At 46.7% G+C, this 72,089-nt stretch overlaps 4 protein-coding genes across 4 annotated transcripts; 3 read left to right on the top strand and 1 right to left on the bottom strand.

Annotated features, from left to right (window-relative positions):
- Positions 1-1,228: 1,228 nt before the first annotated feature.
- LOC122625583 (fatty acid synthase) lies at positions 1,229-12,686 on the bottom strand. Its single transcript, XM_043805669.1, has 10 exons — positions 12,442-12,686; positions 8,554-9,071; positions 6,684-8,501; positions 6,200-6,623; positions 4,861-6,138; positions 4,185-4,797; positions 3,629-3,903; positions 3,218-3,567; positions 2,061-3,156; positions 1,229-2,000 (listed from the first exon to the last, which is right to left on the bottom strand). Exons 1-10 carry the CDS (start codon positions 12,577-12,579, stop codon positions 1,326-1,328), a joined length of 7,185 nt encoding a protein of 2,394 aa, XP_043661604.1. The 5' UTR covers positions 12,580-12,686; the 3' UTR covers positions 1,229-1,325.
- A 16,351-nt stretch (positions 12,687-29,037) lies between these two features.
- LOC122625576 lies at positions 29,038-31,097 on the top strand. Its single transcript, XM_043805664.1, has 3 exons — positions 29,038-29,449; positions 29,551-29,737; positions 30,356-31,097. The coding sequence occupies exons 1-3, from the start codon at positions 29,038-29,040 to the stop codon at positions 31,095-31,097; spliced, it is 1,341 nt and encodes a 446-aa protein (XP_043661599.1).
- Positions 31,098-33,754: 2,657 nt separating this feature from the next.
- Positions 33,755-35,286, top strand: LOC122625577 (translation initiation factor IF-2-like). Its single transcript, XM_043805665.1, has 2 exons — positions 33,755-34,503; positions 34,680-35,286. Exons 1-2 carry the CDS (start codon positions 33,755-33,757, stop codon positions 35,284-35,286), a joined length of 1,356 nt encoding a protein of 451 aa, XP_043661600.1.
- Positions 35,287-57,520: 22,234 nt separating this feature from the next.
- On the top strand, positions 57,521-59,583 carry LOC122625579. Its single transcript, XM_043805667.1, has 2 exons — positions 57,521-57,570; positions 57,747-59,583. The coding sequence occupies exons 1-2, from the start codon at positions 57,521-57,523 to the stop codon at positions 59,581-59,583; spliced, it is 1,887 nt and encodes a 628-aa protein (XP_043661602.1).
- Positions 59,584-72,089: the final 12,506 nt, after the last annotated feature.

Consider the following 72,089-nt stretch of genomic DNA (forward strand, 5'->3'; position numbering starts at 1 on the left):
GGGGGAGGAAACCCGTCAACGGGGCAGTAAACAAGTGCGTCAGGTGTTTTCGAACGAAACCTTGCCTAATTGAGCACATAATGGCGGATCTGACAAAGGAGCGTCTCGATGGATCTCGTGCCTTTGAAGTCACTGACATTGAGTTCTGGGGAACATTGTTTTACAAGTCTGAGGCTCCTGTAAAATGCTACGTCGTGTGTGTTTTTATTTGCTTTGAAACCAAGGCGATACATTTGGATCTCATTAAAGGTATCTCTATAGTTTATTTCTTGCACGGCCTAAAACGGTTCTTATGCACAAGAAGGAGGCCACGACAAACTTGGTCCGACAATGCAACTAACTTTGTTGGCACAGAGAACGAGTTGCTTGAACTGAGGCGGCTATTCCTCAGCGACGACCCCATTAAAGCAGTGTTGGATTTTTGCCTGGCGGAAGAAATCGAGTGGCATTCCATTCCTCCTCAATTACCTCACCTTGGTGGTATTTGGGAAACTGCAGTCAAGACAGCAAAGCTGTGGGCTCTTCCATTTTGACCTTCGATGAGCTGAGAACCCTTCTTGGCCACATATCTGCGGTAGTTAATTCTCGACCCTTAATATTAATTTCAGAAAGCCCTGCCGCTCCTAATGTTTTAATCCAGCGCATTATTTGAATGGTGGCCCGCCTTCATCGTTTATCGAGCCAGATGTGACCAGCTAAACTTCAATCACTTGGATAGCTGGCAGATTTTCTGGTCCCGATAAAAGGAAGAGTATTTAACCTTACTGCAGTAGCGATCGAAGTTGCGCTCTCGAAGAGATGTAGTCGCCGAGTTGCTGTGCTCGGCAGGATTGACGTAACGGGCAGTGAATAAGCTGTATCTGCTACCCCTTAAAGATGCTGTTGAAAGCCACGCTTCCAACGCGGGGAGTATTTCGGGTTTCGCAGGCGCCAGCATCTCCTTAATCTATTTCTTCATTTATTGCTAACATTGGAGACACAACCTTTGGCTTGGCGTTCTGCTGTTCGTTATGCAATCAATCCAATTTTCGCTTTTGCAACCTATGCATGCACGCATCGCTACCAAACTTCGCAAAGTTCATTTTACTACCTGTGTAACGGGTATCTGATAGGCGGGGATTAAAATTAACAAAATATAAAAATAAAAACGTCCAACCGTGATACTTTCCATCTTGACTTACGGAAGTATATCTGTAGGTGATCTTGACAGAAATAAAATAATGTGAACTAGTTTATCAATGTAATTTATTTGTTACATAATAAGAAAATTACATAAATAATTATTTTTAAATAAGTGGAACAACTGAAAGTTTTATAATAATTTTTTATACTACTGAAACCGGTTTGTCATTTCGTATATATTCTTCGAAATGTTTATCTTCCAGAAGTACTGGATCAAAATCATCAATTATCTGACATAGCGCTGGATTATCTAACATAGTTGTATGATTTCCTTCAATTACTTTCAGTGTTACTGCCCCAGATGTCAGTAACGAAATGCAATAGTCTTCATCAATATCTTGCAGTGAAGCCTCGGCCGGCCGAACTAAAGTAATTGGAGATTTAATTTTGGTTATACCATCTAAATCAAAGGAAGCCGCCATTTTTACTCTGTTGAACATGGCTTTTACCATTGTCGAAGAGTATTTCTTGCTGTATATATTTTGCTTTTCAACATATTCCATAAACAGCGACATTTTTTCTGAGAGGCAGTCCACTTGGTGAAAGACTGCGGATATAGATTCCATAGATTCTTCTGGAAATATTTGATTAACAATACTAGAAAAAAGTAGATCATAAAGCTCGTTATCCGAAAATTGTTCGCCCAAGTGCAAATTAGTAAGACGTTTCAAAAAATGTGGTGCTCCATCTAATAACATAATATGTCCACGGAACCCGGAATTTTCGAGCAACTCAGCAAGCTGTAAAGCTATAAACGTTCCAAATGAGTATCCAATAATATAAAAGGGTTCTGTTTGCTTTAAAATGGGTTTAACTTGCTGTAAAATATAAGACAATAATTAATAAGGTGTACATTATATATATAACATCTTATTTACATCAAAGCTTTGCTGTGCCATATCTTTAAGATTTTCCAAATGTGCAAACTGATGGAGCTGTAAAACACTAGCCCGGCTTTGCAGACTTGATCCTAATTGGTACCATGCACCTCCAGCTGTACCCTCCAATCCAGGTATAATAATATTTGGTTGAAGGTTCTGTTTTGAGGGAGCTGCAGATGTCTTAAGCGGGATAATTACTTGGTCACAGTTCGCTTCATCGCCTAAGTTTCGAATTAATAGCTCCATTCCCAATAGCTTATTTTCGGAGGCAAATATCATTTTCTTGTCATCTGTATTCTCTTTTTCTTTAGCGTCAATAAACTCTTGGAGTTTTTGAAAAGTCAGTAGTCGTAAATCTTGTGGAGTCAAAATTAACTCGAAGTCGCGTTCTAAAGTTTGCTTAATCTCAACAGCCATTAAAGAGTCCATACCCATTTCTGAAAGTGTTGTACCTAAAGAAACTGATTTTAAGTCTCGTATTCCCATTATATTCATTACGGCGTCAATAACGCTTTCATGTCCAGACCGCATAGTGCGTTTTTCAGCGACCACCATGCTTGAAACAATTGATGCATCAGCGCTAAGTAAGTGGTCCAGTTCCTGAATACATGATGAAATTCGTTGTTGTAGGGTACCGCCTATTTCCATGTCGATTTTGTCCTCTGCCATATCTGCCACTAAGCCCACTTCACCGATTGCACCCCATTGAATAGCTTTACCTGGAAAACCGTCTCTGGTGCGATGCTCAATTATACGTTCCATAACTGAATTAGCCATTCCATAATTTGATTGGCCTGCATTTCCCCGACCACAAGACACGCTGGAAAAAACTACGAAATGTTCCAGCTCGGGACAATAAATTCGGGATAGGTCGTCTAGGTATTTTGTTGCGATAGCTTTTGGTGCAAAGCATTCTAAAAACTGGTTTACATTTTGGTTTGGAAAAGTGTTATCTTTTAACGCAACTGCGAGATTGAAAATTCCTCCCACTGGGCCCATACCAGTAGCCTCAGAAAGTAGTTGAGCGCATCCCTTCTTTGATGCTATATCTGCGGTACTTATAGCGACTTCGCAGCCATAAGTTTTCCAAAGCCTAATATGAAAATATCACTAAATATATATTAAAATACAAATTAAATTATGAATTGACTTACGCAATTCTAAATAACTGATAATCTTTTGTAATTCCACGGCTAGAGCTCAGCAAAAGTTTTCGAGCTCCACGTAGAGCCATCCAATCAGACAATTCCATTCCAAAACCTCCTAGGCCACCAGGAATAACATAAGTAAGATTATGCTTAAAATAAACTTGGCTAAGAACGCGGACAGGTAATGTTGATGGATCGTGGGGCTCTTCACGAACTTGAATAACAACTTTTCCTATGTGTTTGCCACCAATCAAATGTCTGAAGGCCTGTTCAATTTCATGAGCCGGGAACACTTTAACGGGTAACGGTTGAATGATTCCTTTAGAAATGTCCAAGTCAATAAGGGCTTTTAAATGCTATTAAACAAGAGATAAATTAGAGGGAGTATATTTCTAAGTTTTTTAATTAACCTATTACCCAAATATCTTCATCAGGAGCCACAAGAAGGCTATCAGCCAGGACCGCATGAAAAGTAATTTCTTTTAAAAAGCAACCCAATCCAATCTTGTTATCGTTGGCCATATCAAATTTTCCAATTTCCAAGAAATGTCCAGACTTTCCAAGACATCGCAATGAGGCCAGAAGCTTTTCTTCGGATAATGAATTCAAAACAAAGTCTACCCCTTTTCCATTCGTCTCACGCTGCACCATAAGCTCGAATGATGTATCACGAGAGTTTCCAATATGGGAACCTAATATTTGAAAAAAATTTCTATTATATATTACAATTAACCTAGCCCGGAGTCTAGTATCGGCTTAGAATTTGCTTGATTAAAAAAGCAATGAAAGTGAGTAAACATGAAACAACACTTGAAACCTGAGTTCCTAGTTCCTAATAAGATCAGTTGTGGTTTTGTGGTTTTGGCTGGTTGGTTTTTTAAGTCTAAGCCAAAACTTATCTTCGAGCTAGAAAAGTCTCAAACATATGCTAATATTTATTAAAATGTAATTTTAAAACATTTTTTAATATTACCTTTTAGTTTCGGAAAGGTGTTTAATAGGAATTCCTTTTTTTGAGCAGTACTACATGTTGTGAATACTTCCAAGTTATAAGCCAATGCTACTCGGATAGCGGCTAAACCAATGCCTCCAGTACCAGCATGTATAAGAATGCTTTTTCCTTTTCGGATATCGGTTGCCATAAAGAATGCATAGTATACAGTTATATACACCACTGGCACTGTAGCTGCCTCTTGTAATGACCAGTGATCGGGAATATCCCAAATAAGTTTTGATGGTTTTTCTACATAGGAAGCTACACCACCTTTAACGACCATGCTCATTATTCGACGTCCAGTTAACATATTGATGCCAGAGTATTCAAACCCCAATACACAGTTTTGATCTATTCGGCTTGAACCATATAATTCAACTGCTAACCGACCAGTTGCTAGCATTACATCTCGAAAATTTAAGGAAGAGAAAGCTATTTTAATCTGGCAATTTTTTGAATCAAAAGGTCCTTTTAGCCATTGCAGGCTCGACAAATCTCCACGTTGAATGACGTTTCCGTAAATGTGATCTAGTCTCTTCGATGGTTTATCATTTTTGAGTAATTGCAAATGCCTATAGCTTCCCCAAGAACCCTTATTAAAAATATATTTGTTAACTGAAAAAATATATATGACAAATATAAAAATCAGACTTACATTGCGATAGATGTTAAATGCCAAACCCAATGAATACTGAGTCGAATAAAAAGGGTGAGACAAGTCAAAATCTGGAGCACAGTCATCATCAATAAAAAAGCATCTTATCAAATTACCATCAGGTTCTTTTCGCAAACAGTTTACCAGACCAATCAGTCCGTTCAATACTTCGTTAAACGAATACACAACCACTGGGGCTTTTGTTGTAATTGCAGACTGCAACTCTGAAATCCAGTCAAATGCTTTATCGTATTGAGATACTTTCACTAAAACTGGCTGCACTGCTATTTTTTTTGAAATTTTTTGTAACAGGACAACATTTTCTTCAGTTTTATCAATCGGAATTCTTGTAATTATACGAAAATGTTCCGATATTTTACAAGACACATTTTTTATAGACTTTTGTCGGAGCACAATATATCCATTGTCGACTAGTACATTGTGAGCAGACGTAATTTTATTTTGTAATTCGTCTTCTTCATAGCCTCCCAATAAAACAATATGACAATTAGTTTGAGTAGACAAACTATTATTTTCAATATGAACTCCAGCAATATCTTCCAGATTTTGAGATGTTAAGAGGATATAATCGCCAGTAATAACAGGTAAATCTTGAATTGCTTCAATAAATTCAGTTAGCATGAGATTTATCCCATCAGTACCAACCTCTACCAATTTTAATTTTAGGGTGGGATTATTCTCAATAGCGATTTGAACGCAAACACGGGCAGCATTTCTTAAGGAAAGAATAGATGAAGAAGAAAACGGGAGAAATACATATTCCTCAAGAACTGGAATTCCGGGGGGTCTTCGTCGTTGCACTAGACTGGCATGTAACCCGACAATTTCTATTCCGCCCGCTATGATCCGATCGTACATGGGGTCCACATAAACATCAAAAACTCGATTTTCAGGATCCATTTTGGTCATTAAATTGAAATGATGCACTCCATTTATCTTAAGTTTCCGAATTTTGGTGGGTAATAAAAGATTTCGTGAATCCGTTCCCAATATTTGAATTTGAAGCATTGCATCCATGAAGGTAACCCAATTATAATTCCATTGGACCTGTCCAAACAAACCATCTGAACGGGCCAAATGAACGGCTTGAAATGCGCCATTGTAATGATAGCCACGCAGTTTTAGCTCCTTATAAAAGTCTTTCTTGGCAATCATGGGAAACTTCGAATTACTTTGGTAATTATACACCTCTGGAATAGATGGTTTTTCAGTCTCACGAATAATACCGGTAACTACTGAGCTGCCCATTTCCGTTATCTAAAAAATTTTCTTAATGTATAATAAATAAAATGTTAATATTTAATAAAATTGTAAATACCTCAAAATGGCCAGTGCCATAGTGAATCATAACGGTTAACTCCACTTTACCATTAACTGGCATACTTGTAGCTCTCATGAAACGTATATCCTCGAATTCAACAGGTACATCCATATAGCTCGGCCCATGATACATAAGTGAAAATGTTTCCCAAACATATTGAAGATAGCATGTAGCTGGAACAAGGATTTTACCATCTATTATATGTCCACTTAAAAACTCTTCGTTGTCACTCGCTAAATTAACTGAAAACACACGTTCTCCGCTGGACTTCGTTTTCATATTCTCGTATTTTGTTACGAACCAGTCCTCACTATGATCCCAGCGAATAAGCGAGCTAATACTGGGCGTTGTGCGTGAAACAGGAAACTGTATTCTTTCATATAAGTTTGCAACCGGTAGTAAAACTCCACTTAAATATATTCTACAAGATAAACAAAATGAATTATACTGAGTTACAATATTCAATATAACTTATACATACTTTCCCAGAGCCGACAAAAAAAATGCCGCATTATTTTGGTTACCCCTGTTTGTTAGAGGAATATGTACACCACTAGGCATTGACCTTTTAAGAATAGCTCCTAAGAGTCCATGAGGCGCTACTTCTATAGTTAATGAATTTTTAGGTAACAACGAAAACGTTTCCTCAAAAAGTACACTATTTAACAGGTTATTCGTATGATATTCAGCAGAGCAAAACTTTGCTTGATCCTTATTCCAGTCGTTTTTAGGGACACTAGTACTCAACCATTTCTTAGTTCTAGGTTTAGGATGTGGGATTATTTTATTCATATATTGAAGTAATGGCGGCCCCATATGTGAAATATATTTTGAGTGATAAGCTATATTTGAGCAAGGCACTTCCTTTGCAAAGATTCCCTTCGTTTTTAAATCAGCTACAAATTGGGAAACATCATCAAGTGGGCCAGATATTGTGCACGAATCCGGGCCATTATGGCAAGCCGTTTCGATGGACTTAGGCAGCATATTTAGAACAGTTTTAAAGCCTAGACCTACTGCTGCCATTGAACCTCTTATTTTTTCGAGGTCCACGCTAACTCTTCCTCGATAATAGGCGGCCAACATCATTTGTTGAGCAGTCAGGCCACCATCCGCATATGCGCACCCTAATTCACCTACAGAGTGACCAATAATGTAGTCTGGCTGGAAGTTTAAAGAACGTAAGACATCTGTTAGCCCGATCTGGACAGCGGCAATTCCCACGAACGAATTTAAAATATTAAGGTAAATTTCCGGATCACTGGATGTTAATATATGTATAAGATCAAGGCCTTTGGGCAATAATGTTTGGTGACAAATTTCAATTGATTCCCGGAAGCGTGGTATTATCATTAACGAAGCTCCCATTTCGTTCCATTGTGATCCCATTCCGCTATAAACCCATACTATGGGGCGCTGAAGGCCAGTGTAATGCTGAACATCTGCTGCCAATGACTTGCATGGTCGAGTGCCTTGCTTTGCGAAAATTGCATACCCACGGAATACCATACCAGACACATCTTCCTCTTGTATATTTTGAAGCAATCCAACGAACTCAGCATCCAGCGGATGTTTTTCTACTGCATTAAAAATCTCTTGAACAGCTTCCTCTGTCCTTCCTGCCCATGTGAGTAGCCGCGGCACATCATCTGAAGGTATTCCAAAATTATTTTTCGACTTTGGATAACCTTTTAATAGTGCATGTGCATTAGCTCCGCCAAACCCGAAGGAGTTTATCCCAATATAGGGTTTTGGTAGAGGTGTTACGTCTTTTACTACAGTCAACCTACCCTCTGCTAAGGGTGCAATAACTTGTTTTACCTCCGTAAAGTTTATATTTGGAGCAATTAAGCCAGTTTCAAAAGCAAAGCAAGCTTTTACCAAGGAGCAGATTCCAGAAGCGGCTTCGGAATGACCAACATTTGACTTCACAGAGCCAACTAATAATGGCTCTTCCCGTTGACTACATAAAACATTATCAATTGCTTTGCATTCTTCTGGATCACCGACTACTGTGCCTGTACTGTGAGCTTCCAAGTAGCCCAAGTCACACGGTTTATGGTCTATATCCTTGTAAAACTGTTCTAGCAGCTTCTCTTGCACAATACCTGACGGATATGTGATACCCTCTGGCTTGTATCCATCACAGTTGGTTTTAGAATAAACAACGCTTGCATAAACTCGCTTAGCATCTTTTTTTTTTTGTAAGAATAAGCAATTAATGGTCTCCGATCGAGTGTAACCACTGGCATTCTTATCAAAGGGACGACAAAACCCATCTGGCGCCAGAACGCCAAGCCTAAATTATTAATAAAGAAATATAATATTTTAAACCATATTTTCTGGCTTACCGTGCAAACTGAAGAGTTACAAATGGGTGAAGTAGTAAATTAGATCCACCTATAATTGCAGCGTCAATTTCACCATTTCGAATAGCGCTGAATGCATTGTCTAAAGCGTACATCGAACTAGAACAAGCTGTATCAAGTAAAAATGAAGGACCTTCTAGTCCTAAGCAATACGAAATTCTATTAGCCATCATAGCTCGACTACAGCCAGTTATTCCGAACCCGCCAGAAGAAACCTTTTCATAAAACCACGTTTTTTCAGATTCAGATATACAAGAGCCTATGTACACTCCAGTTTTTGATCCACGTAGACTTTTAGGATTAACTCCAGAATCGATAACAGCCTCATAAGCTGTCTCAATAAGAATACGTGTTTGCGGATCCATTGTGTGTGCTTGCTTAAAATGAACTCCAAAAAAGGTTGCATCAAACTTTTCAAGATTACTAATTTTCCCAGATCTTTTTGGTATCTCCGGATTAAAATGACGCCATCGGCGTTCATCATCGTCAACCATGTCAATCTAGAATATTAAACAATTTTTTTATTAATATTTAAATATTCAAATTTATTTTCTTGGGCTTAATATGAGTTATTAGCTTGAACTTGCCGAACTGCTCGGCAGCCGCATTGCTACCTTAAATATTTTCCTTAAAGTCACTGAACTGGGCTTAAAAGTAGTCTTATCTTATAGGACTACATTAGAAAAGGGCAGCCTTTGTAATAAGGCGGACAAACGAACCCAAAAAAAAACAACGCTGAAACCAGTCGAACCTTCGGTTTTGCAGCAAACAAGTGGAATTATTAAGTGGAGGTACCCAGCAAAATTCATAAAATAATAATAAAATATATGGGTTCTTGGTGGGTGCTCTCAGCAATTGGCGAGCGTGAATTAGATTCGATGACGAGACGATTTAAGGGCAAGAATGCGAATGCTAAACACCATTATGAAAACTTGGAGCGCCTAGGAGTCGAGACTTGCAATCTTCTAGGAACAATTAAATATCGTCTTTACAATAAGGATCCCAAAAGCTTCGAGCTGGAGGTAAATTCGAAAAAAAACAGAACTTAACAGTATAGTTACTCGACTATCAGATAATTTAGGAAATAACAAGAGAGAACGCTATAGTCGAGTTCCCCGACTATCTCATACCCGTTACTCAGCTATTTGAAGTGCGAAGGAGAGTTTTTAACACTGAATGTTTTTGGCGATTTGTGGGCGTTAGAGTGGGCGTGGCAAAAAGGTTTTTTGCAAATCGATAGAAATAATACAAAAATGAAAAAATATCAAAACATTTTTCAAAAGTGTGGGCGTGGCAGTTTTGGGCGTTAGAGTGGGCGTGGCAACATGAATCGTCAAACTTGCGCTGATTCTATGTCTCTGGAGTCCTCATGCTGAATCTAAACTTTCTAGCTTTTATAGTTCCTGAGATCACGACGTTCATACGCAAGTTTGTCGATTCGTTGCCACGCCCACTCTAACGCCCACAAACCGCCTAAAACTGCCTCGCCCACACTTTTGAAAAATGTTTTGATATTTTTTCATTTTTGTGTTAGTCTCGTAAATTTCTATCGATTTGCCAAAAAACTTTTCGCCACGCCCACTCTAACGCCCACAAACCGCCCAAAGCTGCCACGCCCACACTTTTGAAAAATATTTTTATATTTTTTCATTTTTATATTAGTCTTGTAATGTTCTATCGATTTGCCAAAAAACTTTTTGCCACGCCCACTTTAACGCCCACAAACCGCCAAAACTGTCAGTGTTGAAGACTCTCCCGCGCACTTCCACTAGCTGAGTCGACTATAGCGTTCTCTCTTGTTTTTAAATTTCTTTAGAACAATTACATAATTATAAGGTTATTTATGTTAGAATAATAGCATGTTATGACTAAAGTTTAGCTTCTTTACGCTTAAATCGTTGATGTGGGACCAGCTTCGAAGATAAATTGGATGTGTTTGCATGGTTAAAATAGTGGTTAAGGTCCGCTTCCGTGTTTTATCAAAATCATTGAGCGCTGATATAAAAGCTCTGATTACATAATTGTAAATCACACGTGCCTTTGTAGGATATGATTTCCCACCATTACATCTTTCTTCGCTGCAAATAGTATTATATGCAAATGCCACCTGGTTCTTACAAGTAAAACTCCATCCTCCCCGAACAATAAAATAAAACTTTTAGATAATTGTCATGTATAAAACGCTATACTTGATTTCCTTTACTTTCAGATATCCGTTACACAGCTTACTCCAGGGGGGAAATTTAAGTTTGTTTTCATATCAACAAAAATTGTCAAGCCAAATAATATAATCAAAACGCCCTGACTCCTGATACCCGTTACTCAGCTAGTGGAAGTACAAAGGAGAAATTTCCATACTGACAGTTTTTGGTGGTTTGTGGGCGTTAGAGTGGGCGTGGCAAAAAGTTTTTTGGCAAATCGATAGAAATTTACAAGACTAATACAAAAATATGCAACTCGATAGAAATTTACAAAACTAATACATACTTTTCAACGAATCTAGTATATTCTTTTACTCTACGAGTAACGGGTATAATACAATTTAAAAAAAAATTTTTTAAGGATTTGAGATATGGGCTATTATTTAAATCATTATTGGTTTATATTTTCTAACATAAAAGCGGGCTAACAATGTTATTGCGAATAAAAAATAAACAACAACATCAAAATAGTAAAGTTTTTGACTTTCGAAAATATTTCAAAATTCATCTTTAAAAGTGGACGTGGGAACAAAAACTAATTGGTGGGCAAAAATGAACGATTCCAGCTTTCAAATTTCAATAATTTGATTTTACTGAACACAGCCTTTTTAGCTAACACCCGAAAGATTTTTAATATTTGATGCACGTACAAACGTATATCATCATAAGTTTTTCTTTTACTTAATATACATTTGCGTTTTAGTTTTATAAAAATCGGAACCTTAGGAACAGTCGGAGACTAATTAAAGCAAAAAAGCACCCTATATCCGTTACTATGCTAGTAAGAGTGCGATGTAGTATCACCATTTGTTTTGTATATCGATAAACATTGTCAAAAAACTAAAAAAAAAAGGTAGAAATCACAAAATTTAAAAAAATGTGGTCTTGATGTGTTGCGTTGCGAAAATTTTGACAAAAACAAATAGAAAGTAAGAAAAAAATAAAACAAAATAGCACGCTAGCTTTGGTAAGAAGAAGTTTATATACATATGTATACCCTTACAAAAATAACATATTTAAGGAAGAACTGTTTTATACCGAATAAGAAAAGTTGATGATCAACGAAATTATCTTCCATTAACTAGGTTTATTTTCAAAAAACATCAAATACAGCTAATTAAATACAATGGTCTTAACATATTTATAGAAATATGCCAGACAAAATCAAAACATATTTAAAATTGGAGATTCAGCGCAAGTTTGCTGCCACGCCCAATCAAACGTCCACAAAATTCAAGAAAATTTTACGCCCACCCTTTTGAAAAATGTTTTAATTTATTTTATCATTTGAAAATTTCTATCGATATGCCAAAATGTATATGTATATGTATCTTCATAATTTTTATATTATTATTTGTTGGCCAGGACCACAGTAACGCCAACATCAGTAGCGGATATAGAAATAATACTTTATTATCGATCTATCATATTCGACTATCTGTCCGACTGTTTGTCTGTCTTATTGTAAGCAAGTTATTTGCAAAAAAACACATCCTACTACATGGACCCATACCTAAGTAGTCAAGAAACAAACATGGTTTTTCACACAAATGTACTTATATAACTATCTTAATTATTAGGTCATAGTCGATAATTTGGTTTACTTTCGTTTTTTAAATGCAGTTTTGTGCAAATCCTTATGTACGTTTTTTACATTTTTGATATTTACCTTGTTATAAAGTTTATATTGGTATTCTGTTATGTTGCGGCAGTTGGGAAATTTTCCTGCCATTCCAGATATTACTATATCGTCACCGTCACTATCAGGAAACGATCTAGAATATTTCTTATTTTTTGATGACTCCATTTTTATTAACAATTTTTGATTTATTCTTTTAAATCAATAGTATTTTTTATATTTTAACTTGGTTGGTAAAATCTTTAGCTCTCTCTGAATAAAATAAATAAAAACGTATAGACGAATTGCGAAACAATTTGCAACTAGGCTTCTAAAATTAATGGGCGCTCTTTTATACATACTACATGAACTTCTGTTCTATTATCAATTCCACAAAAATGGTAAGTACTTTGACCACAAACACTTTAAGGTAATTAAAGGCGCTGAATTGTATAAATAGGGTGCTCATGTAAATGAAGGCAACGTTAATCTACAAAGCATGTATACTGGCATACTTAATATAGTAGGACTATACAGTTGAGGTAAATATAATAGTCCAGCCGCTCTGTTTTATTTATGACAAGACAAAATGCTATAGTTGGGTCCTCGACTATCAGATACCCGTTACTCAGCTAGTGGCATTGCGAACGAGAAATGTAAACACTTTATGGAATATCGTTAGAAATGCGTGGAGTTTTGGGCCGTGTTTGGGCGTTAAAATGGGCGTGACAGAAAGATTTACAAGACTAATACAAGAATGAATAACTGCCACGTCCCCACTTTTGAAAAATGTTTTGATATTTTTTCATTTTTTTATTAGTGTGTTTTCTATTTCTATTGATATGTAGAACAACTTTTTGCTACGCCCACTCAATAGCCGAGTCGATCTGGCCATGTCCGTCTGTCCGTCCGTATGAACGTCGACATCACAGGAACTATAAAAGCTAAAAAGTTGAGATTCAGCATGCAGACTCCAGAGACATAGAAGCAGCGGAAGTTTGTCGATTCATGTTGCCACGCCCACTCTAACGCCCACAAACCGCCTAAAACAGCCACGCCCACAGTTTTGAAAAATGTTTTGATATTTTTTTTATTTTTGTATTAGTCTCGTAAATTTCTTTCCTTTTGCCAAAAAACTTTTTGCCACGCCCTTTTACTCTACGAGTAACGGGTATACAAATTTTAAGACGACAAATAGTTTCTGTTTTATATTCATATAAAGGTAAAATATGGAAATTATAACTACTACAAAAAAGAGGATTATTAAAATATTTCTATATGTGGCATTGGATCAGCTTTTGTTACGTTATGCTCGGTAAATATTGGGTTTGATAATTGTTAAATATTATTTATTAATAATGATATTATAAGTTCTGTTTACGATACTTGTGTAAAGTTGAAGTTGGTGTTTCGTGATTACACTAGCTATGCAATAGTCTGATAATATTATTTGTTTCTTAATTTAAATAACTTTAAATTTAAATAATTGTATTAAAACAAATTTGTTTTTTATGTTTTCATTAATAATTTGTCCATTATTGTCGGCGTAAAGCCTGATAAGAAAGTGGACTGTTCAATTGTGTTTGTGGGAATGTGAGACATAAAGAGATTTCGTAAGTCGCGGTGTTATACCAGGCAACAGTTCTTACATATGTCCACTAAATTTTTTTAGTTAACGTTACCAAGGTTGCCGTTTTGGATTAAATATTCCTAATTTTATTAGTTGTGAATCCATTTCAACGTTATACATATATATTATATACTTAGTAAAATGTTCAATGTTAATCATTAAAAGGGAGATTTTTCTACCCTAGATTCGAAAAAAGAAAAAACAAGCCGCCAATACAGGAAAAATGTATGCCCGCCATACAATTTCGTACTGCGCAGCGACTGCGCTTGCTGCAGAATTCGCACTAAGCCGCGCGTTTTTTACGCTGAGTTGAAAGTATCTTTTGCCTGGGAAACTCGGGGTCGGAGTGGGGGGACCCGGTCTCTTTTGAATATGAACATAGAACATATTCAAGAACAACACCTTCTACTCCAAACCCAGGGAATGGTAGGGAATCGATTTATTTTCTCCATCAAAGTTGAAAAATATGTGAAAATTAGTGCAAAGAAAATTATAAATTTATTCTACCTTGGTTTTACAGAGATTTGATGACCCTTTCCATAGAGACCAACCCCTTTGAACTATTACCTGTCGAATGCGATATCCCATGCCCCATCCGTTGTCATCAAAAATTTGATTTTTGTATCGTATCTGTATCTTTTGCGCCATTGTGCGGTGGGAGGTAACGATGTGTATCTATATACATATCTATGTACATATGAATTTTCTTATATTTATATGTACAGATGATTTTCTATGCGGATAATTAAAACGATAGAATAAGTAGGTGGTACAACTCAGAATGATCAAGCTTTAATGAAAATAGTTGTGTAAGTTAACAACACGCTTTTCCAAAAGCGTATAAAGTAAAGCTTAGGTCAGCGTCTGCATTATTTCCTGCACGCGCCAACAAAAAGTAAACCAAATCATAACACAAGCAATATTAACAGAGCATTGAACTGCAGTTGCAAAACAGTTCACACGGGCACCTGCAATTCCTAATAAATATCAGCCACAACAGGAAATGAATAAGCAGGTCACACGGGCACATGCAATTCATGCGAAATATTGACGACAATAGGAAAAAGCCAAATTTATTAAGAATTCATCAGCAGAACTGCAATTAACCAATTACAGCCGACTGCACAACTGACACACTGTTATCAAACTTTGATTCGTCGCTGCCACCGTCGCTGCACCAGCGCTGCCACCATCGCTGCCACCGCTCCTGCAAATTCTGATTTACAAAAGGCCAGATTAGGGAGCTAGAGTAGAACTTTAATTTAGTCTAATTTTTGCATTCGATCAATAAAGGTGAAAAAAATAAAATTGTAAATTTATTTTTTATCTCATTCATAAACAAATAAATTAACTGGCGCCCGAACAGGGACCGGTTTATAACATAACAGAGCAAAAAGCCTATAAGTGTTCGCGAATAAAAGAGCAAAAAGCCTCTACGCTCGCGTCGTGACGAAAAACAAAAAGTGTAAGTCGCGAATAACCGTGTTCCGTTAAATAAAAGGGAAGACTCCCATCCACAGTGGTGGCCCTAAAAGCAACGTAAAGGCAACTCATCGCCTACAAAGACCAACGCCGTGCAAGGCCCGTCCCCACGGAACCTTCCGAAGGAAGTATCGCACCTGGATCCTCAGTAGATACAGCAAACCGGACCAAATAAAGACGATCGGGAAGGATGGCAACAATAACCTACTTGTAAGATAGTTTTAAGGAATATTTAAAGAAAACTCACAATCAAAAACGTAAAAGAAAATTAGAAAGTTAACAATTCAAATCAAACAAAACTTAAAAGAAAAACTAGAAAATTAACAATACAAGTTAAGCAAATTTAAAAAAGATAAAACATATTGGCATAAGAAAGTGCAAGTGAAGTGATCAACCAAAGTAAATAACACACTGTAAAAATATACACGATTAATTGACTACAGAATACTGTAGTATAACAATTTCCAACTTTGCGATTCCCTACGAGGACCCTCCAAAGTAGGAGTAAGAAACCAGCTACTGGTTTTCAAACATATAAAAACTTTCCTCTTCGTCCAAAATATTTCAAAATTTCGTTGAATCACTTTCACTGGTGAAAGTTATTCTAAAATTTTTAAATTTCCTTGACCGTTAATGGCAAATCCTAATAACTTACTTAGACCCCCAATTCTTCCAGCAAACCAGATAGAACAAAACAGAGTCAATATGAACCAATAAGAACATAACGCTCACATTGACAGAATAGTTTCAGAAGCCATCGCTTCTCAGGTTCCCCAATTAATCAGACAACAAAATAACCCGAATAGTAATTTCTTAGATGTACCAAACCAAATAATTTAGCCTCAACATCGGGGAAATCTTAAGGATTTAGATAAAATACCGGATGTAGTTAAAAGCATCCGAGAGTTCTCAGGCGACCGCGGAGAATTTAGTTCATGGAAAAAGGGCGTAGATAGAATCATAGAGAACTACGCGGCACTACAAGGCACTGCTAAATATTTCGGTATAATACATACCATAAGAAACTAAATTGTTGGATTGCCGACACAGACTTAGAATCCTATAAAGTGCCACTAGACTGGAATGCTATTGCAAAGTGCTTAACAATGCATTACGCAGATAAGCGCGATTTGAGTACATTAGAGTACCAATTGACAACCATTACTCAGGGTGTCAATCAAACAGTAGAGGAATTCCTTCAAGTAGTTTATCGTCACCTGTCCTTACTACTGAATAAAGTTGGTTGTATGGAATTATGTCGCTAGTCAGAACAAATGATGACTAAGCTTTACAGAGATAAAGCTCTAGACACTTTCATTCGTGGATTGAGAGGAAACCTTTCTCGCCTTCTGGGAATGAAAGAGCCTGAAGATCTACCCCAAGCTTTGCATCTATGTTTGAAAATCGAAAACCAAACAAATCGATCAAACTATGCTACAGGCGAAATTCAATCTACGGTCTTCCGACCAAACCAAAAACCAATACCAATGCCTAGAACTCAATACTTAAATAATACGACTCCCCGAGCATTTCAAAACATGCCTCAAAGAGCACCAATTGCTCGACAATATGTCAGACCAATGCACAACATGACATTCTTTAGCAACCAGGCACCAATACAACAACCGTACTTACAACAACCATACGCATAGCAACTATACGCAAGACAGCCATTCACATTAAACCCAACTTTCTCACCGAATCGCCCCACGGCAATAAAACCGCTGCCCCGTCCTGAGCCTATGGACGTGGACCCCAGCATCCGCACAAGAACTATATGAACAGACCACGGAACTTCGAAATGGGTAAATGACCAGGAAACCCCATTCCCCCTGTTCCACAGGAGGACAAACGACAACGTACTGTGAGGAATCTTAAAACTCCCCACAAATCCGGGTGCAGGAGATCGGCGTAGCAACAGCGAAGACGGCTGGAATGCGAGAGGAGCCAAGGGCGGTCAGGTCGAACGGTGAATAATGGACCTTGGACCCCGGCAAAGCGGAGAGACCGTGAATTAACGGTACCGCGCTGGACCTTGGACTCGAACCCGCCAAGGGCGTAGAGGTCATACGGTAACGGTGCGGACTTTGGACAGGCACAAAGAGGACGCACCGTGAACTAACGGGACATGTTTGGACCTTGGACCCGAGCGAGCCGTGTGCAAAAGGGGAAATAACGGGATTCCCGCAGCCGATATAAGGGACGGCGCCGGCGCAGCTCGGGACAGTCAAGAAGAAGTACGCGAGGGCCTTACAGCCAGACAGTCAAGAAGAAGTACGCGAGGGCCATACAGCCATACAGTCGAGAAGAAGTACGCGAAGGGCCATACAGCCATACGGAAAGCTAAGGATTACGCGAAGAGTCGATACCGAGTGACAGTGAAACGACGGGAACACAAGTGCGTCAAGCGGGCATCCAGAGTGGATCGCCGCACGTGAAGATCAGCGAAGGACGAGCAAACACAAGGACCTAGCGTGGTCAGAAAGGGACGGTGGAGTCAGTGGTCGCAACGGTGGTTCGGAGGGAAGCGCTAGCTTAACTCGCGGACGATACACCCTGCCCCATAACATCCTAAGCCCCGGTCGAGCCCGCAGGTTATCCTTCGGCGAGGGCAACAAGTGCCTGGCACACGCAGGAAGGGACGGTGGAGTCAGTGGTCGCACGGTGGTTCGGAGTGGAGCGCTAGCTTAACTCGCGGATGATACACCCTGCCCCATAACATCCTAAGCCCCAGGCGAGCCGGTACGGATCCCCGTCGGCAGCGACGCAGGCGTACGACGGAAGGACGACGAGGGAGCAACGACGTGCATCCAGCGGCGAGAATCACCGAATCCTGTTCAGCAAGTGACGCTAAATAAAAGGGGTTTAAATCTGAGAATCTGTCTTCTTCTTGGTCGGGCAATCACACAAATCATAAATTTGGTGGGACGAACAAACAAAATCTCTGAGCTAGCCGTTGCATTTCGTAGCGAGCCGAAATAAGAAAAACAGATCGTTACATCTGGCGCCCAACCGTGATTGTCCTGATCAAAAAGAACGGAGGAGAAGATGGGGAAATCGTGGCTATACAGCCTGAAGAGGGATGACTTTCCCGCAATAGCGAGCGCCCTAGGCATTAAGCTCGAAGGGTTGGTCGAGGATATGCGGAGGACGCTGTCCGAATTTATCCAGCAGACCACAGACGAGCCCGAAACAGTCGCCATACTGGAGGCGTTGGAAAGGGAGTACGCAAGAAGACCGGCCCCGGAAATCAAAGTCACCGGTGTGGAAGGCCTGGTGGGGAGCCTCGATGTCCACAGCATGATGGAGGCCAGCGGGAGCAGACCCGAAAGGCAGGAAACCGGGAGTGAACGGCGGGAAAGCAGCCGCGAGAGAAGGGAGAGGAGGGAGCCCAGCCGCGATCGGCGAGACATCGCAAGGGTAGCCCCTCCGGATTACGCAAAGGTGGCGAAACAGGTGCGGAAGTGGAGCTTCCGGTACGACGGTCACGACAAGCCATTGGAGTTCCTGGAACAGGTGGAGTGGTCAGCAATGACGTACGGCCTGGATATCAACCAAATCCCACGAGCGATGCCGGAACTGCTGAAGGGCAGGGCCCTAAAGTGGTTCATCGCCAACAACAGATTCTGGGAGACATGGGCAGAGTTCATCCATAGCTTCCAGGAATTCTTCCTGCCCAGAGGCTTCATGACGAAGCAGGTCAGGCAGAGGAAGCAGCGGCATGGCGAATGCTTCAAAGATTACATGGTGGACATGCAGACCCTAATGCGGCCCTTGGGGATGTCCCAAAGAGAGATCCTGGAGAGGATAAGGGAGAACAGCACTCCGGCTCTACGGATGTTTGTCCGCCCGTACGAGTGCCGAAACCTGGATGCTCTGGTGGTCCTGGCCGACGAATTCGAGGAACTGGACTCCCAGAGGGAGCGGTTCGACTCAGAGCGGACCCAAAGAGCCCGCCACCAGCGGGATTTCCAAAGAGGGGAACAGCACACGGTGTGCAGAAGGTGCCAAGAGGAGCCCACAGGACCGTCGAGGCACGAGACGAACGGGCGAGGACCAGACCCGGCGCGGCGGGGGTTTGTGCTAAACCCAGCGCAAGCCTGCCATAGGTGCGGAAGCCAGGAGCACTGGATGCGGGAATGTCGGAACCAACCGATCACATTTTGCTGGTCGTGCGGGCGAATCGGCCGGAAGACCGCAGAATGCTGCCCAAGATCGGGAAACGCCACGCGAACCCAGCCTCAGAGGGGCAACCAGGGTGCGCAAGGTGCTGCCCCTCAAAATTAATGGGCAAGCTGAAGGCGGAAGAAAGGCAACTGTCCGCCACAGTGCTCATAGACGGAATGGAAGTTAAGGCCACGATGGACACCGGAGCCACAGCAAGCTTTATTAGCGAAGAGTTGGCGGACAGGTTGCGGGCAGTGGGAGAGGTCGTAGCCACGAGAAGAGAGGTGCGGATGGCTGATGAACGGTTCGAGGAGGTCACATCGCTGCTCGAAGTAGACGTAGGACTGGGAGAGAGGACCGTAAGAATGCAACTGCTAATCCTCCACAACATCATCGACGCTCTAGTACTGGGATGGGATTACCTAACGAAAGTTGGAGCCAGGATAGCATGCGCGGGTCTGAGCGCAACGATACCGGCGGGACAGCTGGTGCGAAGCAATGCACGCGAGAAGCTGTCAGTGGCTGTCGTGGAAAGGACGACCGACTTTGCGGAGGAAGATATAGACGGTTTCCTGAAGGCAGAGCTAGCAGAATTGGGAAGAGTCCAAGGGACGTCAACGGTGGCGGTGCACAGAATCACGATGAAAGACGATCAACCGGTCAAACAGCGCTACTACCCGAAGAACCCGAAGATGCAGGTGGAGATCAACGCCAAGGTCGACGAGTTGCTACAAAAGGGGTGCATCGAGCCGTCTAGGAGCCCGTACAGCTCTCCCATAGTGATGGTGAAAAAGAAGACGGGTCAGTGGCGTTTGTGTGTGGATTTCCGCCAAATAAACGCAAAGTCCGTGAAGGATGCGTACCCGATGCCAATGATCAACTACATTCTGGATCAACTAAGGGAGGCGAAATACATAAGCAGTCTGGATTTGAAGGACGGGTACTGGCAGATTCCGTTGGCAGCAGCAAGTCGGCAATATACGGCATTTACGGTGCCGGGAAAGGGCCTGTTCCAATGGAAAGTAATGCCGTTCGGACTGCACTCCGCATCGGCAACGTTCCAACGTTGGACCAGGTGATAGGACCAGAGATGATGCCACACGCATTTGCGTACCAGGACGACATAATTGTGATCGGACGGACACTACAAGAGCACAAGCGTAACCTGAAAGAGGTGTTCCGGAGGCTGAGGGCGGCAAACCTGAAAGTTAACGCAGATAAGTGCAAGTTCTTTCGAAAGGAGCTACAATACCTGGGCCACCGGGTGACGGATCAGGGCATCGGAACGGATCCGAAGAAGGTAGCGGCAATAGCTCAGCTAAATCCCCCGGGAAACGTTAAGGAGCTGCGACAGTATCTAGGAGTGGCGTCGTGGTACAGACGTTTTGTACCGGATTTTGCAACGTTGGTACAACCACTGAACGCACTCCTAAAGAAACAAGCAAAATGGGAATGGACTGACGCCCACCAAGAAGCATTCGAGGCCGTCAGAACTAGGTTGGTCGCCGACCCGATCCTGGCATGCCCCGACTTCACACGGACGTTCGTGCTACAGACGGACGCCAGCGACTACGGGCTGGGCGCTATCCTCACACAGCACTCCGAGCAAGGCGAGCGGGTGATATCCTACTCCAGCAGAGCGCTGAACGGAGCGGAGGAAAATTATTCTGCAACAGAGAAGGAGTGTTTAGCAATAGTGTGGGCTGTCAGGAAATTAAGACCATACCTGGAGGGCTACCATTTCAAAGTGATAACGGATCACATGGCCCTGAAGTGGCTGAACAGCATCGAGAGCCCGTCCGGAAGGATCGCGAGATGGGCATTGGAGCTCCAACAATACGACTTCGAGATTTCGTACAGAAAGGGCCAGCTGAACATCGTCGCGGACGCCCTATCGAGGCAGCCGCTGCAGGAAACGAGCCGCAGGATAACGGCGAAGGAAGAAGGGCAACCGGACGAACAGCAGGAGTGCAAGTGGATAGATGGGATGCGGAGGAAAATGAAGCAGGAGCCCTAAAAGTACCCGGACTACCTGGAGGAGGCCGGCCAATTGTATAGGCACATTCCGCACCGGGCAGGACACGAGGATGTGGTGTCATGGAAGCTGTGTGTACCAACCAAGGAGAGACAGCGCGTCATGACCACGACATGCCGACGGCGGGACACCTGGGAAGTCGGAAGACTATGGCGAGGGTGGCAGCCAGGTACCACTGGCCAGGAATGCACCGAGACGTCAGGAAATACGTGAGGAACTGCGAGAGCTGCATGAGATACAAGCCCAACCAACTGCAAGCAGCCGGGAAAATGCTGACACAGGTGCCGGAAGAACCGTGGGCCACCGTATGTGCGGACTTTGTGGGCCCCTTGCCGAGGTCAAAGCACGGCAATTCGATGCTGCTGGTCCTGGTGGACAGGTTCTCCAAGTGGAGCGAGATCGTTCCGATGCGTAGGGCGACCACCGAGACGCTACGAAAGGCCGTGCGAGAGCGGATAGTGGCCAGGTACGGAGTGCCAAAGGTCATAATCACGGACAACGTGTGACGCGGCCGCGCACAATAATAAATAATAATAATAATAATAAATAACAAACAATAAATAAAACATAATAAATACTTCATAATACATACTAAATAATTCAATACAATAACATAATTCATAATAAATAATTCATAATAAACAAGTCATAATAAATAATACATAATAAATAATAAATAATACCGAATACATGAGACATAATAAATAAAACATAATAAATAAGGCATAATACATAAAAGATAAAACCATAACATAATCATAAACAAGGCCAGATTCAAACAAGGCGCGCAAGCGCGCCCAAATAACTAGAGGGGCACACTAATCCCGAAACCCGGCCACACTAAGTCGGGCAATTCGAGCATACGGACATACGGGCACACTAAGCCACGGGCTATATAAAGCGGGCGGCTGGCCTCAGAATAGGCAGTCAGTGGTCGGAGTCGACCAAGGTGGAAGTCACCAGCGAGCGGGAAAGCAGCAGGATCAGGACAGGATCGACGAGTGGTAACTATTGGAGAGTAAGATCAACCCCCTACGTATAATTCTCTGTGCTGACTTAAGGGTCCGAATTACGTATCTACGCTGACTTAAGGGTCCGTATAATTCTCTGTGCTGACTTAAGGGTCCGAATTACGTATCTACGCTGACTTAAGGGTCCGTATAATTCTCTGTGCTGACTTAAGGGTCCGAATTACGTATCTACGCTGACTTAAGGGTCCGTATAATTCTCTGTGCTGACTTAAGGGTCCGAATTACGTATCTACGCTGACTTAAGGGTCCGTATAATTCTCTGTGCTGACTTAAGGGTCCAAATTACGTATCTACGCTGACTTAAGGGTCCGAATTACGTATCTACGCTGACTTAAGGGTCCGTATAATTCTCTGTGCTGACTTAAGGGTCCGAATTACGTATCTACGCTGACTTAAGGGTCCGTATAATTCTCTGTGCTGACTTAAGGGTCCAAATTACGTATCTACGCTGACTTAAGGGTCCGAATTACGTATCTACGCTGACTTAAGGGTCCGTATAATTCTCTGTGCTGACTTAAGGGTCCGAATTACGTATCTACGCTGACTTAAGGGTCCGTATAATTCTCTGTGCTGACTTAAGGGTCCAAATTACGTATCTACGCTGACTTAAGGGTCCGAATTACGTATCTACGCTGACTTAAGGGTCCGTATAATTCTCTGTGCTGACTTAAGGGTCCTACATATAATTCTCTATGCTGACTTAAGGGTCCTACATATAATTCTCTATGCTGACTTAAGGGTCCTACATATAATTCTCTACGCTGACTTAAGGGTCCGACATATAATTCTCTACGCTGACTTAAGGGTCCGTATACTTCTCTATGCTGACTTAAGGGTCCTACATATAATTCTCTACGCTGACTTAAGGGTCCGACATATAATTCTCTACGCTGACTTAAGGGTCCGTATACTTCTCTACGCTGACTTCAGGGTCCGTATAATTCTCTACGCTGACTTCAGGGTCCTACGTATAATTCTCTACGCTGACTTCTGGGTCCCACAACATAGGCTTACGTTGATTCAAGGGTACTCGACGAAATTCGGAGCGGCCGCGTAGGAAAGACCGCGTCCCCGGACGAAGACGCGAGGTACGAAGAGCCTCGCTGCGGAAGCCGGAACCTAGGCCGAGGGAGCCCGTACAGTTTTTATATATAATTATTGTAACCCAGAAATTGAATGAATAAACTGCGTCTATATTTAAGCCTAGTTAAGGTAAACTCTGCGCATTATCACTGGGACTCGGGTCGGGAATTCCTCTCTAGCACCACTGTCCTGAAAGAAAGAAATTTCCTGGACGACCCTGGCCAGCCCTGACTACCCGAGGCACGGCTGAACGTCACAGGTGGCGCCCGAACAGGCTAAAGTGGTGATTAGAGGAAACCGACGCCGGGAGAGTGATGTCTAGTTGGGTGTATATGGCAACAAAACACGAACTAGCAGAATACGCGAGTGAATTCGGATTGGATCCGTCAGGGAAAAGCGAGGAGTTACGGAGAACATTGGCTGCTTTTTCGAAGAGGACAGACCACACAGAAGCGACAAAAAAGAAGCTGACACTGCTGGCGGAAAAGTATAAGAAGGAGAAAAGCCCCACCCGACATCCAGAGATCGTGATAACAGAGACAAACACAAGGATGGACGACGGGAAGGAAACAAAGATGGAAGGAAAATTGGAAACGGAAACAATCGATAGAGTGCGGAATTGGGGGATCAGATACCAAGGGACGACAAACCCGCTGGAATTCCTCGAGAAAATGGAGCAGTGGGCCACCGGATACGGACTACGGCACGATCAGCTGGTCCAAACAATGCCGTTTATACTGGAGGGAAGCGCCATAGATTGGTGGAACACGACACCAACAAAGATCGACTCATGGGTTCAATTGAGAACGGAACTGTTAGAGTACTTCTTACCACCGAGGCACGAGGAGCAGTTGAAAACCCAAATAGCACAGTTGAGACAGAGAGAGAACGAGCCAGTAAGAGAATACGCGATGAACCTGAGGAAGCTCATGAGGTTCACGAAACTGTCAGAAGCTGAAAAGCTGGATTGGGTATACAAGAACTGCAGGACCAAGCTAAAACTGTACACGAGGAGGAACGGATTCACAACGCTAACGGAGTTCCTTAAGCTAGCCGAGGAAGTGGAGGAAATTGAACAAACGGGAGCACAGACCGAACAAACAGGACCACAGGCACTAAGACCAGAGGTATGCATGAGATGCGGAGGAACCGGTCATACGGCCCGCACATGCGGCAACCCACCAAGGCTGTTCTGCTGGGCGTGCGGACGAAACGGAGTCAGGACAACGGAGTGTTGCCGAGCTAATGCGGGAAACGGAGGAGGCCTGAGCCAGTAAAGCTGGCAGCTCAGGCAAGAAGAATAGGTCCAGCAACAGGCGAGATGAGATGCGACGGCTACCAAATAGTAGCACAATTTGGAATAGGGTGTAGGAGTGCCAAGGGAATAATAGACACCGGAGCAACGAGAAGCGCGATCAGTAGGAACATGTTTCAGGATCTAAGAGGAGAGGGACAGTGGATCAGGATAAACGCGGAAATATCGCTGGCGGACGGATCACGGCGGAAGGCGATCGGAGGATTTGGAGCAAGAGTGGAGTTCGGGGGTCGGAGATTCGAAATAACATTCATGATCCTACCGAACGTCGATGGCGGAATCCTACTAGGGATGGACTTTCTGGCAAGAGCAGGAAGTACACTGATATGTGGCGGATTAGAATTGGAGATACGAGGGGTCGAAGACGAGAGGAGGAAGGAGGGGCAAAAAAAAGGGGAGGCGACGACGCTACGAGAGCCGTCCGAAGAGGAAATCGACACATTCCTGGAGGAGAACAAGCGCATATTTGAAAACAAGGAGGGAGTCAGCAGCGCAGCAGTGCACAGGATATACCTCAAGGACGACAAACTTATTAAACAGAGGTATTATCCACGAAATCCGAAACAACAGGCCATAATTGATGAGCAGGTAGACGAATTACTCAGCCTGGGCTTAATAGAACGATCACGAAGTCCATACAGCGCACCGGTGGTATTAGTAAGAAAAAAGAATAACGAATGGAGAATGTGCATCGACTACAGGCTGTTGAACGATAGGACAGAAAAGGATGCATACCCTGTGCCACGTATGAACTTTATCCTCTACCAACTGAGGGAGGCCAAGTTTATAAGCACCATCGACTTGAAGTCGTGCCCTGACTACCCGAGGCACGGCTGAACGTCACAGGTGGCGCCCGAACAGGCTAAAGTGGTGATTAGAGGAAACCGACGCCGGGAGAGTGATGTCTAGTTGGGTGTATATGGCAACAAAACACGAACTAGCAGAATACGCGAGTGAATTCGGATTGGATCCGTCAGGGAAAAGCGAGGAGTTACGGAGAACATTGGCTGCTTTTTCGAAGAGGACAGACCACACAGAAGCGACAAAAAAGAAGCTGACACTGCTGGCGGAAAAGTATAAGAAGGAGAAAAGCCCCACCCGACATCCAGAGATCGTGATAACAGAGACAAACACAAGGATGGACGACGGGAAGGAAACAAAGATGGAAGGAAAATTGGAAACGGAAACAATCGATAGAGTGCGGAATTGGGGGATCAGATACCAAGGGACGACAAACCCGCTGGAATTCCTCGAGAAAATGGAGCAGTGGGCCACCGGATACGGACTACGGCACGATCAGCTGGTCCAAACAATGCCGTTTATACTGGAGGGAAGCGCCATAGATTGGTGGAACACGACACCAACAAAGATCGACTCATGGGTTCAATTGAGAACGGAACTGTTAGAGTACTTCTTACCACCGAGGCACGAGGAGCAGTTGAAAACCCAAATAGCACAGTTGAGACAGAGAGAGAACGAGCCAGTAAGAGAATACGCGATGAACCTGAGGAAGCTCATGAGGTTCACGAAACTGTCAGAAGCTGAAAAGCTGGATTGGGTATACAAGAACTGCAGGACCAAGCTAAAACTGTACACGAGGAGGAACGGATTCACAACGCTAACGGAGTTCCTTAAGCTAGCCGAGGAAGTGGAGGAAATTGAACAAACGGGAGCACAGACCGAACAAACAGGACCACAGGCACTAAGACCAGAGGTATGCATGAGATGCGGAGGAACCGGTCATACGGCCCGCACATGCGGCAACCCACCAAGGCTGTTCTGCTGGGCGTGCGGACGAAACGGAGTCAGGACAACGGAGTGTTGCCGAGCTAATGCGGGAAACGGAGGAGGCCTGAGCCAGTAAAGCTGGCAGCTCAGGCAAGAAGAATAGGTCCAGCAACAGGCGAGATGAGATGCGACGGCTACCAAATAGTAGCACAATTTGGAATAGGGTGTAGGAGTGCCAAGGGAATAATAGACACCGGAGCAACGAGAAGCGCGATCAGTAGGAACATGTTTCAGGATCTAAGAGGAGAGGGACAGTGGATCAGGATAAACGCGGAAATATCGCTGGCGGACGGATCACGGCGGAAGGCGATCGGAGGATTTGGAGCAAGAGTGGAGTTCGGGGGTCGGAGATTCGAAATAACATTCATGATCCTACCGAACGTCGATGGCGGAATCCTACTAGGGATGGACTTTCTGGCAAGAGCAGGAAGTACACTGAGATGTGGCGGATTAGAATTGGAGATACGAGGGGTCGAAGACGAGAGGAGGAAGGAGGGGCAAAAAAAAGGGGAGGCGACGACGCTACGAGAGCCGTCCGAAGAGGAAATCGACACATTCCTGGAGGAGAACAAGCGCATATTTGAAAACAAGGAGGGAGTCAGCAGCGCAGCAGTGCACAGGATATACCTCAAGGACGACAAACTTATTAAACAGAGGTATTATCCACGAAATCCGAAACAACAGGCCATAATTGATGAGCAGGTAGACGAATTACTCAGCCTGGGCTTAATAGAACGATCACGAAGTCCATACAGCGCACCGGTGGTATTAGTAAGAAAAAAGAATAACGAATGGAGAATGTGCATCGACTACAGGCTGTTGAACGATAGGACAGAAAAGGATGCATACCCTGTGCCACGTATGAACTTTATCCTCTACCAACTGAGGGAGGCCAAGTTTATAAGCACCATCGACTTGAAGTCGGGCTATTGGCAAATCCCAGTGGAAGAGAAAAGTAGACAATATACGGCGTTTACGGTACCAGGGCGAGGATTGTTCCAATGGACAGTAATGCCATTTGGACTAACCACAGCGCCAGCAACGTTCCAGAGAGCACTGGATAACATCATCGGACCAGAAATGGAGCCATTCGCCTTCGCGTACTTGGATGATATAATCGTGATAGGACGAACCAAGGAAGAGCATCTAGCAAAACTGAAAGAAGTATTCAGAAGATTGCAACGAGCGAACCTACGGATCAACCCAGACAAGTGCAAATTTTTCCAAAAGGAATTAAAATATCTGGGACACGTAGTAAGCGACCAGGGCATACGAACGGACCCCGAAAAGGTGGAAGCAATCAGGGATCTACCAGCCCCTAAGACCACCAAAGAGGTACACAGCTTTCTCGGGATGGCATCATGGTATAGGAGATTTATACCAAAATTTACGGAGCAAGCAGGACCGCTACAGGAATTAATCCGAAAAGGGAAAAAATTCGAGTGGAACGAACGCCACCAGGAATCCTTCGACAGCCTAAAGGAGAGACTGACCAAAGCACCGGTATTGGTATGCCCGGACTTCAGCAGGCAGTTCAAGTTGCAGACAGACGCCAGCGACGTGGGGATCGGAGCCGTACTGACCCAGGAAACAGAGGACGGTGAACACGTCATATCATTTGCCAGCCGGAAACTGAGTAAGGCAGAGCAAAACTACAGCGCAACGGAAAAGGAATGCTTGGCAATCCATTGGGGCATCGGAAAGTTTAAGATGTACCTGGAAGAATACCACTTCATAGTAGTTACGGACCATATGGCGCTTAGATGGCTAAACTCGATCAAGAGTCCGGCAGGAAGAATAGCACGATGGGCACTGGGACTCCAGCCATACCAGTTCGAGGTGCAATATCGGAAAGGGAAACTAAATGTAGTAGCAGACACTGTCTAGAGCCCCACCGGCGGAACTAAAGGCGATCAGAAACACGGAAAGCTGGATAGACCGGAAGAATAGGGAGCTACAGGAGGACCCAGGAAACACAGAATACCGGAGAGAAGGAAAACGTCTGTATAAACTGAGCAAAGATAGATGGGACCAACACCCATGGAAACTGTGCGTGCCTGAAGAGGAGATACAACAGATCCTCGCAGAGAACCACTGCCAGGCGGAAGCAGGGCACATGGGAATGTTCAAAACGGCAAGAAGAATAAGAAACAAGTACTTCTGGCCCCAGTTAACAAAAGACGTGCGGAAGTTCGTGCGGAGCTGCGAGAGTTGCCAGCAGTACAAAGTGGAGCAACAAAAAGCAGCAGGGAAAATGCTGACCAGGGTCGCAGAAGCCCCCTGGGAAACAGTATGTGTCGACTTTGTAGGACCGTTACCACGGTCAAAACATGGGAACACGACACTACTCGTCATGGTGGATAAGTTCTCAAAATGGGTGGAGCTGGCAGCCATCAGACAGGCGACGGCAGACTCATTCCTACGGGTCTTTCGAGAAAGAATTGTGACACGGTATGGAGCTCCGAAAATACTGATATCAGACAATGGAGTCCAATTCACCGGACGCAAAACAAAGAAAGAGATGGAGAGTGGGGAATAAGACAGCAATTCACGGCCCCTTACACTCCGCAGGAGAACCCCACGGAAAGAACCAATAGGACCATAAAAACAATGATCGCCCAAATAACAGGCGAGGACCAGACAAACTGGGATGATAAAATACCAGAACTAATGCTGGCGTTCAACAGCAGCACGTCGGAGTCCACAAAATACAGCCCGGCACAGATAGTGCTGGGAAAGAAACTACGAATACCCAACACAGTGTTCGACAAAAAAACGGAAGGGTCCGGGTTGAAAGAGGAAAGCATGGAGGAAAGGTGGAAACGGTTAGGAAACGTGAGGAAGGAAGCGGCAGGCCACATGGAAAAAGCAGCAGAACAACAGAGACGGCACTGCGACTTAAGAAAAAGGGAATGGAAACTATCGAGAGGAGAACTTGTGTGGTGCAGAACACACCACTTATCCAACGCAGCGGAAAAATTCAACGCAAAGCTAGCCCCAAAATACGACGGACCATGGAAAGTGGTAGGGTTTGTGTCCCCGGTAATACTGTCAGTCAAGGACCCGAAAACACGAAAGACAAAACGAGTATATATCGGAGACACCAAACCACACATAAGCACGGACAACCATCATAGAGGGTCCGAACAGGAGAACGATACATCAGATCAGGAAAGCGGGAAAAAGGAACTCAAGACGGCCCACCAACGGGCACACTAAAAAAAGAGGGAAAAAGGAGAAGTGAAGGCAGGCACACTAAGGCAACTCCGGTGGCCTATATAAGCGGAGCCAGGATCGTACGAAGGCACAGAAGGCGATCGGCTGAGCAATGGATAAGTTCGAGACCAGCGTCAAAAGGTATAAGGATAACCTCACCAAGGCAGCAGCAGCAACAAGCAGGACCAAGTTGATCGAGCCACCTGCCTGCGGTACAGTCCGGAAAAGGACGGCGCCACCGAAATTGGCACCTCCTCGGCGACCGACGAGGCACGACGCGGCGACTCCCAAGCAGACGGATACCGTCCAGGGAGGCCGAAGCGGCGCAGGCGATCACTCAGGACCCAAGGGACCACCAGCCCGGAGGGGGCGAATCATCCCGCAAAGGCACCGACGCAGACGGAGATCGTCCAACCGGGCCTGAGCGGGGTGACCAACCACCCAACGGGAACCACTGGCGGAGCAGACCCGAGGGAGATGAGCCAGGAAGGAAGGGCCCAGGCGATGACGGGAAACGTCCGAATGGGCCGGACCAGAGTGGCGCACCTCCCGAGGGCTGGAGGGGAACACCCGAGGAGAAGCCGGGAGCCAGGCGAACGGCGGGCGCTGAATCAGCAAGCACAGACCCGTACACCGACGACAGGCATGAGCAGGGTGGCAGCGGGCACTCCGCCAACCCGGAGGGCCGAAAAGACGAGAGCCGTGGAATCAGCGTCGCCGGACAGAGATATCCTGGAGCTCCACACAGAGACCACCAACGAGTTGGGGTGGACAGTGCCAACCGGAGCCGGGTTATCGGAGGAAATACTGGCGAAGATAAGGGCGAACCTGGCGAACAAGCCAAAAAGGACCCAACGGCGATGGATCCAAAAAGACGGAGAAAGATATTGGCGCATCACATCCATCCGGGGAAATTATGTGACGGTGAAGCGTCACTTCCCAAAGGAGGGGGGAGTGTGACGCGGCCGCGCACAATAATAAATAATAATAATAATAATAAATAACAAACAATAAATAAAACATAATAAATACTTCATAATACATACTAAATAATTCAATACAATAACATAATTCATTATAAATAATTCATAATAAACAAGTCATAATAAATAATACATAATAAATAATAAATAATACCGAATACATGAGACATAATAAATAAAACATAATAAATAAGGCATAATACATAATAGATAAAACCATAACATAATCATAAACAAGGCCAGATTCAAACAAGGCGCGCAAGCGCGCCCAAATAACTAGAGGGGCACACTAATCCCGAAACCCGGCCACACTAAGTCGGGCAATTCGAGCATACGGACATACGGGCACACTAAGCCACGGGCTATATAAAGCGGGCGGCTGGCCTCAGAATAGGCAGTCAGTGGTCGGAGTCGACCAAGGTGGAAGTCACCAGCGAGCGGGAAAGCAGCAGGATCAGGACAGGATCGACGAGTGGTAACTATTGGAGAGTAAGATCAACCCCCTACGTATAATTCTCTGTGCTGACTTAAGGGTCCGAATTACGTATCTACGCTGACTTAAGGGTCCGTATAATTCTCTGTGCTGACTTAAGGGTCCGAATTACGTATCTACGCTGACTTAAGGGTCCGTATAATTCTCTGTGCTGACTTAAGGGTCAGAATTACGTATCTACGCTGACTTAAGGGTCCGTATAATTCTCTGTGCTGACTTAAGGGTCCAAATTACGTATCTACGCTGACTTAAGGGTCCGAATTACGTATCTACGCTGACTTAAGGGTCCGTATAATTCTCTGTGCTGACTTAAGGGTCCGAATTACGTATCTACGCTGACTTAAGGGTCCGTATAATTCTCTGTGCTGACTTAAGGGTCCAAATTACGTATCTACGCTGACTTAAGGGTCCGAATTACGTATCTACGCTGACTTAAGGGTCCGTATAATTCTCTGTGCTGACTTAAGGGTCCTACATATAATTCTCTATGCTGACTTAAGGGTCCTACATATAATTCTCTATGCTGACTTAAGGGTCCTACATATAATTCTCTACGCTGACTTAAGGGTCCGACATATAGTTCTCTACGCTGACTTAAGGGTCCGTATACTTCTCTATGCTGACTTAAGGGTCCTACATATAATTCTCTACGCTGACTTAAGGGTCCGACATATAATTCTCTACGCTGACTTAAGGGTCCGTATACTTCTCTACGCTGACTTCAGGGACCGTATAATTCTCTACGCTGACTTCAGGGTCCTACGTATAATTCTCTACGCTGACTTCTGGGTCCCACAACATAGGCTTACGTTGATTCAAGGGTACTCGACGAAATTCGGAGCGGCCGCGTAGGAAAGACCGCGTCCCCGGACGAAGACGCGAGGTACGAAGAGCCTCGCTGCGGAAGCCGGAACCTAGGCCGAGGGAGCCCGTACAGTTTTTATATATAATTATTGTGACCCAGAAATTGAATGAATAAACTGCGTCTATATTTAAGCCTAGTTAAGGTAAACTCTGCGCATTATCACTGGGACTCGGGTCGGGAATTCCTCTCTAGCACCACTGTCCTGAAAGAAAGAAATTTCCTGGACGACCCTGGCCAGCCCTGACTACCCGAGGCACGGCTGAACGTCACAAACGGAGTCCAGTTAACGAGCAGGGCATTCAAGAGGTTTTTGGAGGAGCTGGGTGTAAAACACCAGCTCACGGCTCCATACACTCCACAAGAAAACCCGACCGAAAGGGCCAACAGGACCGTGAAGACGATGATCGCGCAGTTCACGGGGGCCGATCAGAGGACATGGGACGAGAACTGGCCAGAGCTGCAGTTGGCGGTGAACACGAGCGTGGCAGAAACCACTGGATACTCGCCGGCATTTATAACGCAGGGAAGAGAACCGAGGCTGCCGAATGCGTTGTTCGACGAACAGACGGCCGGAACGGGCAGATGTCCACAGACGCCGGCGGAAAACGCGGAAAAATTGAAGGAGATCTTCAAACTGGTGCGAAGGAACATGGAAAAGGCAGCGCAGGATCAGGCGCGCCACTATAATCTCCGGAGGAGGCCGTGGAAACCCAAGGTTGGCGAAACTGTGTGGGCCAAGGAGCACCACCTATCAAAAGCAGCTGAGGGCTTCGCGGCAAAGCTGGCACCGAAGTTCGACGGGCCGTTCAAAATAAAGAAATTCACGTCGCCGGTGATTTGTATTTTGGAACACGCCACAACGAAGAAGACAAAAACGGCTCATATTAGCGATTTGAAGCCGGGAAGCGCGGGCGCCGGCGGGCCAGAGGACAACGAGAGCGACACACCACAATAAAACCCTTTCGCGATGAAGGGGGGAAGACGATACAGGGTATCGAGAAGTCGGAAGTCGCAGTTAATCACTCACACACACACACACACACACACAAAAGGCCCGTTGGAGCGCGAGAGCGGGACAGGGAGGGTACACAGCCGGAAAACCGTTAACGGCTAACGCACACAATTGCGAATTCCGTAGGAGGCAGGTGCACGGAGGAGAATCCCGTTACCGGTACAGGCCCCGCGGAATAACGGCGGAAAGGAGTAAATCGAAAACCGAGGTTTCGTCGCGGCGGGGAAAGCTAGAGGCTTTCTTTTAAGATCAAGTCGGCACGAGATGAGCAGCAACGCACAGAACAACCGGGAGGTGAGGGTGACCGGCACCGGGGAACAGCCCGGAGCGATATGGAGGGCGGACTCCGAGTCCTACCTCCAGCTTCTGGCGTCACCTTTGCTGTCGCGATCCCCATCCCCGGTCCAGGAGGACACGGAGGAGGTGCCCGACGCGGAGCTGTCGGAGGACGAGGCGATGGAGGCGATCCACGAAGAACCCGTGGATTATGTGTCCCTCTCTTCGGAGAGCGAGGAGGACGACGGGGGTGAGACCGTCACCCCGGTGGTATCCTCGGAGGAGGACGAAGGAGGCCGGAGCGCGAAGGCGAGGATGGCCTACCGCAGCGTGCGCCGGGCGACGCAGGGCCACGCTCGGATTCGGCTTGGAGAGGCGATGCCGTCGAAGGACCCGCGGGAGATGCGCGAGTTCGCGGACGCACGGATCGCCACGCTGCGGCGGTTCGAGCGGATGGTGGTGGAGCGGAAGGCAGCCGCCGCCAAGGCCGCGTGGGAAAAACGCCTATCGGAGTGGCAAGAGGAGGAGGAGGCACTGTGGGTGCCCCACTCACCGTCGTCGTTGCCACCGCGGCAGCCCCCGCGGCCCCCGACCCCCCCGCCGCCGTCGCAGCCATCGCCCCCGCCACCGCCACCACCAACGCAGCAGCAGCAGGAGCAGCCGCCGACGCCGGAGCCGCAGCACCCAGGGATGCCGCAGCCACCGACGCCGCAGCCGCCGCTGCCGCCACCGGCGCAGTCACAGCCGCCGACGCAGCAGGAGCAGCCGCAGCTGCCGACACCGGAGCCGCAGCACCCGGAGATGCCGCAGCCACCGACGCCGCGGCCGCAACCGCAGCCGCCGTTGCCGCCGACGCCGCCACCGGCGCAGCCGCAGCCACCACCGCCACCACGCACGAAAACACCGCCGCCAGCACCACCGACGCCGCCGCCGCCGCCGCGCACGCCGACGCCGCCACCCCACGCACCCCGGTGCGAGCGGCAGCAGTCCTGGGAAGTGGACCAGGCGCACGTCGCGCAGACGCTGCGCACAATCGGCCTGGGCGGCCGCCGGTGGCACCAGCAAACGGTGACCTGGACATGGCCCGCACCGCCGGAGGACACGCCGGAGGCCCGCGTGTGGGAGGAGGTGGGCGCGGTCGGATGGAGCCGGTGGAGAAGCGAGCGCGCGACCCGCAAGTTCGCGCACGGGTAGAGGTCGGAGACGCGGGAGAGAACCCGGAGAAGGGTCCGTGGGTGTGGCCCGCACCACCACCACCGAAGCTCGCGCGGCAGGAGTCGTGCCCCGAGGCAAGACAGCCACCGCAGCGACCCTGCCTCCGCAGGCAGCAGGCGCTGTGCGGGAAGCCATGGAAGGAACTCGAGCGCGCGGAGTGGCCACCCAGAGTGGTCGAGGAGGCCGAGGCCCAGGCGGGCAGAAGCCACAAGGACCGCTGGGCCAAGCTGTTCGTGCTGGACGGCCAGCGGTTCCGGCTGAAGGTGCGTCGCGGCGGGGACATTCAAGTATATGTGCCTCAATAAACACAAAAAGCGAAAACGACAAATAGAGAGTTGTGGGTCAGGGGAGGGTAAGGGCACACGTTGCTCACAGTAAAAATAAAAAGAGAGGATGAGTAAATATGGCGGTTTTTACACTAAATTCCGTAACTTACCTCCATTGAGCTGCAACTCCGAAATCCACGTGACTGGAGAAAATCGGGATGGGGGCGCTACGATAATAGCGGTCGATCGATAGGGAACAAAAATACTGGATATTATATTGATTTTCAACACGCTGCCACACTATTGGCAGCAATCGGCACGACATCGGAATATCGGAACAGGAAGTGGCAACGCCGGTCGCCAATATCGATAACTCGATCGCGCAATCTGCGATGGGACAACATCGGTAGGAATCGGAGGTGGCAACGCCGGTCGCCAACATCGATAAGTCGATCATGGTGAGTATCGGTGGAGTTGCCAGGGATGTGAAGCGATGAAGAGGCGGGAAGTTTAAATGCGGAGCTGGTGACAAGAAGCGGACGGCAACAGATACAGGAGGCTGGAGAAGGGCGCAAAGATCATGATGCCGAGTCGAGACGTCGAACGACAGGGTCTACTAGGCTGAGGCTGCCGGGCAGAGATCAAGGAGGCAGGTCGACGTGAGGAGAATGGAACGTTGAGGATCAAGATGCCACGTCGAGATGCTCGAATAGGCTGAGACGTAAGGCTGCGATCAGGAAGGCGCAAGGAGGTTCAAGATGCCAAGTCAAGAGTGAATTAACGGTACCGCGCTGGACCTTGGACTCGAACCCACCAAGGGCGTAGAGGTCATACGGTAACGGTGCGGACTTTGGACAGGCACAAAGAGGACGCACCGTGAACTAACGGGACATGTTTGGACCTTGGACCCGAGCGAGCCGTGTGCAAAAGGGGAAATAACGGGATTCCCGCACCCGATATAAGGGACGGCGCCGGCGCAGCTCGGGACAGTCAAGAAGAAGTACGCGAGGGCCTTACAGTCAGACAGTCAAGAAGAAGTACGCGAGGGCCATACAGCCATACAGTCGAGAAGAAGTACGCGAAGGGCCATACAGCCATACGAAAAGCTAAGGATTACGCGAAGAGTCGATACCGAGTGACAGTGAAACGACGGGAACACAAGTGCGTCAAGCGGGCATCCAGAGTGGATCGCCGCACGTGAAGATCACAAGGAACACAAGGACCTAGCGTGGTCAGAAAGGGACGGTGGAGTCAGTGGTCGCAACGTTGGTTTGGAGGGAAGCGCTAGCTTAACTCGCGGACGATACACCCTGCCCCATAACATCCTAAGCCCCGGTCGAGCCCGCAGGTTATCCTTCGGCGAGGGCAACAAGTGCCTGGCACACGCAGGAAGGGACGGTGGAGTCAGTGGTCGCACGGTGGTTCGGAGTGGAGCGCTAGCTTAGCTCGCGGACGATACACCCTGCCCCATAACATCCTAAGCCCCAGGCGAGCCGGTACGGATCCCCGTCGGCAGCGACGCAGGCGTACGACGGAAGGACGACGAGGGAGCAACGACGTGCATCCAGCGGCGAGAATCACCGAATCCTGTTCAGCAAGTGACGCTAAATAAAAGGGGTTTAAATCTGAGAATCTGTCTTCTTCTTGGTCGGGCAATCACACAAATCATAAATTTGGTGGGACGAACAAACAAAATCTCTGAGCTAGCCGTTGCATTTCGTAGCGAGCCGAAATAAGAAAAACAGTTCGTTACAGTACTTTCAATATAGAAAGTAATGAACAAAATAATGACACTACCACTTCTAGTAGCAATGACTAGAACACAGAAAACGAACAAACAGAATATGAACATTTAGCGTACAGCCAAACAGACTTAAACGAATATGGACAAACGTTAGACGAATACCAAGAACAATACGAGTACTGTTACGGGACCGATGTAGGACAAGAACAATACGCCGATCTGCATTTTTTAGAGTAAATTCCTCCTCCTTACCTTATTTTGAGGTGAACGTAGGAGGAGAAGTTTAGAGAATACTTATTGATACGGGATCTAAAAGAAACTATATTAAGCCTAGTTTAATTAGTAATCCCGCTCCAATCGAGAAACCGTTTCATGCCGTTACAGTTGGAGGTATGATGCCGACATTAAAATCTTTCGATGCCATTCTGGGCAACGACACTTTAAAAGAACTTAAAGCAGTAATTCACACACATTCAAATTATATGTTCATTAAGGACAACGTAAAAGTAATTATTAAAGAAAAAAAATATGACTCAATAAACAATAATTGCCCCCGTACAGCCCATTTGTCCGATCAACAAAAAAATAATTTAGAATATTTATTAAAAAATTTTCCCAACTTATTCTCAAAACCAGACGAAAAAATGTACGTACACTACTAACGTGACAGCAGAAATACGTACGAACAATGAAACACCTGTATATTCTAAATTTTACCAATATCCCATGTCTCTAAAAGACGAGGTTAATAAACAGATTTCAGACCTATTGGCAAATGGTATAATACGACCATCTGGTTCCCCGTACAATTCACCTGTGTGGATTGTTCCCAAGAAGTTCGACGCTTCAAACGAAAAGAAATACCGAATGGTAATAGATTATAGGAAATTAAACAAAGTAACAATAACTGATAAATACCCTATCCCCGAGATAAATGAAGTGCTTGCCCAATTGCAACAACCAACTTTTTTCCGTTCTCGACTTAAAAAGCGGATTTCATCAAATAAAACTAAAGTCCTCAGATATAGAGAAAACCGCTTTCGCTATAAATAATGCCAAATATGAGTTCACACGCCTTCCCTTCGGTCTTAAAAATGCTCCATCCATTTTCCAACGAGCACTAGACGATATACTACGTGAACATATAGGGAAAATTTGTTATATCTATATTGATGATATAGTTGTTTTTAGCCAAGACGAAAAATCTCATCTTGAAAACTTGAATACCATATTCGATACCCTATATAGAGCCCATATTAAATGTCAACTTGATAAATGCGAATTTCTCAAGTGCAAAGTTGAATTTCTAGGTTTCGTAATATCCGATAAAGGTTTTGAAACCAACCCTGACAAAGTTTCGGCAATAGCTAATTTTCCTACCCCAAGGACAATAAGAGAACTCAGATCATTTTTAGGCTTCTCAGGATACTATAGGAGACTATAAGTGACTATAAGGGATTACGCAAAACTTGCTAAACCACTCACCATACTGTTAAGAGGTGAAGATGGACACGTAAGCAAGAAAGCAGCATTAACTAAAGCAATAAGCTTCAACCAAGAAGCCAAAAACGCATTTAAGAAACTAAAAAATTCATTAATATCACAAGGTGTGATACTTAAATACCCCGATTTTAAAAAAGAATTCCACCTCACCACCGATGCATCAAACTATGCCATTGGTGCAGTTCTCTCACAGAACAGTCAACCTATCTCATTCATCTCACGAACCCTCTCCAAAGCTGATGAAAATTATGCAGCTAACGAGAAAGAGATGTTTGCCATTATATGGGGCCTAAAAGCGTTACGCAACTATCTATACGGTAAAGCCAAAGTGAAAATATTCACTGACCACCAACCGCTTACACATTCATTGAGTAGTTGGAATGGCAACGCTAGAATTAAAAGATGGAAATCTCACTTAGAAGAATACGACTACGAGTTACTCTACAAACCAGGAAAAGACAATGTAGAAGCAGATGCATTGTCTCATTTCAAATTTAGGTCAGATAAACTCAGTATCCACTCAACATAGAGACGAGAGTTCAAGCCATAACCTCATCCCTAGTATAGAAGTACCCATTAACGCTTTTAAAAATCAAATCTTCATCCATAAAGCAAACCACGACTATAAATTTAGCATACCTTTCCCTACGTTTCATAGACATGACATATACTTACAAACATACGAACTGGACGAACCTTTACTAATACTTCGGAAATACCGTAACCCATCCGTTATTAACGGAATACAAACTTCTGAAGATATCATGGGGAAAATACAATCAATATACCCAGATAACTTTAGTAAAGTTAAAATTCGTTTTACTCAAAGTTAAGTTACCGACCTCACTAATGAATCAGAGCAAGAAGAGGAGATACTTAAAGTCCACAATAGAGCCCATAGAAATGCTACGGAAAATAAAACTCAATTGTCGGAAAAATTTTCCTTTCCCCAAATGAAGAAAAAAACAAGAGAGAACGCTATAGTCGAGGTTCCCGACTATCTGATACCCGTTACTCAGCTAGTGTAAGTGCGAAGGAGAGTCTTCAACACTGACAGTTTTTGGCGGTTTGTGGGCGTTAGAGTGGGCGTGGCAAAAAGTTTTTTGGCAAATCGATAGAAATTTACAAGTCTAATACAAAAATGAAAAAATATTAAAACATATTTCAAAAGTGTGGGCGTGGCAGCTTTATGCGGTTTGTGGGCGTTAGAGTGGGCGTGGCAGCATGAATCAACAAACTTGCGCTGCGTCTATGTCTCTGGAGTCTGTATGTTTAATCTCAACTTTCTAGCTTTTGTGGTTCCTGAGATCTCGACGTTCATACGGACAGACGGACAGACGGACGGACAGACGGACATGGCCAGATCGACTCGGCTACTGATCCTGATCAAGAATATATATACTTTATATGGTCGGAAACGCTTCCTTCTGCCTGTTACATACTTTTCAACGAATCTAGTATACCCTTTTACTCTACGAGTAACGGGTACAATAAAAAAATTGGTAAAACAATGCAAAGTTTGCAAGGAAGAAAAATACGATAGACATCCGACTAACCCCGTTTTAGAGCAAACTCCTATTCCGGAATACCCCGGACAAATTATCCACATCCATATCTATTCTACAGAAAAGAAATTAGTTCTAACAGCCATAGATAAGTTCTCCAACTTAGCGCAGGCCAAAATAATAAAGTCCAAAGCAATAGAAGACATAAGAAACCCTCTAAGAGAGATTATTTTCTACTATGGCGTCCCCAAATATGTTGTCATGGACAACGAAAAGTCTTTAAATTCACATTTCATAACTTTTATGCTCAAAGACCAACTCAATATAGATATTTTTCAAGCACCACCCCACAAAAGCACTGTAAACGGCCAGGTCGAAAGATTCCATTCGACACTCTCTGAAATAATGAGATGTATCAAGAAAGATGAAACCCACAGAAACTTTCCAGAATTACTAGAAAGAGTAGTGTACGAATATAACTACACTATTCATTCTGTAACAAAGAAAATACCACTTGAAGTGTTCTTTGGTAGAACAGTATCAACTAATCCCGAAGCCTACGAACAAACCAGACTTGACAACATAGACAGACTAATAGGCAAACAGAAAAAGGACCTCGAATATCATAACCAGAAACGTAACGCATTAAAACACTACAACGTAGGTGACGAAATTTATGTTAAGATAAACACATGACTTGGTTCTAAATTATCAGCAAGATATAAAAAAGAAATAGTTAAAGTTAACAAGAATACTACAGTTGTAACAGAATCAGGAAAGAGTATACACAAAAGTAACTGTTTGGGAACGAGACACCCTGTATGCGCGAACAAGTCACCCTTTATCTTTGTTTACATTATCATTTGTCTGCAGCTTCAGCGGAGCTTATCAGCGGAATCAATGAAAGCATCGCACCGCTGTAATTGTCCGCGAGCTTGCCCAGTACTTTTCCAAACTTCTAACTCCCTTCTAACTGTAACTTGTTTACGTCTTATGCTACTTTAATCGTATGGCGTGAGTACAGCCAAAGCTTAAGTTAGTCACATTTTTGATCTGCAAGCAAACGTACGCATCGGTGTCGAACTAATTAATATTAAGTGTCGGAAATTAACCAATAAATCAAACTAAACAGTAACACTGGCGGGTTTATTTATGAACATAAAAAATTGGTCCTTCGAGAGCCGGATTACCGGAACTGCGTTTCTTTCGGGCATTTGATTTTGATTATTGGCCTTTTGGCAAACGGTGATCTATAGATTCCTACATCGTATAGAATCGTTCCCTTCTTTCGACCACCATGCGGAGTGTGATTCAACAACGGGGCTTCTGCAAAAGCCAAATTACTCGTGCACATAATAATGCCTTAAAATTTGTTGATGACATTCATTCAGTGCAAACAATAGTTGTCCGCCTGGCGCAACTACAGGAAAATTATTTGCGGTTCGTACGGCTCTCGGAAGAGCTGTATGCATTTAAATCGGAAGCCGATTGGGAGAACCCTGACGAGGATTTTGACGCATATGAGGACAAACATTATGCTACACACGCTATTCTCAGCAATAGTTTGGAGGAGTTGAGACAGGATGTCACCACAAACAGTGTTGATGCCACAGTTCAAGCCGCAGACACATCCCAGAGAAGTCATGTCGATGTTCAGTTCGAGCGAATTAAACTTCGACTTTTTCTGGAAATTATGAGGACTGGAAACATTTTTCGGACATGTTTATTGGATCGATTGCTTCCAATTCGAGCCTGACGGATTGCCAACGATTTCATTATTTAAAATCGTACCTTGCCGGAGACGCGCTTGCATTAGTTAAACATATTCCAGTTACTAATGACAACTATCGGGAAGCATGGGATCGGCTGGAACAGCGATATAACAAACAATCGCTAATTATTCGATCGTTCTTAAACAGTTTCATGAGCCTTCCGAGTGCTATAAATTCAAATATCGGCATAGTGCGGAAAATTGCCGATGGTGCAGACGAAGTTATTCGTGGTCTACGAGCTCTTAATTGCGAAGAGAGGGATCCCTGGCTAATTTTCATTTTACTTTCAAAATTAGATAGCGATACCCGCCAAGCCTGGGCTCAGTGCGCAGAATCCGAGGAAAAAGGTGTGACCATCAACCGATTCCTGAAATTTCTCACATCACGCTGCGATACGTTGGAGGCTTTTAACTTAACTCGATCAACCCAAGCTCGACGCGCAGCTACAACGCACCACGCAGACACGCATCCAAGACGGGAAGAGCCGAAGTACACATCGTGCCAGCAGAATCACCAACTGTTTAAGTGTCCTCAATTCATCGCACTCGAAATTGCATCTCGCCGAGACTTCCTCAAATCAAGAAAGCTCTGTTTCAATTGCCTCAGCCCGGCTCATATGGTGGGCAACTGTACATCGAGGCATACTTGTCGGATCTGCCGCCGCAAGCATCATACTTTGGTTCATGGCTCGTCGCAGCCAATTCAAAATGGCAACAACATTGACACAGCAAGTGTTGACAGCCGCGATTGACCAGCAGTGTCACATGCGGGATCTACAATTGGCCACAATCAACCGCTAGCTTGAGAAGGTCATCGCTTGGGAAGCGAGACTCCCGCGGAAAACAACTTTACGCATCATACTCTGGAGAATATTCCGGCGGCTGGTTCTCAGACTCTGTTGCCAACCATCCTTGCTGACGTCATCGACGCCTGGGGAAACACTACAACCTGCAGGCTGCTCCTGGACACTGGATCTACAATAACCTTGGCATCGGAATCATTTGTTCAGCGAATAGGCGTCGGTCTATTCTCGGTCTCGCCGCCAACAGCGCGGGCGTTACCCGAGGACGCGCACATATCAAGCTGCGCTCTCGTCATTCGGGCCAAACTGTCGAATTGGTCTCGTTCATTCTCAACTCGCTGACGTCATCACTTCCTGCCCAAGTTATTGACACCTCATCCTCTACGTGAAGGCAAATCTGCGAGCTTCCTTTGGCAGACCCAACGTTCTGCACAATCGATGTCATTGTTGGATCGGATCAACTTTGGTCTCTATACACAGGAGATCGGAAACACTTTGGTAACGACTTTCCTATCGCTCTCAATACTGTATTTGGTTGGATTCTTGCAGGCTCTTACTCTGCATTCGATGATCACCCTACTTCTGCGGTTACTCATCACGCGGACCTAGACACAATGGTTCGTTCATTCATGGAGATGGACAGCATTCAGCCTAACCAGGCTCTCCTGGACGCCAGCGATCCCACAGAGCGTCATTTTCCTGCCACACACAAGCGCTCGACGGACGGGGTGTACGTCGTCGAGTATCCCTTCAAGGAAAAGGCACCGCCTATTGATTCGACCTTGCCACAGGCCATCAATCGCTTCCTCTCGCTGGAACGCAAATTTCGTCGGTATCCAGAATTGAAGCAGCAGTACGAAGCTTTCCTGGACGACTACTTGCAACGTGGACATATGGAACAACTGACCTCGGCTCAGGTTGAGGAGTCCCCAGACACCTGCTTCTATTTGCCGCACCACGCTGTCATCAAACTGGACAGTCTGACTACCAAATGTCGTGTAGTTTTTGATGGATCAGGAAAGGACAGCTCTGGAGTATCGCTCAATGACAGACTACATATTGGTCCACCGATTCAACGCGATCTTCTTGGCGTTTGTCTACGCTTCCGGCAGCACCAATATGTTTTATGCGCAGATGACGAAAAGATGTTTCGAGGCATTAAAATCTTTAAGCCACACACCAATTTTCAGCGCATTGTTTGGCGCAAGACTGAGAATGAACCTCTGCTTCATTTTCGCCTGCTGACGGTTACCTACGGATTGGCACCGTGTGAGGAGTCTTAAAACTCCCCACAAATCCGGGTGCAGGAGATCGGCGTAGCAACAGCGAAGACGGCTGGAATGCGAGAGGAGCCAAGGGCGGTCAGGTCGAACGGTAAATAATGGACCTTGGACCCCGGCAAAGCGGAGAGACCGTGAATTAACGGTACCGCGCTGGCCCTTGGACTCGAACCCGCCAAGGGCGTAGAGGTCATACGGTAACGGTGCGGACTTTGGACAGGCACAAAGAGGACGCACCGTGAACTAACGGGACATGTTTGGACCTTGTACCCGAGCGAGCCGTGTGCAAAAGGGGAAATAAAGGGATTCCCGCAGTCGATATAAGGGACGGCGCCGGCGCAGCTCGGGACAGTCAAGAAGAAGTACGCGAGGGCCATACAGCCATACAGTCAAGAAGAAGTACGCGAGGGCCATACAGCCATACGGAAAGCTAAGAAGTACGCGAAGAGTCGATACCGAGTGACAGTGAAACGACGGGAACACAAGTGCGTCAAGCGGGCATCCAGAGTGGATCGCCGCACGTGAAGATCAGCGAAGGACGAGCAAACACAAGGACCTAGCGAGTCAGTGGTCGCAACGGTGGTTCGGAGGGAAGCGCTAGCTTAACTCGTGGACGATACACCCTGCCCCATAACATCCTAAGCCCCGGTCGAGCCCGCAGGCTATCCTTCGGCGAGGACCTAGCGTAGTCAGAAAGGGACGGTGGAGTCAGTGGTCGCAACGGTGGTTCGGAGGGGAGCGCTAGCTTATCTCGCGGACGATACACCCTGCCCCATAACATCCTAAGCCCCGATCGAGCCCGCAGGCTACCCTTCGGCGAGGGCAACAAGTGCCTGGCACACGCAGGAAGAGACGGTGGAGTCAGTGGTCGCACGGTGGTTCGGAGTGGAGCGCTAGCTTAGCTCGCGGACGATACACCCTGCCCCATAACATCCTAAGCCCCAGGCGAGCCGGTACGGATCCCCGTCGGCAGCGACGCAGGCGTACGACGGAAGGACGACGAGGGAGCAACGACGTGCATCCAGCGGCGAGGATCACCGAATCCTGTTCAGCAAGTGACGCTAAATAAAAGTGGTTAAATCTGAGAATCTGTCTTCTTCTTGGTCGGGCAATCACACAAATCATAAATCTGGTGGGTCGAACAAACAAAGTCTCTGAGCTAGCCGTTGCAATTCGTAGCGAGCAGAAACAGGAAAATCAGTTCGTTACATCTGGCGCCCAACCGTGATTGTCCTGGCCAAAAGAACAGAGGCGAAGATGGGGAAATCGTGGCTATACAGCCTGAAGAGGGATGACTTTCCCGCAATAGCAAGCGCACTAGGCATTAAGCTCGAAGGGTTGGTCGAGGATATGCGGAGGACGCTGTCCGAATTTATCCAGCAGACCACAGACGAGCCCGAAACAGTCGCCATACTGGAGGCGTTGGAAAGGGAATACGCAAGGAGACCGGCCCCGGAAATCAAAGTCACCGGTGTGGAAGGCCTGGTGGAGAGCCTCGATGTCCACAGCATGATGGAGGCCAGCGGGAGCAGACCCGAAAGGCAGGAAACCGGGAGTGAACGGCGGGAAAGCAGCCGCGAGAGAAGGGAGAGGCGGGAGCCCAGCCGCGATCGGCGAGACATCGCAAGGGTAGCCCCTCCGGATTACGCAAAGGTGGCGAAACTGGTGCGGGAGTGGAGCTTCCGGTACGACGGTCACGACAAGCCATTGGAGTTCCTGGAACAGGTGGAGTGGTCAGCAATGACGTACGGCCTGGATATCAACCAAATCCCACGAGCGATGCCGGAACTGCTGAAGGGCAGGGCCCTAAAGTGGTTCATCGCCAACAACAGATTCTGGGAGACATGGGCAGAATTCATCCATAGCTTCCAAGAATTCTTCCTGCCCAGAGGCTTCATGACGAAGCTGGCAGACCAGGTCAGGCAGAGGAAGCAGCGGCATGGTGAGTGCTTTAAAGACTACATGGTGGACATGCAGACCCTAATGCGGCCCTTGGGGATGTCCCAAAAAGAGATCCTGGAGAGGATAAGGGAGAACAGCACTCCGGCTCTACGGATGTTTGTCCGCCCATACGAGTGCCGAAACCTGAATGCTCTGATGGTCCTGGCCGACGAATTCGAGGAACTGGACTCCCAGAGGGAGCGGTTCGAGTCAGAGCGGACCCAAGGAGCGCGCCACCAGCGGGATTTCCCAAGAGGGGAACAGCACACGGTGTGCAGAAGGTGCCAAGAGGAGCCCACAAGACCGTCGAGGCACGAGACGAACGGGCGAGGACCAGACCCGGCGCGGCGGGGGTTTGTGTTAAACCCAGCGCAAGCCTGCCATAGGTGCGGAAGCCAGGAGCACTGGATGCGGGAGTGTCGGAACCGACCGATCACATTTTGCTGGTCGTGCGGGCGAATCGGCCGGAAGACCGCAGAATGCTGCCCAAGATTGGGAAACGCCACGCGACCCCAGCCTCAGAGGGGCAACCAGGGTTCGCAAGGTGCTGCCCCTCAAAATTAATGGGCAAGCTGAAGGCGGAAGAAAGGCAACTGTCCGCCACAGTGCTCATAGACGGAATGGAAGTTAAGGCCACGATGGACACCGGAGCCACAGCAAGCTTTATTAGCGAAGAGTTGGCGGACAGGTTGCGGGCAGTGGGAGAAGTCGTAGCCACGAGAAGAGAGGTGCGGATGGCTGATGGACGGTTCGAGGAGGTCACATCGCTGCTCGAAGTGGACGTAGGACTGGGAGAGAGGACCGTAAGAATGCAACTGCTAATCCTCCACAACATCATCGACGCTCTAGTACTGGGATGAGATTTCCTAACGAAAGTTGGAGCCAGGATAGCATGCGCGGGTCTGAGCGCAACGATACCGGCGGGACAGCTGGTGCGAAGCAATGCACGCGAGAAGCTGTCAGTGGCAGTCGTGGAAAGGACGACCGACTTTGCGGAGGAAGATATAGACGGCTTCCTGAAGGCAAAGCTAGCAGAATTGGGAGGAGTCCAAGGGACGTCAACGGTGGCGGTGCACAGATGCAGGTGGAGATCAACGCCAAGGTCGACGAGTTGCTACAAAAGGGGTGCATCGAGCCGTCTAGGAGCCCGTACAGCTCTCCCATAGTGATGGTGAAAAAGAAGACGGGTCAGTGGCGCTTGTGTGTGGATTTCCGCCAAATAAACGCAAAGTCCGTGAAGGATGCATACCCGATGCCAATGATCAACTACATTCTGGATCAGCTAAGGGAGGCGAAATACATAAGCAGTCTGGATTTGAAGGACGGGTACTGGCAGATTCCGTTGGCAGCAGCAAGTCGGCAATATACGGCATTTACGGTGCCGGGAAAGGGCCTGTTCCAATGGAAAGTAATGCCGTTCGGACTGCACTCCGCATCGGCAACGTTCCAACGTTGGACCAGGTGATAGGACCAGAGATGATGCCACACGCATTTGCGTACCAGGACGACATAATTGTGATCGGACGGACACTACAAGAGCACAAGCGTAACCTGAAAGAGGTGTTCCGGAGGCTGAGGGCGGCAAACCTGAAAGTTAACGCAGATAAGTGCAAGTTCTTTCGAAAGGAGCTACAATACCTGGGCCACCGGGTGACGGATCAGGGCATCGGAACGGATCCGGAGAAGGTAGCGGCAATAGCTCATCTAAAGCCCCCGGGAAACGTTAAGGAGCTGCGACAGTATCTAGGAGTGGCGTCGTGGTACAGACGTTTTGTACCGGATTTTGCAACGTTGGTACAACCACTGAACGCACTCCTCAAGAAACAAGCAAAATGGGAATGGACTGACGCCCACCAAGAAGCATTCGAGGCCGTCAGAACTAGGTTGGTCGCCGACCCGATCCTGGCATGCCCCGACTTCACACGGACGTTCGTGCTACAGACGGACGCCAGCGACTACGGGCTGGGCGCTATCCTCACACAGCACTCCGAGCAAGGCGAGCGGGTGATATCCTACTCCAGCAGAGCGCTGAACGGAGCGGAGGAAAATTATTCTGCAACAGAGAAGGAGTGTTTAGCAATAGTGTGGGCTGTCAGGAAATTAAGACCATACCTGGAGGGCTACCATTTCAAAGTGATAACGGATCACATGGCCCTGAAGTGGCTGAACAGCATCGAGAGCCCGTCCGGAAGGATCGCGAGATGGGCATTGGAGCTCCAACAATACGACTTCGAGATTTCGTACAGAAAGGGCCAGCTGAACATCGTCGCGGACGCCCTATCGAGGCAGCCGCTGCAGGAAACGAGCCGCAGGATAACGGCGAAGGAAGAAGGGCAACCGGACGAACAGCAGGAGTGCAAGTGGATAGATGGGATGCGGAGGAAAATGAAGCAGGAGCCCTAAAAGTACCCGGACTACCTGGAGGAGGCCGGCCAATTGTATAGGCACATTCCGCACCGGGCAGGACACGAGGATGTGGTGTCATGGAAGCTGTGTGTACCAACCAAGGAGAGACAGCGCGTCATGGCCGAGAACCACGACATGCCGACGGCGGGACACCTGGGAAGTCGGAAGACTATGGCGAGGGTGGCAGCCAGGTACCACTGGCCAGGAATGCACCGAGACGTCAGGAAATACGTGAGGAACTGCGAGAGCTGCATGAGATACAAGCCCAACCAGCTGCAAGCAGCCGGGAAAATGCTGACAGAGGTGCCGGAAGAACCGTGGGCCACCGTATGTGCGGACTTTGTGGGCCCCTTGCCGAGGTCAAAGCACGGCAATTCGATGCTGCTGGTCCTGGTGGACAGGTTCTCCAAGTGGACCGAGATCGTTCCGATGCGTAGGGCGACCACCGAGACGCTACGAAAGGCCGTGCGAGAGCGGATAGTGGCCAGGTACGCAGTGTCAAAGGTCATAATCACGGACAACGGAGTCCAGTTCATGAGCATGGCATTCAAGAGGTTTTTGGAGGAGCTGGGTGTAATACACCAGCTCACGGCTCCATACACTCCACACGAAAACCCGACCGAAAGGGCCAACAGGACCGTGAAGACGATGATCGCGCAGTTCACGGGGGCCGATCAGAGGACATGGGACGAGAACTGGCCAGAGCTGCAGTTGGCGGTGAACACGAGCGTGGCAGAAACCACTGGATACTCGCCGGCATTTATAACGCAGGGAAGAGAACCGAGGCTGCCGAATGCATTGTTCGATAAACGGACGGCCGGAACGGGCAGATGTCCACAGACGCCGGCGGAAAACGCGGGAAAACTGAAGGAGATCTTCGAACTGGTGCGAAGGAACATGGAAAAGGCAGCGCAGGATCAGGCGCGCCACTATAATCTCCGGAGGAGGCCGTGGAAACCGAAGGTGGGCGAAACTGTGTGGGCCAAGGAGCACCACCTATCAAAAGCAGCTGAGGGCTTCGCGGCAAAGCTGGCACCGAAGTTCGACGGGCCGTTCAAAATAAAGAAATTCACGTCGCCGGTGATTTGTATTTTGGAACACGCCACAACGAAGAAGACAAAAACGGCTCATATTAGCGATTTGAAGCCGGGAAGCGCGGGCGCCGGCGGGCCAGAGGACAACGAGAGCGACACTCCACAATAAAACCCTTTCGTGATGAAGGGGGGAAGACGATACAGGGTATCGAGAAGTCGGAAGTCGCAGTTAATCACTCACACACACACACACACACGCAAAAGGCCCGTTGGAGCGCGAGAGCGGGACAGGGAGGGTACACAGCCGGAAAACCGTTAACGGCTAACGCACACGATTGCGAATTCCGTAGGAGGCAGGTGCACGGAGGAGAATCCCGTTACCGGTACAGGCCCTGCGGAATAACGGCGGAAAGGAGTAAATCGAAAACCGAGGTTTCGTCGCGGCGGAAAAAGCTAGAGGCTTTCTTTTAAGATCAAGTCGGCACGAGATGAGCAGCAACGCACAGAACAACCGGGAGGTAAGGGGGACTGGCACCGGGGAACAGCCCGGAGCGATATGGAGGGCGGACTCCGAGTCCTACCTCCAGCTTCTGGCGTCACCCTTGGTGTCGCGATCCCCATCCCCGGTCCAGGAGGACACGGAGGAGGTGCCTGACACGGAGCTGTCGGAGGACGAGGCGATGGCCGATAAACCCGTGGATTATGTGTTCCTCCCTTCGAAGAGCGAGGAGGACGACGGGGGTGAGACCGTCACCCCGGTGGTGTCCTCGGAAGAGGACGAAGGAGGCCGGTGCGCGAGGGCGAGGATGGCCTACCGCAGCGTGCGGCGGGCGACGCAGGGCCACGGTCGGATTCGGCTTGGAGAGGCGATGCCGTCGAAGGACCCGCGGGAGATGCGCGAGTTCGCGGATGCACGGATCGCCACGCTGCGGCGGTTCGAGCGGATGGTGGTGGAGCGGAAGGCAGCCGCCGCCAAGGCCGCGTGGGAAAAACGCCTATCGGAGTGGCAAGAGGAGGAGGAGGCACTGTGGGTGCCCCACTCGGGCAGGACACGAGGATGTGGTGTCATGGAAGCTGTGTGTACCAACCAAGGAGAGACAGCGCGTCATGGCCGAGAACCACGACATGCCGACGGCGGGACACCTGGGAAGTCGGAAGACTATGGCGAGGGTGGCAGCCAGGTACCACTGGCCAGGAATGCACCGAGACGTCAGGAAATACGTGAAGAACTGCGAGAGCTGCATGAGATACAAGCCCAACCAGCTGCAAGCTGCCGGGAAAATGCTGACAGAGGTGCCGGAAGAACCGTGGGCCACCGTATGTGCGGACTTTGTGGGCCCCTTGCCGAGGTCAAAGCACGGCAATTCGATGCTGCTGGTCCTGGTGGACAGGTTCTCCAATTGGACCGAGATCGTTCCGATGCGTAGGGCGACCACCGAGACGCTACGAAAGGCCGTGCGAGAGCGGATAGTGGCCAGGTACGGAGTGCCAAAGGTCATAATCACGGGCAACGGAGTCCAGTTCACGAGCAGGGCATTCAAGAGGTTTTTGGAGGAGCTGGGTGTAATACACCAGCTCACGGCTCCATACACTCCACAAGAAAACCCGACCGAAAGGGCCAACAGGACCGTGAAGACGATGATCGCGCAGTTCACGGGGGCCGATCAGAGGACATGGGACGAGAACTGGCCAGAGCTGCAGTTGGCGGTGAGCACGAGCGTGGCAGAAACCACTGGATACTCGCCGGCATTTATAACGCAGGGAAGAGAACCGAGGCTGCCGAATGCATTGTTCGATGAACGGACGGCCGGAACGGGCAGATGTCCACAGACGCCGGCGGAAAACGCGGGAAAACTGAAGGAGATCTTCGAACTGGTGCGAAGGAACATGGAAAAGGCAGCGCAGGATCAGGCGCGCCACTATAATCTCCGGAGGAGGCCGTGGAAACCGAAGGTGGGCGAAACTGTGTGGGCCAAGGAGCACCACCTATCAAAAGCAGCTGAGGGCTTCGCGGCAAAGCTGGCACCGAAGTTCGACGGGCCGTTCAAAATAAAGAAATTCACGTCGCCGGTGATTTGTATTTTGGAACACGCCACAACGAAGAAGACAAAAACGGCTCATATTAGCGATTTGAAGCCGGGAAGCGCGGGCACCGGCGGGCCAGAGGACAACGAGAGAGACACTCCACAATAAAACCCTTTCGCGATGAAGGGGGGAAGACGATACAGGGTATCGAGAAGTCGGAAGTCGCAGTTAATCACTCACACATACACACACACACGCAAAAGGCCCGTTGGAGCGCGAGAGCGGGACAGGGAGGGTACACAGCCGGAAAACCGTTAACGGCTAACGCACACGATTGCGAATTCCGTAGGAGGCAGGTGCACGGAGGAGAATCCCGTTACCGGTACAGGCCCTGCGGAATAACGGCGGAAAGGAGTAAATCGAAAACCGAGGTTTCGTCGCGGCGGAAAAAGCTAGAGGCTTTCTTTTAAGATCAAGTCGGCACGAGATGAGCAGCAACGCACAGAACAACCGGGAGGTAAGGGGGACTGGCACCGGGGAACAGCCCGGAGCGATATGGAGGGCGGACTCCGAGTCCTACCTCCAGCTTCTGGCGTCACCCTTGGTGTCGCGATCCCCATCCCCGGTCCAGGAGGACACGGAGGAGGTGCCTGACACGGAGCTGTCGGAGGACGAGGCGATGGCCGATAAACCCGTGGATTATGTGTTCCTCCCTTCGAAGAGCGAGGAGGACGACGGGGGTGAGACCGTCACCCCGGTGGTGTCCTCGGAAGAGGACGAAGGAGGCCGGTGCGCGAGGGCGAGGATGGCCTACCGCAGCGTGCGGCGGGCGACGCAGGGCCACGGTCGGATTCGGCTTGGAGAGGCGATGCCGTCGAAGGACCCGCGGGAGATGCGCGAGTTCGCGGATGCACGGATCGCCACGCTGCGGCGGTTCGAGCGGATGGTGGTGGAGCGGAAGGCAGCCGCCGCCAAGGCCGCGTGGGAAAAACGCCTATCGGAGTGGCAAGAGGAGGAGGAGGCACTGTGGGTGCCCCACTCGGGCAGGACACGAGGATGTGGTGTCATGGAAGCTGTGTGTACCAACCAAGGAGAGACAGCGCGTCATGGCCGAGAACCACGACATGCCGACGGCGGGACACCTGGGAAGTCGGAAGACTATGGCGAGGGTGGCAGCCAGGTACCACTGGCCAGGAATGCACCGAGACGTCAGGAAATACGTGAAGAACTGCGAGAGCTGCATGAGATACAAGCCCAACCAGCTGCAAGCTGCCGGGAAAATGCTGACAGAGGTGCCGGAAGAACCGTGGGCCACCGTATGTGCGGACTTTGTGGGCCCCTTGCCGAGGTCAAAGCACGGCAATTCGATGCTGCTGGTCCTGGTGGACAGGTTCTCCAATTGGACCGAGATCGTTCCGATGCGTAGGGCGACCACCGAGACGCTACGAAAGGCCGTGCGAGAGCGGATAGTGGCCAGGTACGGAGTGCCAAAGGTCATAATCACGGGCAACGGAGTCCAGTTCACGAGCAGGGCATTCAAGAGGTTTTTGGAGGAGCTGGGTGTAATACACCAGCTCACGGCTCCATACACTCCACAAGAAAACCCGACCGAAAGGGCCAACAGGACCGTGAAGACGATGATCGCGCAGTTCACGGGGGCCGATCAGAGGACATGGGACGAGAACTGGCCAGAGCTGCAGTTGGCGGTGAGCACGAGCGTGGCAGAAACCACTGGATACTCGCCGGCATTTATAACGCAGGGAAGAGAACCGAGGCTGCCGAATGCATTGTTCGATGAACGGACGGCCGGAACGGGCAGATGTCCACAGACGCCGGCGGAAAACGCGGGAAAACTGAAGGAGATCTTCGAACTGGTGCGAAGGAACATGGAAAAGGCAGCGCAGGATCAGGCGCGCCACTATAATCTCCGGAGGAGGCCGTGGAAACCGAAGGTGGGCGAAACTGTGTGGGCCAAGGAGCACCACCTATCAAAAGCAGCTGAGGGCTTCGCGGCAAAGCTGGCACCGAAGTTCGACGGGCCGTTCAAAATAAAGAAATTCACGTCGCCGGTGATTTGTATTTTGGAACACGCCACAACGAAGAAGACAAAAACGGCTCATATTAGCGATTTGAAGCCGGGAAGCGCGGGCACCGGCGGGCCAGAGGACAACGAGAGAGACACTCCACAATAAAACCCTTTCGCGATGAAGGGGGGAAGACGATACAGGGTATCGAGAAGTCGGAAGTCGCAGTTAATCACTCACACACACACACACACACGCAAAAGGCCCGTTGGAGCGCGAGAGCGGGACAGGGAGGGTACACAGCCGGAAAACCGTTAACGGCTAACGCACACGATTGCGAATTCCGTAGGAGGCAGGTGCACGGAGGAGAATCCCGTTACCGGTACAGGCCCCGCGGAATAACGGCGGAAAGGAGTAAATCGAAAACCGAGGTTTCGTCGCGGCGGAAAAAGCTAGAGGCTTTCTTTTAAGATCAAGTCGGCACGAGATGAGCAGCAACGCACAGAACAACCGGGAGGTGAGGGTGACCGGCACCGGGGAACAGCCCGGAGCGATATGGAGGGCGGACTCCGAGTCCTACCTCCAGCTTCTGGCGTCACCCTTGGTGTCGCGATCCCCATCCCCGGTCCAGGAGGACACGGAGGAGGTGCCCGACACGGAGCTGTCGGAGGACGAGGCGATGGCCGAAGAACCCGTGGATTATGTGTCCCTCTCTTCGGAGAGCGAGGAGGACGACGGGGGTGAGACCGTCACCCCGGTGGTGTCCTCGGAAGAGGACGAAGGAGGCCGGTGCGCGAGGTTGGCCTTCCGCAGCGTGCGGCGGGCGACGCAGGGCAACGGTCGGATTCGGCTTGGAGAGGCGATGCCGTCGAAGGACCCGCGGGAGATACGCGAGCTCTCGGATGCACGGATCGCCACGCTGCGGCGGTTCGAGCGGATGGTGGTGGAGCGGAAGGCAGCCGCCGCCAAGGCCGCGTGGGAAAAACGCCTATCGGAGTGGCAAGAGGAGGAGGAGGCACTGTGGGTGCCCCACTCCCCGTCGTCGTTGCCCCCGCGGCAGCCCCCGCTGCCACCGACACCACCGCCGCCGTCGCAGCCATCGCCACCGCCACCACCAACGCAGCAGCAGCAGGAGCAGCCGCCGACGCCGGAGCCGCAGCACCCAGAGAGGCCGCAGCCACCGACGCCGCAGCCAGAGCCGCCGCTGCCGCCACCGGCGCAGTCACAGCCGCCGACGCAGCAGGAGCAGCCGCCGACACCGGAGCCGCAGCAGCCAGAGATGCTGCAGCCACCGACGCCGCAACCGCAACCGCCGTTGCCGCCGACGCCGCCACCGGCGCAGCCGCAGCCACCACCGCCACCACGCACGCCAACACCGCCGTCAGCACCACCGACGCCGCCGCCGCCGCGCACGCCGACGCCGCCACCCCAGGATGAGGAGGGGCCCCGGTGCGAGCGGCAGCAGTCCTGGGAAGTGGACCAGGCGCACGTCGCGCAGACGCTGCGCACAATCGGTCTGGGCGGCCGCCGGTGGCACCAGCAAACGGTGACCTGGACATGGCCCGCACCGCCGGAGGACACGCCGGAGGCCCGCGTGTGGGAGGAGGTGGGCGCGGTCGGATGGAGGCCGGTGGAGAAGCGAGCGCGCGACCCGCAAGTTCGCGCACGGGTAGAGGTCGGAGACGCGGGAGAGCACCCGGAGAAGGGTCCGTGGGTGTGGCCCGCATCACCACCACCGAAGCTCGCGCGGCAGGAGTCGTGCCCCGAGGCAAGACAGCCACCGCAGCGACACTGCCTCCGCAGGCAGCAGTCGCTGTGCGAGAAGCCATGGAAGGAACTCGAGCGCGCGGAGTGGCCACCCAAAGTGGTCGAGGAGGCCGAGGCCCAGGCGGGCAGAAGTCACAAGGACCGCTGGGCCAAGTTGTTCGTGCTGGACGGCCAGCGGTTTCGACTGAAGGTGCGTCGCGGCGGGGACATTCAAGTATATGTGCCTCAATAAACACAAAAAGCGAAAACGACAAATAGAGAGTTGTGGGTCAGGGGAGGGTAAGGGCACACGTTGCTCACAGTAAAAATAAAAAGAGAGGATGAGTAAATATGGCGGTTTTTACACTAAATTCCGTAACTTACCTCCATTGAGCTGCAACTCCGAAATCCACGTGACTGGAGAAAATCGGGATGGGGGCGCTACGATAATAGCGGTCGATCGATAGGGAACAAAAATACTGGATATTATATTGATTTTCAACACGCTGCCACACTATTGGCAGCAATCGGCACGACATCGGAATATCGGAACAGGAAGTGGCAACGCCGGTCGCCAATATCGATAACTCGATCGCGCAATCTGCGATGGGACAACATCGGTAGGAATCGGAGGTGGCAACGCCGGTCGCCAACATCGATAAGTCGATCATGGTGAGTATCGGTGGAGTTGCCAGGGATGTGAAGCGATGAAGAGGCGGGAAGTTTAAATGCGGGGCTGGTGACAAGAAGCGGACGGCAACAGATACAGGAGGCTGGAGAAGGGCGCAAAGATCATGATGCCGAGTCGAGACGTCGAACGACAGGGTCTACTAGGCTGAGGCTGCCGGGCTGAGATCAAGGAGGCAGGTCGACGGGAGGAGGATGGAACGTTGAGGATCAAGATGCCACGTCAAGATGCTCGAATAGGCTGAGACGTAAGGCTGCGATCAGGAAGGCGCAAGGAGGTTCAAGATGCCAAGTCAAGACGCTGAACGACGGGGTCTTATAAGCTGCGACTGCCAGGCTGAGAACAGAGGGCGCAGGGTCGACGAGAGGTGATTGAGGAAGTTGCCTATGCAAGGAGGAACCGAAGCAGAGGACCGCCGGAAGCAGCATTCTTTTGAAATCTTCCGAAGAAAGGGGGAGATGTGAGGAGTCTTAAAACTCCCCACAAATCCGGGTGCAGGAGATCGGCGTAGCAACAGCGAAGACGGCTGGAATGCGAGAGGAGCCAAGGGCGGTCAGGTCGAACGGTAAATAATGGACCTTGTACCCCGGCAACGCGGAGAGACCGTGAATTAACGGTACCGCGCTGGACCTTGGACTCGAACCCGCCAAGGGCGTAGAGGTCATACGGTAACGGTGCGGACTTTGGACAGGCACAAAGAGGACGCACCGTGAACTAACGGGACATGTTTGGACCTTGTACCCGAGCGAGCCGTGTGCAAAGGGGAAATAACGGGATTCCCGCAGCCGATATAAGGGACGGCGCCGGCGCAGCTCGGGACAGTCAAGAAGAAGTGAGGGCCATACAGCCATACAGTCAAGAAGAAGTACGCGAGGGCCATACAGCCATACAGTCAAGAAGAAGTACGCGAGGGCCATACAGCCATACGGAAAGCTAAGAAGTACGCGAAGAGTCGATACCGAGTGACAGTGAAACGACGGGAACACAAGTGCGTCAAGCGGGCATCCAGAGTGGATCGCCGCACGTGAAGATCAGCGAATCTCAGCGAATCAGGTTAAATCTGAATATCTGTCTTCTTCTTGGTCGGGCAATCACACAAATCATAAATTTGGTGGGACGAACAAACAAAGTCTCTGAGCTAGCCGTTGCATTTCGTAGCGAGCAGAAATAAGAAAAGCAGTTCGTTACAACCGTCACCATTTCTGGCTGTTCGAGTTCTAAAGCAACTTGCCGACGATCATGGCCATGAATACCCTGCAGCAGCTCACGCTCTTCTGCACGATGCCTATGTGGACGATATCCCTACAGGCGCCAACACATTCGAGGAGCTTATGATTCTCAAGGACGAGCTTATAGCCCTCTTAGATAAGGGAAAATTCAAGCTACGCAAATGGAGTTCTAATAGTTGGCGTCTTCTGAAATCAATACCAGAGGAAGATAGATGTTTTGAACCTATCCAGCTCCTCAACAAATCAGCTGCGGATTCACCTGTCAAAGTTCTTGGTATCCAATGGAACCCTGGAAAGGACGTTCTGTATCTCAACCTAAAGGGATGCGATGCGACCATTTCTCCGACGAAAAGAGAACTCTTGTCTCAGCTATCAAGAATTTATGATCCGCTTGGACTGGTAGCGCCGGTCACAGTTCTACTCAAGCTAATCTTCCAAGAAAGCTGAACAAGTGTCCTGCAGTGGGACGACCCCATTCCTGAAAGTCTACGTACGCGCTGGAGAGCCTTAGTAGAGGATTTGCCAGCACTTACGCAATGCCAAGTACCACGGTATATTGCGTCACCATTTCGAGATGTTCAACTACACGGATTCGCCGACGCATCCTCGCACGCCTACGGTGCGGTAGTTTACGCTCGAGTTGCAGTTGGATGCAGCTTTCAAGTAACTCTGGTTGCCGCCAAAACACGGGTGGCCCCGATCAAGCCCGTATCAATTCCACGTTTGGAGCTAAACGCTGCGTTACTTCTATCTCGATTGCTTTCTATTGTCGAAACATCACTAACAATTCCTCTTTTCAGCACGAGCTGCTGGACAGATTCAGAAATTGTGCTACACTGGCTTTCAGTTCCCCCTCGACGGTGGAACACCTACGTCTGCAACCGAACTTCTGAGATATTGAGCGACTTTCCCCGTAGCTGCTGGAACCATGTTCGCACGGAAGACAATCCTGGTGATTGTGCTTCCCGAGGACTTCATCCGTCAAAGCTTCTGGAGCATCGACTGTGGTGGAAAGGTCCGTCCTGGCTGGCCACACCCACCTCTGAGTGGCCACCTTCTACAAGCAAGTTCAGCGTATCTTCAAGTTTCGATGTCAACACCGAAGAACGAGCCATAAAGCCAACGACTCTACATAACTTTCCTGATGAAAGTATACACGAGTTACTCATCCACAAATTCTCAACCTGGACGCGTCTTATAAGGGTATCTAGCTACTGTCATCGCTTTATTCACACTCTTCGATCTCATCATAGGAATTCGGCACAATTCCTTACGTCTAAAGAGTTGCTGGACGCACAGCGCCGACTTATTCGACATGTGCAACAAAAATCCTTTGCCAGAGAATATGCGCAGCTAGAGAATCGACGCCAGCTTAACGCTAAATCGCATCTTATCCGGTTTTCTCCGTTTCTGGATGATTATGGAGTAATGCGAGTCGGTGGGAGAATCGAGCAATCTACACTCAACTACAACGCCAAGCACCCGATTCTGATACCTAAAGATACACCACTAGCTGGACTGCTGGGTCGACATTTTCATGTCTCCTATCTGCACACTGGAGTTGATGCAACGTTCACCAATCTTTGTCAGCAGTACTGGATTCTGGGAGCCCGCAATCTCGTCAGAAAGGCAGTCTTCCAATGCAAATCCTGTTTTCTTCAACGAAAGGGCACAAGCAACCAGATCATGGGAGAGCTACCAGTTCCTCGAGTTCAAGCTAGCCGCTGCTTTCAACACACAGGGCTGGACTACGCTGGACCGATCGCAATCAAGGAATCAAAAGGAAGAACTCCACGCATCGGAAAGGCATGGTTTTCTATTTTCGTGTGCCTCACTACAAAGGCACTTCACATCGAGGTTGTTAGTGAGCTAACTACACAGGCTTTCATCGCAGCCTTTCAACGATTCATTGCCCGCCGAGCGAAGCCTACTGACCTGTATTCGGACAACGGAACTACATTTCATGGAAGCAAGCGAACTTTGGATGACATGAGACGTCTGGCCATTCAACAAGCCAAAGATGAGGAACTAGCAGGATTCTTTGCCAATGAAGGGATTTCTTGGCACTTTATACCCCCGTCTGCTCCCCATTTTGGAGGGATGTGGGAAGCTGGAGTTCGCTCAATTAAACTCCATATGAAACGGATACTTGGATCAAAGGCTTTAACGTTTGAGGAGCTCTCTACTGTCCTGACCCAAATTGAAGCTATCCTGAATTCACGCCCGCTGTGCCCAACTGGGGATAATTCTTTGGATCCACTGACGTCTGCTCATTTTTTGACTGGATCTCCGTATACTGCATTGCCTGAACCCTGTCGTTTGGATATGCAAGTCAATCGATTGGAGAGGTGGAATCAGCTGCAAGCCATGGTTCAAGGCTTTTGGAAAAGGTGGCATATGGAATACCTGACATCTCTTCATGAGCGGACAAAGTGGCATCCGGAAACCGAGAATCTGAAGATCGACACACTGGTAGTACTCAAGGAGCCCAATCTACCGCCCTCTAAATGGATTCTTGGCCGCATCACCGCAGTGCACGCAGGAATCGACGACAAGGTCCGAGTCGTTACAGTGAAGACTGCTCACGGATTATACAAACGCCCAATTGCCAAAATCGCTGTACTGCCTCTCTGCTGAACAACCGTTCAGGGGGGCCGGTATGTTTGGGAACGAGACACCCTGTATGCGCGAACAAGTCACCCTTCATCTTTGTTTACATTATCATTTGTCTGCAGCTTCAGCGGAGCTTATCAGCGGAATCAATGTAAGCATCGCACCGCTGTAATTGTCCGCGAGCTTGCCCAGTACTTTTCCAAACTTCTAACTCCCTTCTAACTGTAACTTGTTTACGTCTTATGCTAGTTGAATCGTATGGCGTGAGTACAGCCAAAGCTTAAATCAGTCACATTTTTGATCTGCAAGAAAACGTACGCATCGGTGTCGAACTAATTAATATTAAGTGTCTGAAACTAACCAATAAATCAAACTAAACAGTAACACTGGCGAGTTTATTTATGAACAGTAACATACGAAATAACTAAAATTATATTACCCTTTTAAGACATTAAGGCTATGCACCATAACAATAGCGAATGGACTTCTAGGCATTACCAACTATACCGACGTACAGACTGCAGTAATAAATAAAGGATTAGGGAAAATTCAAACATCCACCACAAGAATAATTCATGTTATAGATATAAACCACATTACAAACACTTTAAATACCTAAACTTCATACGTACGTTTCACTATGAAACACGAATTGGTTCAAACATTCTTTATTCTCCAAACATTATCCCCCACACTACATATTAGAAACACTAGAGCAATCAATTTAATAGGAACCGCATGGAAGTACATTGCCGGTACTCCAGACCACGACGACTTAATTCTACTCCAAGATAATATGAACGATCTTATTAACAATAGCAACAAACAAATTTAAATTAACAATCAATTTCAATAAAGACTAAATCAGATAATTAAATTTACTAATTCTTTATCAAACTCTATCAGAAAAGACAGTTATGTTAACTCAGAAATAACTCGTCAAAGAAGAAATCATAAATGTTAAATACGCCATTCAATGGGCTAAGCTAAATGCAATAAATACGTTCTTATTAAATGAAAAAGAAATAATTGAAATTGATAAAATATTCAAAGAAAGCAATATGCCATTACTATCCATATAAGAAATGCTAGAATTTTCCGATGTTACTATTTTAAATAACAAAACAACAATTTTATATATAATTAAAGTTCCAAATTTAGAAAAAACTATATACGAAAACACAATTATCAAGCCCATTATCACAAAGAACACAATTGTAAACATAAAATTTCAAGAAATAGTTTTTAATAACGGAAATATGTTTGGCATAATAAATAAATGTAAAACTTATCATAAAATTAAAATTTGTAACAAGAATAATATTGTAAACATAAGCAATAGTACTTGTCTACCTAAGCTTTTGATAGGAGAGAAAGGGTTATGTGAATTCAGCAACGCAAGCAAGCAGCGGTCTTATAATGGTTAACAACTACAATGACACACTAGAGTGGAACAACAAAATGCAGAAACTGGAGGGAACATACGTCATCAACTTCTTCAACGAGACACTCACCATCAACGGAAAAGAGTTCAACAACGTTGAGACGAAGCCCATACAATCATCAAGGCCCATGATCCAAATAACCCCTGCAGAGAAAGAACGAATCAAAATACTATCTCTCAACGCTCTGGAAAGTTTACATATTAACAACACCAAACGTTTGGCAGAATTGGAAACAGATAGCAATTATAACAAATACTACGTCACCCTTCTCCTCGCTACCTCCACAATCGTCGCAGGGTTTTCATACTGTTGCAAACGAAAGCAAGAGAAGATTATTCTACAAGTGGCATCTCCCGAACCCCTGAAAACCACCAACAGAGTTAATCTCAACACCATACCATTCTTCTAATGAACGTCGCTTGAGGACAAGCCTAAAATAGAGGGGGGGAGTTAACAACACGCTTTACCAAAAGCTTATAAAGTAAAGCATAGGTCAGCGTCTGCATTATTTCCAGCACGCGCCAACAAAAAGTAAACCAAATCATAACACGAGCAATATTAACAGAGCATTGAACTGCAGTTGGAAAACAGTTCACACGGGCACCTGCAATTCCAAATAAATATAAGCCACAACAGGAAATTGCCAAGCAGGTCACACGGGCACATGCAATTCATGCGAAATATTGAAAACAACAGGAAAAAGCCAAATTTATTAAGAAGTCATCAGCAGAACTGCAATTAACCAATTACAGCCGACTGCACAACTGACACTCTGTTATCAAACTTTGATTCGTCGCTGCCACCGTCGCTGCACCAGCGCTGCCACCATCGCTGCCACCGCTACAGCAAATTCTGATTCACAAATGGCCAGTTTAGGGAGCTAGAGTAGAACTTTAATTTAGTCTAATTCAATCAATAAAGGTGAAAAAAATAAAATTGTAAATTTATTTTTTATCTCATTCATAAACAAATAAATTAACTTGTATGCTGCTATGGTTACATGCTAGAGCTTTTTATTCCGTTAGTTGATGCTCACAGAGTAAAGACGAAAGCTTTATTAGATATTTATGTATGTCACTATTGTTATTCGTCGGTGCTTATGATCCCGTTCGTTGATATGCACAGAGTAGAGATGAGTTCAATATGAAAGACAAGGTTGTCGCTGTTATCGTAAGTCCTCACCCCCTTGCACGGAGTGAGGCCCGTAACGAATGTAAGGGTTGAACGAGGATCACTGGCCTATCGTTTGGAACATCTGTAGGTATAAGCCTTAGTACATTGGCGACGATAATCTGAACATTGTTTGATTTTTTAATGCTGCAGATTGTGCTTGCATGTCCAGGTATAGGGTATTTGCTGCATGATAAACTTTAAATTTTTGACTTCTAAAATCCTTGGACTGTTAATATCTTCTCGCTGTTAGACTTAATTTCTAATTGACATTTATTGTAGCTTATTTTGGCATTCATTTTATTTGACTTAATTTTGTTTATGTCTTTGAATAGGTTTGAATTATAGCTTTTCTGATTTGTTAGTTTTTATTTGTTCAACTGAAGATTTTTGTTGATAGACTTTTAATAAAATATTAATAATAATTTTAATAAATACAATTTCTTCTTGCTTGATTATTTGTATTTTAAGGGGAATTTCATTATTATTATTTCATTATCATTATTTTTTTATTTTTGCGCTTAGATAAATCTGATTCTTAAACTTATTAATTTCTTCTTTTTTTTTTGTATTGTTTATCTTATATTCATCATTTTTTTTGCTTTTAACGTAAACTTTTCCAAATTTATTAAGGTTACATTTATACTAATATTATTCATATTAACAAGTTTATTTAAACAAAATGTATTATATAATAAATATAATTTTGTGTTAATGACTCTTTTTTTGTTTTTAATAATTAAATTTCATTTGTTTTTATTAGTTGTCAGTTTAAAGTTTTATTTCGTTTAGGTCGTGTTCGATGTTGATGTGGAATCCGGATCTGTAATGTTGCTACCCTTATTGACTATTCTATTAATATTCCTTCTTATCTTTGATTTATGAAGTTTTTGGTTTTTCTTAGTTAGCAACGTTGGGCCTGCGTATACTATTTGTTGAGTGAATCTGCCATTAATTTATTCCTTCAATTTTCTTTTATGTGTAGTGTTTGATTTGGGGTAACCGGTAGTGGTTCGTGTCTATTCTGATTAAGTTTTTGTATTTTAGTTATTTTTGCCTGGTCTACTTGTTTCTTAATCATAGGGTATAGGTCATTAGGGTATTACGTCTTTCAAACGTAATATTTTTATTAAAAAGATGGGTTCTTCCCGAGAAAAGTTCCAATGGAGTTAATTTAGTAACAGAATGGACTGCGTTATTATATGTGATTAATGTTTCTGATAAAATTTCCTCGTGATTGCATTAGAGCTTTTCTCTGGACTTTCGATACATAATGATTCTATAGATTTCGGTCAGTGTGGAATGCAACCGTTTAACTGGAGCATTGCTTGAAGATTGCGAAAACGAAGTAGTGTGTAAATCTATATTATATTGTGATCAAAAACTTTTGAAATTCGGTATCTTGGTCGCAAATGATTTTTTTTGGTATGCCAAATTTTGAATAAATTGCAAAATAGCCCTTGTGGTATAAATACCCTATAATATAAATATTATCCCTGGTTGGGATCGTATAAACTGTCGCAAATTTCGAGAACTTATCTATTATTGTAACCACGTATCGGCCGTTAATAGTATACAAGTCCGTGTGTACTATATTTAATGGTCCATCCGGGGTTTCTGTTTTTTGATAGGCTTGTTTAGGTGGGTTTCTGTCATATTTTAAAGTTTGGCATGCATTACAGTATGGAATTATCTGTTTTACTTTTTCATTCATGTTTGGGAAATAGAACTCTCTTTTCAGTTTTAGTGTGATTTGAATTTTCATGTTGCGTACGAATTTGTTCTTCTTGGTTGTCGATGCCTATGAGGTCTGTTAAAAATATCTTGCATTTGACAAGTTTATAAATGTTACTGTGAGCAAAATATTGTGAGCACGCCTTCTAATTAAATATTCTGTCTGTTTTATATACTGCGCAGATTTAGTTGGGTTTTAGAAAAATTTTTAATGTTTTGGCTATGCTTTCTAAGTTGAACTCTGGGTTTATGATTGTTCGTCGTATTTTACTTTTAAAAGGGACTATTATAAAGGACTCGGAGTTCGGCCCTTCTCCAAGGATCAATTGAAGTCTGTCGTTTGGTTGTTCTGAATGAAAGGTAAAACCCACTGTGCCTACCAATGTTTGAATGTCATTACAGTTAATTTCTATTTATTCTGTTTAACGCATCTGAAACGACATTTTGTGATCCTTTTATATAAATAATTTCAAACTCATATTCTAGTAGTTTAAGTCTCCAGCGGACAAGTTTACTGCCCGTTTCTTTAAAATTCATTAACCAAATCAGGGGTAAATGGTCCATAACCATTTTTAATTTTTTACCAAATAGATATGGTCTAAAATATTTAATTGCCCAAATAATCGCCAGCATTTCCTTCTGTACTGTACTATAATTCTGCTCGGTATCTTTCAAAGTTCTGCTGGCGAAGGATACAGGTTTGTCGCTTGCCTTGAGACAGTACCGCTCCCAATGCTACATTGCTAGCGTCTGTAGTCAGAATAAATTGTTTAGAAAAGTCTGAATATTGTAGGACAGGATCATTACATAGAAGAGTTTTGCATATTTCGAAGGTATCGACGAAATTTTAGTCAATTTTAACCGTCTTCTTTGCTTTCAATTGTGCTGGTAAGGGTTTGGTTATCCTTGTGAAATCACGAATAAACTTTTTGAAGTATCCTAGCAATCCTAAAAATGATTTAATTTCTTTCCTTGTTTTGGGGAGTCTACAATTTTTTATTGCTGTTAATATGTTTGGGTTAGCCTGTTAATGTGAGGGGCCACTGTATCGCCTCTGCGCACAGAGCTTTCGCTCTCGTCCGCGCTCGCCCATCTTGTTCGCATTCACGCTCTCGCTATCATACGAGCTCGCGCTCTCCAAGCTTCGCGGTCGGCCGCCGCCGATCACCCGAGCCCGCTTTGGCGAAGTAAAGCGGATAAGAGCGCCGCTCTAGTTTAAGCTAAAAGTTAGTCTCATGAATGCAACTGAATAAAGCAGAACTTATGCCCACGACGCCCCCGCTTCGTTGTGCTTCTTCTTCGATGGTATCTACATACCACATATGTATCTACATACGTTCACATGCTCATACATCATACATAGATACATATACATATATTCATTCCATACATCCTGGTATATACATATGTACACAATTATATGTCGACGCAATTCTAACTCCGCGAATTTGCAAGTGAAAAGTGAAATTGTGTGCTGAGAAAAAAGGTATAATTAATATCGGCCAACTGGTGTGCACTGTTTTCGGGAATTTCCTTGTTTGCCGGATAGTACGCCGCGTTAGCGATATTTTTTCTCTCATCTTGGTGTGTGCAACTAACCTCCGCTAAGAAATTATTATATTACAAATTAATATATTTAATAAATTTAAAAAAAATAAATAAATTATGAAATTACGACTTAATATATTTAATAAATTAAAAAAATAAGAAATTATTAATTTATTAATAATTTAATGAATTAATATAGATACAAACTAAAAGCGAGACAAAAACAACAACATGATTGAGCTATAACGAATTCACAAGATAAGTCTTTGCCGAAGAACGAAGAAGTGGCAATTGGCGGGACAGACAGCCGAATGCTGCGCCCAAGCTTAATGTAGTTAGATAACAAAGAGAAATTGGAATGAGCGCCGCACAGATAAATTCGTGCGAGAACAGCGGTTTGCACTATGGGCATCGCAACTGCTACTACTGACTACTTCGGCTTACAATAGTTTTGGCACAGTTTTGGCGGCTGCAGGACCCAACATCCTCCCCCGTTGCAAGCTTAGTTTTCAACAGAGTCCTTAAGGGGAAGCAGACACAGCTTGTTCACTGCCCGCCTTATTACTCCAGATGCAACTCGAGCGAAGCCGTCTCTGCCAGGAATCAACTGCATGACTCTCGCCAAAGGCCATCTCATAGGGGGTAGATTCTCGTCCTTAACAAGAACGACGTTGTCCACGGCTACGCCAGGCTTTGGGATGCGCCACTTGCTGGAGCAGCGTCCAGTATTCTTTCTTCCATCGCGACCAAAAGATTTGCTGAAGAAAGGAGATGCGCTGCCAAGAGTCAAGCCGATTATAGTTAAGGCCCGTTACATCTGGCTTGTCAAACGTCGAAGGCGGATCACCATTGAGAAAATGCGCCGGAGTGAGGACGTCCTGATCGGCAGGGTTCTCTGAAATGGGAACTAAAGGTCTGGAGTTAATAACTGCCGAGATGTGGCACACCAGCGTCCTCAGCTCGTCGAAGGTCGGAACCGCCGTACCCACAGCGCGGTAGAAATGATGTTTGGCTGTTTTCACCGCCGCTTCCCAAAGTCCACCGAAATGGGGCGATGTAATGGAGGGATGAACCAGTCAGTCAATCGTCTCCGAAAGGCAAAAATTCTGAACGGAGCCTTGATGTTCGCTGCTGAGAAATAACCTTCGAAGTTCCAGAAGTTCATTCTTGGCGCCGGCAAAATTGGTGGCGTTGTCCGACCAAATTTGATTCGAGTCCGCACAGAAACGCAACTGACGAGAGATCCTTTATCAGCTCCAGGTGCACTGCCTTGGTTGCAAAGCATATAAATACGCAGACGTAGCATTTAACCGCAGGCTTGTTGCGAGCATCCGGGTTGTGAAAGAAGGGTCCACAGAAGTCTATACCAGCAACCTCAAAAGCGTGAGATCCCTCCAAGCGCTCCTTGGGACGGTCCGCCATTATGTGCTCTATCAGCCGCGGCTTAATCCGAAAACATCTGATGCATCTGTTCACGGCCTTGGTAACCGTCTTCCTCCCCCCAATAGGCCAATATTGGGATAGAATTGCACCCAGAAGAACTCGAGGTCCGGCATGAAGATTGCTTTCATGGTAATGCGAAAGATTGCCAAAGTCACCGGATGGGACCTTGGAAGGATTTTCGGGTGGCGGCCATCAAAGTCCAATGACGAATTCCGGAGGCGACCGCCTACTCTAAGAAGTTTAAATTGGTAAATTGGTAAATATGGGACTAGACAATGAAACTCTTCCCAGCGTTTTTAGACATGTCCTCCCATAACTGCGCGCTCATCTGGGTACCCTCTTGAATGTGTTCGACGTTGAGCCGAGGATGACGAATTCCATTACAAAATTTGTAAATGTATGCAAACACTCGTTGCAGTGAGGGGTATGAATTTGCAAATTTGGAGCAAGCAATTACATCCACGTATGGCGATGAACACACTTCGATGAAGTTCAAGCACCGGTTTGTCAGGACAAACAGCTGTTGGCCAATCTCTTTCAGGCTCCATAAGATAGGCGGGTCCATGCGCCCAGAGTGACGACTCGCTAAGCTCAGACGGGAGGGATCCTCTGGATAAGATGTCAGCCGGATTTAACGCTGTTGGAACATAACGCCAAGCTGTGGCATCTGTCCTGAATGGCAGCAACCCTATTTGCCACAAATATGTTGAACCTTGCTGGCTCATCTCGGATCCAGGAAAGTACCACCGTCGAATCGCACCAACAATAATAGCGTCCTTTAAATACTTTCAAGCCAACTATTTCCCTCATGATTTTAGCCAGAAGATCCGCACCACAAAGCCCCAGCTTTGGTACTATTATGGTCTTCAACGGAGCTATGCGCGACTTCAAACAAAACTAATGGCTAAAACTTTGCTCCCCTTTAGAAACCATTCAAACTCAAGCTCCATAGGCATCAATGCTTGCATCGCAAAAACCATGCACCTCAAGGCCAGACTCTGAGCTAAACACGAACCGAGGGAAACTAACATAACTTATCATTTCAAAACTGCGACATCCGAGGACAGCTTTTCCTTGCAGAGCTGCTGCAAAAAGATTTTACACCTTGTGATTACAGGACCGACCAGGCCGAGAGGATCGTAAAATTTAGCAATCGCAGACAAAACAGAGCGCCTGCAGGGTCTCAATGGCGACTGAAAGGCAGAGAACGAAAACAATAGCTGGTCGGTACATTTACATATGTCTCCTGTAACGGCAACTGGGTGTGAACGAAATCGAATTAGGAAGTGAAATAGCTTGGGCTGGATGACCGGGCCAGCCATTAACACATCGTTAAGCGAGTAACCAGTGGAAGTGGCAGCTGATCCGTCAAAGACAACGCGAAGCTTGGTGGTAGAGCTATCCTCCTTCATGACGCAGTGATGTGGCAAAAAATATCGGCACGAGCTGACCTCGGAAGCAGGCACAGGCGACATATGTAGTTAATGATATTCCTTCATGAACGCCGCATATTTAACCTTCAAGACAGGATGCTTTGTAAGCTTCCTTTCCACAAGAATCTCCGCACAGCCTGAGGATAGGAATCTCCTAAAGAATCCAAATGGAGTTTTAGCGGCAAACGTACCGAGTAATCGCCAGCTGGCATTCGGGTGTACTTTTTAACAAAGTGGACCTCGCAATCTAGCTCCTCCTTCGTGGCTTGAACTATTGGGACGGGACAATTTTCTACCTCCCAAAAGCGCTGCAGAAGCGAATCAAGTCCAACATCAATGCTGTTTTCCTCGCTGGCTAGAGAAGGAACGCGTGACGCTATTAAGGCGCTACCGCACGGGCGCGCGCACCCTCAAGACACAACCCAGCCCAGACGAGTTTTTTGAAGAAGTGGAAGTCCTGGCAACAACTTTATCTGACCTACGCACAGCAGCTCATAAAAAGGCTAGCTCCTATTAACATATCAACACGCTGAGCTTTATGAAATTCCGGGCCGGCGAGCGGCACGTTTTCTGGAATCTTCCAGTCCCCAATGTCCACATTAAAACTTGGCTGGCGATCCGTGATATTGGGAGCGATAACTGCTGTTATGCTCGTTGAGAAATCCGAAGTGACAGACCGCATCGCATGCACTAGGATGGTTGCAGTGGCTAGCAGCACAAGGTCACTACCGAGATCCTGGGCAATTAGAGTAGAAGAAGTCGAAAGCGGGGCGGAAGGCTCAGTGTGGGAACTTGAAAACACCGGAACATGTGGCTGCGAGGAAGGCGGACCATCTAGATGGAGCAGCGTATGGTACCTGATTCCACAGGTGCGGGAGCGGCTCGAGCTGCATTGCCGTAGCTGATAACCTGCCTTTAGGCAATTTAGGCAAAGTGCAAGTCTCTTTGCCTCGCGCAGACGATCTACTGGCGCTATGTCTCTAAATTGGCAAAGCATGCAACCAAGAGAATTTTGGGTGGTAGGAACTAGCGCCGAACGATTTCTGCCCACCTGAATGCCTGGCGTGTAGGTTGCCATGGCGCAATCCACGGCCTTCAAAGTGCTTCATCGCCTCTCCAGGAATGCAGCCATCGATTCCCACGACGGAATAAGGTTGACAAACACCGGATCCTCCAAGCGCTCCTCCCACTTAGCTTGGCTCGCCGCATCCAGCTTTTGCAGCAGCACTTGCACTATGATGCAGCCAGCGATTTGCTTAGTGGTGCCCAAACCCTTCAACGCACGGATGTGAGCGTTAAACTTGTCCGACAATTCCCGAAGCAATGCCCCTGAACGATTCCGTACTACCTTTAGACCCAGAATCCCGGTAGTGTGTGCCTGAAACACGAGACGCCGATTATCAAACCTTTTTTGAAGCAACTCTAAAGCCGCTTCCTAGTTGCTGTTTGGGATCTCCAATGATCGGATAACGCCGAACCCCTCAAACATGACCGCAGATGCTAAAATTTCTCAATGTTGGAGAGGTCCGGATGGCTGTAGATTATGCTCGTGAACACGGAGTAAAAATCAGCCCAGTTTGCGTAGCCTCCGACAAACGTTGGCAGCTGCACAGGCGGCATCGGCCTCGGCTTTGGCCGCGTCTGATGACCACTACACGGGTGTGGCACAAAATGCACATTGCGTTTGGCTATTTCCGCGCGCGCACTAGCCTTGAATTCTACGATGAATTCATTAAAACTCTCGCTCATTGCACTGCCAATTTCGTCGAAATCTAATTCCTCCATTTCTGTATGCAGAACTTTGAAGGCACTTTGCAGCTCATCAATCTGCTCCAGCCTCACAGTAAGAGTGGGTTCGGCGAAACCGCTTAGCGTCTTATTAGACAGCGACGATTGTAGCCTCTGCAACCTGCTGAACAACGCATTGGCTTTACGCTTTAAAAAGGTCAAAAATTCGGTTCAGCAGGAAGATGAGCACAAAATGAATGCCGAAAATGCAAGCGGAGTCAATGAACGTAACGAGGCGGGCTGCACTTGATATATGTAGCAATGTATGTATGTATATAAATATGTATGTGTGTACATGCAAGGGCTCGAACAGTTACAATGCTAGCTTAAACACAGCCACTATCACCGAAATCGCCACTCATCCCGCCGAAAAACGAAGAAGTAACAATTGGCGGGACAGACAGCCGAATGCTCTGCCCAAGTTTAATGTAGTTAAATAACAAAGAGAGGTAGGAATGAGCGCCGCACAGATAAATTTGTGCGAAAACAGCGGTTTGCACTATGGGCATCGCAACTGCTATTACTGACTACTTCGGCTTACAATATTAAGAGTATAAGATTAGTCTATTGCACTGTTTTTTCGGCTGCATGACCCAACAATCAGTGAACAATAAGTGCATTTTTGCGATTACTATTTTCTTAATTATTAATTCATTATTTTCGAATTACGGGACAAGATCAACCTTTCGTGGACCTAATTTGGTTTTTTTGGCCCAACAGAGTAAAAGAAAGCTCAACGTCCGAGCAACGAAGGGTTTTATTGTATTGGCAAAAGTTAAGTTTGTGTCTTCATCAAAAAAATGTCTTTAAAATTTGAACAAAGTTTCTTTAATTCAATATACTCTTCCGTATTAAGGTTATCTAGATGTAATTGTTTAAAAAAATTAGTGTTCGCTTTGTCTTGTAATTTTACATAATCGGAAAAATTAAATTCTATAACATTGTCTTGTTCTTATTCTTCAACTACTATTGGCGTGCTCAAGTCAATATGTTTAAAGGAATCTGAATGATTTGCTACTTCAATGTAGCTGATGTAAACTGATACAATCTGGTACAATCCTTCAGACGAAAACAGATATGGGGCAATTTTTTTTAGTTCTGTTTGAAATGTGCCGTTGTGCAAATTCACTGTCATTGGAATTATCTTTACACTCTAGGGTTCTAAAACAGGATTCGATTTGTTTTGAAAGCAAATGGATTAGTGATTTAATGTCGTTCTCAATTGTGATTTCACCAAATCATTTTCTGTTCCTATTTTCAGAAGTATATCCATGCCAATCACTCCGTCAAAGGTATTGTGAAATTTGAACAATAAAAAGGAAAAATTTCCAGACGTTTTAATTTCTTTAAGTGCAGGGTATCTCACTTCCCCAAGTATTTGATGCGAATGTAAAGCTGTTGTCAAGGTAAGCGGTTGAGCTTACCCATCTAGTTCTAGATGGGGTAGCAAATTCTGGATTATAAGTGATCTGGAAGCGCCAGTTACAATCCTGTGGCCGAGGGAGGAAAGCTCCCAAACAACTGAGTATTTTGGGGTGTGAAATGAGAATGAATCTCTTTATTGCAAAAGTTGTATGTTTTTAGCAAATGTGTCTTCGTCAGAGTTCGTCTTCGACCTTCGTTGAATTTCCTCGGCTCTGAGTGGTCGGTGTTGTTTCCCTGTGGCCGGAGAGAAGGGGCATGTTATCTCCTTCCCACCCAGTCTGAAGAAAAGGCCATAAAGGGAATGGCCGGATCGGAGAAGGGTGATTAGGCGACGTGTTGTTGGTGTATGCCACGAGCTCCGACGATATTTTGAATTAAAAAATTTTTAAAAATGGTTATCTTAATGTTTAACATGTGTTTATAACTGTTACATCTAATACAAAGTTACTTTTTTTTAAACTTATTATCTATCTTATATTATTATTTGTTCCTTATGAAATAACAGTTTTGGGATAATGTTTAGTTTACTGGCTAATGGTTATCG

Source organism: Drosophila teissieri, unplaced genomic scaffold (genome assembly GCF_016746235.2).
Source record: "Drosophila teissieri strain GT53w unplaced genomic scaffold, Prin_Dtei_1.1 Segkk125_quiver_pilon_scaf, whole genome shotgun sequence".
Classification (NCBI taxonomy): domain Eukaryota; kingdom Metazoa; phylum Arthropoda; class Insecta; order Diptera; family Drosophilidae; genus Drosophila; species Drosophila teissieri.

Bases quoted from the DNA above. Each gene is read 5' to 3' on its own strand.
- LOC122625577 (XM_043805665.1), top strand. From the start codon at position 33,755: ATGAGCAGCAACGCACAGAACAACCGGGAGGTGAGGGTGACCGGCACC. The intron at 34,504-34,679 runs GTCACAGCCGCC...CACCGCCGCCAG, and splicing joins CCGCTGCCGCCACCGGCGCA to CACCACCGACGCCGCCGCCG.
- LOC122625583 (XM_043805669.1), bottom strand. From the start codon at position 12,579: ATGGAGTCATCAAAAAATAAGAAATATTCTAGATCGTTTCCTGATAGT. The intron at 9,072-12,441 runs GTAAATATCAAA...TTAATATTCTAG, and splicing joins AATATAAACTTTATAACAAG to ATTGACATGGTTGACGATGA. The intron at 2,001-2,060 runs GTAAATAAGATG...TATATTTTACAG, and splicing joins TGGCACAGCAAAGCTTTGAT to CAAGTTAAACCCATTTTAAA.
- LOC122625576 (XM_043805664.1), top strand. From the start codon at position 29,038: ATGGGAATGTTCAAAACGGCAAGAAGAATAAGAAACAAGTACTTCTGG. The intron at 29,450-29,550 runs GTGGGGAATAAG...CCCAAATAACAG, and splicing joins AACAAAGAAAGAGATGGAGA to GCGAGGACCAGACAAACTGG. The intron at 29,738-30,355 runs GTGGAAACGGTT...CCTGCGGTACAG, and splicing joins GAGGAAAGCATGGAGGAAAG to TCCGGAAAAGGACGGCGCCA.
- LOC122625579 (XM_043805667.1), top strand. From the start codon at position 57,521: ATGTTCAACTACACGGATTCGCCGACGCATCCTCGCACGCCTACGGTG. The intron at 57,571-57,746 runs GTAGTTTACGCT...TCCTCTTTTCAG, and splicing joins CCTCGCACGCCTACGGTGCG to CACGAGCTGCTGGACAGATT.